Genomic DNA, 69,016 nt, shown 5'->3' with positions numbered 1-69,016 from the left:
GGGATGCGGCCCTAGCACAGTACCTTACAAAGCTTTGCGAGTCGCCGATAGTATTTTTTCACAATTCCATGTCACAAGAGGGTTCAATAGCAACTTACACATTCAAGACACTATCACGCTTCTTGGGTGGACCGGTGCTGCCCAAAAGTGCAGATAAAGTCATTCTTGTGGACAAAGTGTTTGCTAGAGATTGTTTTGGTTACTGCCCAGGCTATACAGGTGGTCGGGCAGCGTATTACTACACCTACACACCAATGGCACTAGCTCTTGGTAGACAAAACCCAGATGAACTTTTAGAGTATGGCAAACATCTCATGATTCGTTACAAGGGTGACGTGCCAAAAAACAAAATTGAACCTGCAAAATCTTGATACACTTCAAGTAGCAATTGTATAAGATCATGTATTACATAAATTTTGTACAATGTCATCCACTCAGAGTATCTTTCTCCACTTGTGATTCACATACACCATTGTCTCTCTCCACCTTCGTTGACTTTCATGAGCTCCGGAGTTGTTGTATGCCATATATCTTTTAGCTTTTTGTTGTTGTAAATGTCTGATGGGTTGTGCTGTTGCTGAATTTGCCAAGACTTCTTTTGCCTGAATTCGAGGAATGATTCTATGATAGAACCATTAAAATAGTTCTCTCAAACTGTTAGCCTTGATTCGAGAGCCACCATGTCGTGTGTGCCTGAAATAAGCATTTCTCGCCATGTAATGAGACTTTTCCATCCCTTGGGTATTCCATATTGCCGGGTTCCCATACTTCTGTATAAAATATGGCAAATGATTGAAGATGATGTGCTGGATATGAAAACAGATTAGTTAGAATGTTTTACAGTCACATATTTGCACATAAGAGAGAAAGAAATACATTATAATACCATGTAGTGAGTAATCTGGGTGTCTGTCCATGCTGTCTTGAATGATTTTTTCAGAAGGTTGAGATTTTCCTTGAACTTGTTCATATCACCTTGTGACCAGTCATCTTTGTCGCACATCAAAAATAGGATGTCTATTGATCGCCAAACCTCAGCCTTCGCGTTACGAGTAGTTGGTTCGTGGTCTTTGACTGCAATATGTAGCTTTTTCCAGCTCTGATACTCTACCTTGCTAACATAAGATGTGTTATATATTTTTCCATGTTTTGTTAGCTTTGGATCTCTTGTACCTTGGGGCTTAGATAAAAACCTCCATGCCTTCACCCCACCGATGGATGGTTTGCATGGGACATCCTTCTCAGCAGTTGATCTCTTTTCATCCCGCTGGATTTTCACCTTGCCACCATGAAGCCCCATATCCGACAGTACCATTTCTAAGCACTGTTGGGCTACTTGTCGTTCTGCGGAGTTCTTAATCTTCCAAGAAAACCCGATGTATAAGTAGACCAATTTCTCCACAATTCTACAAATGGCATGCATTGTACAAATGTGGACATTCACAAGTGGTATTTTCAAAACGGGTCGAAAAGCAGGATCCTCAATGTGACGTGTTGGAGATTTTCTCCACCACTTTGGGTCCATGACCTTTGCAGGCTCCATGCAGAACAAACACGGTGACTTTGTCATTGCACCCATTCCACAATTATACATGCACTTTAATGTTTTAAGGTCACCTGCAAGATGCCACTGAACTTGAAAGTCTCCCCTTCCATCTAGACGTAGTACCTCTCCCTGGTTAGTCTGTCGATCAATCACCTCCGGAATATTAGTTCGATGGAACACCCAATATAGAATCTCATGATCTTCTTTCTTTACCTGCAACACAAAATAAATGAGACTTAAGTAGATCTGAACATTTGAGCTTACTTGAGAATATCGCTTACCTCAAACTCACCAAGCCACCATATGTTAGATTCTGATTGAACACTAAAATATAAAGGATCATCGCTGGGACACTTTGAGAGGGCTCTATTCATTAAAGTAATAGTAACACGCTCTAGCTTTTTCTCTTTAACAAGCTCACACTCATCCAGTTTTAACACAAAATGTAATAGCCCACGTGACTCTTCAAATGTGATGTTGTAAAACTCCACCATTCTCTTCTGTAGTATCCGCAGGTCCATAAAAATATTGTTGAACTCATCATATGCCATGTTCGCTCCATGGCCACTGTAAGTTGCTTTAATATGAAAGGGTTGTCCAAGATAGTCTCCCTGTGCCTCGTTAAGCTGAAGCCTCTCTTTCCGAACACTTGAGGCTGATGGTAGAAGTTTGGATTTTATACCCTTCCTAACAAAGATGGATGAGACAGACTTTTGGATAGCCGAATATCCTCTTTTGCTTACACCAAGTGAATCAAGTGTGCCTTGTATCTCTTTTGCAGGCACTGAGTTCTCTGAAATAAAGCGGTCCACTACATTTCTTTGTAGAACCTTAAACTTCTTGTCATGTACTATATCTGCTGCCAGGCTTCTACTTATAAGTGGCTTCAATCTCTTTCCTATATTGGCTTTGGGGTCAATGTTTTCCTTGTCAGGATAGATTGAATCTCTACATGAAGACAATGCATAAGTAAATAACAGAAAATTTGCTTCACTAACACTATTTAGGCACATGAAAACAATGCATAACAAGAAAAAACAAAAAGATTACTTAACTAAGACAATGTAGCCAACCAAGAAGCATCACCTTAATGCTCAGATTCTTTTCTTGAGACCTCCTGATGCAACCTGCAATGTTTCAAGATTGCGCAATTTCTTCTTTCGGATACGACCACCCAAGATGGTGTCCTTCATTTGACAACTTCGCACCTTTCCTTTCAGTTCTTGTACCTCTGTTTTATGTTGCAAAATGGTAACCTGATCTGTAGAATGTAAATGTGAAAGGCGAACAATCTCACATTGTTGAGCTTGGAGAATTCTCTTGTAAGTTTCAGCTTCTCTTGTAAGTGATTTACAATAACCCAGAAGGCCCTTTTCTCCATCACCAGCAAAGGTCAATAAGCTTGTAGGATTGACAAACGGTGGAGACGCATTAGTTATTGGATTCTTAGGGTAGAGAGAGCCTCTCGTCCAGATATCTATGTGTTTAGCTCCTTGAGCTCTGAGCGTGTCTATGGAGGCGGGAGGTATATGTGTGTTTGTTTTACTACGCTTAATCAATGGTTGGTACTCATTGTCCAAATCAATGTGAAGGTGATATTTGGCTCGTTTCTGGGTAACATTTGTGCCATTTGAGGAGTGCGCCATTAGCCAAATGTGCAGGTTTAATGGAAAGTGAATAGCGGCTGCGGATTCGTCCCTCCATGTTAGCCTCATTCCCTCCGTATTGACATTGTTCATTCAATGCAACTGAAAAGAGGATTATCCCTCAATCACTACGAACGAATGTTCAGAAGAGTAAGGAATCTACTTAAAGTACACTTTTTGAAGTTTTACTATGAAAGACCCAGCTCTTTTATTTGCCATTTTTTCTAGAGAGAGAGTGCAAAAAATACATTTTCTTAGAAGGCCCTCCAAATGACCTCCGAAATTTCCTAATGGGAGTCATTGACTCCCATTATTAGCTACATTTTGGAGGGTGAGTTTCCATAAGACTTCACGAAGGCTCAAAAGAGGAGACTCATGAAAAAGGCAAGCGCGTATCTCTTTCTAGAAGGATCCCTCTATCAAAGAGGGAAGGATCAAGTGTGCAGAAGAGTACCAACTATCAAGGAAATTCCAGCCATTCTAAAAGGTTTGCATGAAGAGGCATGTGGTGGTCATTTTGCCCAAGAGTTAACTGAGAAGAAGATTTTGCTTGCGGGGTATGTTTGGCCAAGTCTGCATGTGGATGTCCAACATTGGTGTAAAAGTTTTCACAATTGTCAAGTAAATGGGAATAGAAGATTGGTTTATGGTCCAAGGCAAATCGTGCTTTCAAATAGACCCTTTGAAAAGTGGGGCATTGATGCTATGGGTCCTCTCCCTAGGACAAAAAATGGTAACCTCTACATTCTAGTGGCTCTAGACTATATGACTAGGTGGGTGGAAGCACAAAGTGTGGAAAAGGTAAATGAGAGGACAGTGAGAAAATTTGTCTACACTCACATTTGTTGTAGATTTGGCACACCTTTGGAGATTGTTTCTGATAATGGTCCAGGGTTTAGAAAGGGCTTGCTCACAGAAGTCTGTGAAGAACTTCACATTCTACATCGTCATAGTACACCCTACTATCCCCAATCAAATGGTTTGGTAGAAAAAGCTAATGGTGTCATTCTAGGCATCATTAGAAAGATGGTGAAAAACAAGACAAAGTTGTGAGATGACTTCTTGGATGGTGCCTTGTGGGCGTATCGAACCACATATAGGGAAGCCACAGAGTTCACACCATTTCACTTGGTCTATGGTCAAGAGGCTTTACAACCAATTGAGCTCAACATTCCAACAATGCGATTTCATGGCAAAGCAACACAAGATGATCAAGAAGCATGGATGGATCGACTTCTTACCTTAGCTGAGCTTGAGTGGAAAAAAGAAGCAGCATACGAGTGCTACAAGAGGAAAGCCACACAAATGAAGGAAAAGCTTGACAAGAAACTGAAGGACAAAGGCATCAATGAAGGAGATCTTGTGCTAAGGTATGACAATCGACTTGATAATCGTTTTGATGCCAAATTTGAAACTAGATGGCAGGGGCCATACATAGCTTTCAATTCAAGTTAGTATCAACTTATGGACTTGAATGGGAAAGAGCACTCTAGGAAGGTAAATGGTTATCGCCTGAAGCCCTATTTAAGTCGCCTTCTACCAAAGGATCTACCAAAGATCTGTCAAAGGGAAGCTGTCTCATGTAAGTATTTTTACATGAAGCATGAGTGTGACTCGAGCCAAAATGCCGAGGGGTCAAACAATGAAGATCTTGTCAAGGACTCTGAAGTACTCTCTTTGGAAAATATGCTTTATGATGGTACATGAATATACCATCATCTTGGGGAAGGGCTAATGATAGCCGTTTTTCATCTTTCCAAAATTGCCATAGTAAGCTACCTCACCCTATCAAATCACTCAAACATTTTGGTTATCCCTACCATTTCACTGTACAATGTAGGCGTGTGTGAGTTAGGGACTTTCTCCATATTTTCTTAAAAACCCTCAGCTAGCTAGTCACTGGGCTAGTTGAGCCAAAAATAGATATATATATATATATTATGGCTCATTTGTGTGTAAATATTTCATTGTATATAGGGCCTAAATAAAAGGATTTTTCATAATTATTTTAGTATTTATTTAATATTTTTACCTATGGTGTGTTATTTATGCTATGTACATTGACTCACCATTATCATATTTTTTTCTTACCATTTTGCATACTCTTTATTCCATATAAACATAATTTCATGCAAGCTTCTCTTATTTTTGGTGTAACTCCATCCAAACAAAAATCCAAAAAAACTAGTTCTATTTATGTGTATATTTTTTCACTATTGTGATTTTTTCTTCCTACATCTATTCTCTATTACTCTAAAAAGGTAGACCACCAAAAATATTCATCTTTTTATGGTAGACTTATAATGAGAGAGATTTATTTTGACCACTTTATATTTTTTCCACCTATATTATTTATATTTGACATGTACATATTTTTAGACCCCTCAATATTTGATTTTCTTAGTTGTACTATTCACTTATATCATGATCTCAACAATATCTTCAATTATAGACCTACCAAATAAGTTCAAGGGTATGTGGAATACATGCATGCACCATGGGGGGCTCACTCTTGTAGGTATTCAAAAGAATCGTCCAAAGAAGGACCTCACAAGGACTTTGTGCAGTGGAAAAAAACAGTCGGTTTTGCTGAATTTTTAAGGATCACATGCTCCGCGAATTTGAAAAGGTGATACAAACAAAAGTTGTAGCTCATGGGCTGAACTTTCACCTCAAATGTTTTCATGTTTTTTTGAGCTACGAGCTGTGAGCTATGATTTTATTGGTGGACCCCAGGTTTCCCATGCTATGCAGCCACACTCCCTCTTCCACTTTACCATTTTCCTCTTTCACACACACCTCTCCACTCATCATCCCCACCTCTCTCACCAATCCTCTCTGCACCCTACTCACCTTCATCTCAACCTTCAAGAATAAGAGAAACCATGGTGAACTCATGTCTCCTACACACACTTCCATTCAAAAATTGACCACCTAGTCTCATTTTTTCTCTTCCATATTACCCATATTTATCAAAAAAACCACAAAATTCAGCCTCTTCTCTTGAAAGACAACATCATGGTGATTGATTACTCATGTTCACTTACCTTGGCTCCCAAGGAAGGTCAAGAGTGGAGAAAAAACGTACCGTCAAAGCTAGTGGACCGTCAACAAGCGTCAAAATTGACCCCACTCAGGACACTTGGAGCATTGACATTGTAAGAAATCCATGTTTCTTACCTATTAAGAGTTTTTTCTTCCTTATTTGTATCCTACATGGATACTCCCATTGTAAATATCCAATTCCATTTGTAAATCAATAAAAATACTAACTCTACTAATTTACTAACACTAACTTAGTATGAAAAGTCCTATCACCTCCACTTCTCTCCTCTCTCTCTTATTCATCTATCCCCACCAACTTCTTGATAATTCCAAGCAAAAGAAATTAGATAAGTGCTAAAAATATAACCCAACCATGGTTAGAGGAGTAACCCTAGCCCTCAAAATTGCTATAAAAGGAAGGTGTAGCTAGCACAAAAAGGGGGAGAGTCATAAGCAAGAGCACTATGCTATATCTTGAGAAGCCAAGCTCAACCTCTTTAGGAGGAGCTCTTGAGTGGAAGCTCATTGGCTTATGCATATGCATGTGTTGTATTAGGGTTGATTAGCAAGGGAACTCTATGCCATTGTAAGAGAGAGTGATCATTCAATTGAGAGTAGGAAATTTATCATTTCTCCTACTAGTGTAAGCCAAACATTTGATGAATCAAGGAGGGTGGATTTGGACTACGCTTGGATACTTTGTCTCTCTTCCAGCGTAAAGTAATGGACAACAATGATGTGTAAGTGTCTTGGTGTTTTTTTAAGTTCTTAATAGCTTGTCTCTGGGTGTTGTCATCAATTCAGCCATAAATTCCACATATTGTAAGAGGGCAACAGGGTGGAGAGGACACCCCTGGCCTTAAGACAGTGATTGGAGTGGCTTTTCTTGTGATGTTTTGTGGTGTAATTTACTCAAGCTATGTTGAACAAATACTAATCTCACTTTGATTGTTCGTGGACAGATTTGTAAGAAGGTATTACTGCAACAAGCATCCCCTCCCCCTTCTCTCTCTTTCTTACATATATAATTGTGTTTGCTTGATCATTGCCGATACATTTCAAAGCAGCTCGAGCACTCTCTCTCTCTCTCTCTCTCTCTCTCTCTCTCTCTCTCTCTCTCTCTCTCTCTCTCTCTCTCTCTCTCTCTCTCTCTCTCTCTACGCGTCCTAGTTCGCATCCAAAACTAAGTGGTGCCCCAAATTTGTGTAGGGTTAGGTTGCGAGTTTGTGTGTGTGTTTGTTGTTTTTTCCAACCCCAACCCAATTGAGCAGCACGGGAGCTTAGAAGGGTGCTTAGAGGCCACTCTTCTTATTGCCCGCCCCGGACCGCCTCAGTATCACTTGTGAATGATTTGAAAAGGTAGTTTCTGCCAAAATGCATAAAAATCCTCTAATGTCATAGATGTGGTCACTGGCGTAGAAGCGATCTATCTGAGATAGATTCACGCCCCCTACTCTATGATCAAAACAACAAAGAGATAGGCTATCTGAGGGTGGCACAAAGCTTGCATGTTGCCGAACATCTAAAATCCTCAAGATCATACATAAACGCTCCCAAGTTGCCAACTCAGTCCCTTGCACAGTAGCATGGCTTCCTCCAACCCTATCCAAGGGGTCCTCCAACATGTTTAAAGTTCCCCCAATACACCAGTGCTCTACATGAAGCAAACAATCCACAATGTGTGACCAAAACAGAGCTCGTGCACTCGCATGTTTGGGAATCCTTTAGCATGAACCTGCATAGTAACCCATGATACATGTGCCCACAATGGCCTGCTTCCATGAGTCTGCAATGGTCATACATACACCTCCCTAGATGCCTTTAGGCCCAAAAGTAGCTAATAAAAAAGGTCTCATAGCGGTCCACATAGACACTACACATTCCATGGGACAATCCTCATGGAATCAATGAGAAAATACCAATGTTGCAACAACACCCAACCCAATCTTTGAGGCTAGCTTGGATGGGTAGTAATCTGCATTTGATCAACCTTGAGATAGACATGTATGTAGTGGTTGTCCAACCTATACCAAGAGGAGCGTGAACTCTAGGGCTACATCCTCTATCCAGGAGTCCTCATGTACAAATACATAGCAAGGGGAACTCCGAATGTTTAAAAAGAAGTACACCACAATGTGTCTACATCCAACAAAAAGGGTGGGTCACATTGAACTTGGCTAGCGGCCAAAGAGTCTGAATTAATTTTGTCACACCCAGTTTCAACCTAGAGCCTCAGTGCCTCTAGCGGCCAGAAAGAGAATGTGTACTCTAAAATAGGTTACCTCCAGATCGAGAGATAGGTCATTGAGGAATTGAGTAGAGCCATAGTCAAAGAAGTCCCACCATCGACGAATGTCAAAACTGGTCAACTATGAGGAACCGATGCAAAAGGAGATATTTGCACCAATAGTGGTGTCCTCTAGTAGGGTTGTAGCAAAAGTTGCTTGTAGAAAATGTGAGGGGCAATCAAGCATGTAGAAGTCCTACAAAAGCAAGGAGTTTAGCGCACATCTGAAAAGACTATCTGAGCTAGCTACATCAGGAAGAGGGTGCAATGGTTGCCCCAAGAAATGTATAAAGAGAATTGCCATCAAAAATTTCATTCAAGTTCTGCTTCCTTAAAAAAAGTAAGAATTTAGATTCAGCCTCATCGATAACAGAGAGAGAATCAAAGATCTCCCATGATGATAAGCTATTATGCTAGTGGTGTGGAGGCTTGAGATTGAGAAAAATGCTACTATCGGTGTGACAGACCCAACCAAGCCCATAAAACTGCTTGCAAAGCACTGTACTTGCAAGGTTGGAAGCTTGCGTTAGTGCATCACATGCAAGACAAGCAGTAGTAGCGATGGCTACCATAGCAAGTGCTCTTCCTCCTTAAGAATGGGTGAATCCACATTCACATTGTAATCATCTCCTTGAGATTCTGGGGTCATTGTGAGGCCGAGCTACATGCAAAGTAGTAAAGGGTATCATGGGCATCGAGAAATTCTTGCACCACAAGTGTCACAACGGATTGGACGGACATCACGTGAGATTTTGGCACCACAAGTGATGCAACAGTCGACACGATGGTAGAAGTGGAAGTAGAGATGATTATGGAGATTGCAATATAGATGATGATAGGACGATGGATTGTGGTAAACATGATTAACATGAGAGAAGGTATGAAACGTGAAGATAATATGATAGAGAGGGTGAATAAAGAAGGAATCATAGACTTCATGATCGAAGGACTCATAGAATGCATGATGATTACAAGAAAAGATACAAAGGACGTGTTGCACTAACAATGATGATGAATAAACGGTCTAGCATTGTCCAAACAAGAGTACAAAGAAACCCCCTATGCTCACAAGCATTCATGTTGTGCTTCATCCTAAAAGAAAGACTCTAGAAGAGGAGAAAGTAAGCATTTACATTCAGTTCTTTTTAGTGTCCCTCAAAGAAAGATGAATAATCAAAGATTTGGAAATGGAGCTTGAGCATGAGGCTAAATTGATTGAAGAGGAAGAACACAGAAGCATTGGCGATGCAAGACATGATAGCATAAGTGAATGCATTAGTCAAGAAAAAGCTGCACTGAAGAGATCATGATGGAGATATAATAAACATGATTGATAGGATGATGGAGATTGTGTTAGACAAAATCATGGAACTAGTGGTGATGGTAGACATGATAGTAGAAGTGAATGTGACAAGCGGCATGATGGAAAAAATTGTGGAAGAGATGATGATGGAGATTGCATAATTTGCATTAGACATGATCGACACCATGATGAAGATTGACATGAGACAAGGTAGGAAAGACAAAGAGACCATGCCAGAGAAGATGAATATAGAAGAGATTGTATCCATAGGGATGGTGATTGAAGATTTCACAGAGGCATGATGATTGCGTGGATGATACAAAAGACATGGTGGCAGTGATGACGCTGATAGATGCAAATATTGGAGTAGGAGGAATTGAGATGATAGCTCTTCAAAAAGGCACCAATCACATAAACTTGAGCAAGATTTATTGATGGTTTAATAGTAATAAAAATGTTTGATCCCACTCCTACTTGGCATAGGCTCAACCATGGGTACATTACTCACCTATTGGACGACTCCATCTTGACAACATTACATGGTCCGTTATGTGCATCCAATTATCCATACCTATGCATTTTCTTGGTCCACACATAAATCCTATGGGGTAGGGCAAGGCTTCTATCTCTTATAACTTTTGGAGAGACCATAGTGTCCACTCTCACATACTTTTGTATGGAAATTCTACATGACGTGCATTATATACTTAGCATTTTCACTCTGTGATGCTTCATTGCAAGATTTAACTATTCACATTGCTTTTATGTAGCTTGCACAATTGGACGACACCCATCATACACGGCTACCAGGTCGGTAGTACAATTTTCATAGTTTGTTGATGCTTTTTAGTATTTTTTGACTTTTTCAATGCTTCATTAAGTTTAGTCTAGCTACGTGTTTTCCTCGCTAGTGCATGCTCAATCTTGCTATATATCAAATAGACATGCACTTCTTTTCTCATAGTTCCACAATTCAACTTATCTATTGCACTACCCAATGCACTTTGTACATGTTTACTATATTCCTAGGTGGTTAATGTGAATCTAAGTATGTCCTTGTTTGGAAATGCATCTTATATATTGCAGCCCATCATTCTCCTCTACATCACTATTTTGTAGACCCAGTAGATCTTGAGTTAGGACACTGGAGGCTTTGGGCTTGGGAGAGCTATCCTCTGGTATAAGTACAATGGAACCACGGGGGATTCACTAGTAGTAATAGGGGGACACCACCTGCGTGCAACAAAATTGCCTTTTTAACCCCTACGTACGGGACCCTCCTATGTAAAATCTATCCATTTGGCCTTAGAAAACCCCCCTATTGTACACTCATGTGATACCATACTATAACCCTTAGTGAATACCCCATGAATGGAACCCGATCCTATTAAAGGTTGGAGGAATAATAACATCTTACCTTTATCCCAAGCCACAAGAAATTAACAAAACCCCTCGTCTAACCTTGGTGGTTACATCAGAGTCATTGAACCAAACATCGAAGAAACCATTGGGTAGATACTACATATAGTCAACTATCCCACCATGATTGAGAATCGCAGGGCCAGAAAGTCAATTGATGAGCTCTGCTTTTGACGGCACCCTACCCACAAAACCAAACACCAAGGATACGTTGGAATTCCAAACTCAGCTTGATTAGTCCCCTTACACATCGAAGCATTTTACCAATTGGCAACTACTTGTACATTTACTAATTTAAAGTGTTGGATATTCTTGAAAGAGGTGAAGGGACTTTACACGCAGATGCATCGCTCGCCAAATAACGAGTTGAGCACCAATCACAGTTGCACATGTCAAATTTGTATGCTTAGCTGCATATGCATCATTCTCCATCTAAGTCTTATAAGGTAATCTTGTCAGCTCCAAAACTCTTATATTGATTGGCCCCTTCATGCTATCCATATTTGGTGGCCTGATTTCCACTGATTGTCTAGCCAATTGAAGCTATCTTCACTATATTTACATAAAACGACCAAATGGCTATGTGCAAAGCACACGTAAAAGCAACCGCCCACCATTCTCAAAATGGCCACCACATTTTGGACAGTGGAGGCTTCCCTCTACTTGATAGCACCCAAATATCCGAATTCGTAGTGAAATTTGAACATGAGAAATCTTGGTTCAATCTTCAGGTCAAGATTTGGGCATTATAGCCGTATATTTTTTGAAAATAACTTAAACTTTTGTGTAAATTCTCATTCTGAAATTATTCAGCTAAAAATCATAAGTCTTACAAGAAAAACGTATTTCTAGCAGGACACGTCCACATTTACGTGCGCTCACACACACAGATCTATCACACAAGTGTGGTGATTGGTTATCCCAGTTCTCTCTTGAGTGACAAATGTTGAGTTCAAGACTTGTGGGCTAACTCTACTTTGCTTCTCTTGGGGGTGTGTACGTGTGCAAATATGAAGAGGAACTAGAACAAGGTGAAGATTTCACGATGGCCTCAAGAAGGCATCATTTTTTCCTCTAATAAATGATTATTAGAACACATTTGACATGTTAATGGACCTTGTGTTCATGAAAAATGTGTCCCAGCTTAATATTCTGCCGTTTTTAATTTCAAAAATGTCAATTGAGAGTAAGGGGAAAAGGCAAATTTTTGCCCCAAAATAGAGAAAAATAATATAAAAACTTGAAAAATAAATCTAATTTTTAAAACATTCCTCTTAGTAAATTCAAGAAAAGGAGTTTTATATGTCTGAAAAAATGATATTTCTCGAACACTTTAATGGAGAGAGATTAGAGAGAGAGAGAGAGAGAGAGAGAGAGAGAGAGAGAGAGAGAGAGAGAGATAGATAGATAGATAGATAGTTCTATTATCGTCCTGGGAGGTCAAATATGACCTATGGGACCAAATGAACATGTCACGTGGTGTGAGTGGAGTTCATAAGTGACTCTCGATGCTCAAAAATGGCTGAAATGAGCGTCGCAATAGAGAGTCCACATCGTGGTTGGGAGAGGAAGGTATGTAGGGAGAGCTCATGGCTGAATATATGGGGAAAAGAGGACCTAATGTGGTCAAAAGAGAGAGAGAGAGAGAGAGAGAGAGAGAGATGCATGTGTACACGCACACATGCTCATTTTCAAAATAAAAATATTCAAATGAATATAATAAAGCATGACATGACTTGAAATGTCACCTAGAAAAGTTAATGTGAGAGTGACCATTTGATGGTGAAAGAATTGTAAGGGGTAAAGGAGAATTTTTTCCCCAAAATAGAGAAAAATAATATAAAAACCCAAAAAATAAATTTAAATTTTTATAAGTTTCTCTTAGTAAATTCAAGAAAAAGAGTTTTATATGTCTGAAAAAATGATATTTCTCGAACACTTTAATGGCGAGAGATTAGAGAGAGAGAGAGAGAGAGAGAGAGAGAGAGAGAGAGAGAGAGATGCACGTGTACACACACACATGCTCATTTTCATAATGAAAATATTCAAATGAATATAGTAAGGCATGAAATGACTTGAAATGTCACCTAGAAAAAATAATGTGAGGGTGACCATTTGATGGTGAAAGAATTGCACGTTTTGCTCTACCACTTCCCTATGGCCTTCTTGGCCAAAAACCTTTGTGACGCTTTGGGTTCAATACATCTTTCGGAGGTCTCCTCCCTCATCGTGAACGTCTCTCGTGCATGTACACGCGCTTACAAATTTAAGGGGACCCTCAACGAAAACATATCGCTTTGCAGTACTTATTAGAGAGCCAGGTTTGGAGCGCTCTCTCTCTCTCTCTCTAGAACATGGTTGTGGCCGCAGAGGGTGAAGCCAGTTTGTTGAATAGTTCCACATGGGCCATTACGCTAACTTGTTTCATGTTTATTGCCATCTCCATTTTCTTTGAGAAAGCCATCGAGCTAGCCGAGCATGTAAGCTCTGATCTCTCCCTCTCTCTAGTCTCCCTTCTGCTCATCGTCCGTCTCTCTCTCTCTCTCTCTCTCTCTCTCTCTCTCTCTCTCTCTCTCTCCATTTTATTTGAGAAAGCCATCGAGCTAGCCGAGCATGTAAGCTCTGATCTCTCCCTCTCTCTAGTTTCCCTCCTGCTCATCGTCCGCCTCTCTCTCTCTCTCTCTCTCTCTCTCTCTCTCTCTCTCTCTCTCTCTCTCTACACCGACATAGAGACAGTCTGTTGGGGAGACATGGAGTACGACAGTCGTACAGACAGATCACACATTTCTTTGGATCGAGGGAGCCAAGAGACCAACCACCAGCACAGGGTTGTACCCTCATTCATACCAGAGGCACCCTCATTGACGGGCGATTGAGCTGGGGAGATCGAGACGACCACGATCGAGACACAGGAGCACACTACATCGACGGAGACTTTAGCAGAGGATCAGAGGCGTTCTAGCTCGACACCCAGATTGTCATTGAGGGCCTATTCTACATTTTCACATCTCACATTTCACACTTCATTTCAGTTTTTCATTTTTACTTTCAGTACTTTTTGTACTTGTACTTCAGACATTGTATTAGATTCACCACTTTGTATCTGATGTTCTCATAGGTCATTTTGGCCTTTTGGAGACGTTAATATATCATTTCATTTCTCTCTCTCTCTCTCTCTCTCTCTCTCTCTCTCTCTCTCTCTCTCTCTCTCTCTCTCTCTCTCTCTCTCTCTCTCTCTCTCTCTCTCTCTCTCTCTCTCTCTCTCTCTCTCTCTCTCTCTCTCTCTCTCTCTCTCTCTCGCGCGCGCGCGCGCGCGCGCGTCTTTCTCTTGTACTAATAATTGACTTGTTTTGGGCAGCTCCTAATAAAATACAAACAGACATCCCTGCAAGCAGCATTTCTCATGATCAAAGATGGTGGGTACTCTTGTATTGCTAATAATAGAATAATAGATTAAATGTAATGACAATTCTTCTGTCCCATGTCCCTCTAGGTCTCTGCCTCTTTAAATTATACCTGTGACAAAAAACATTGTCTCCTTCTTCATTTCTCCTCTCTCTCAACACCCACATTTTGATGTTCGACCATGCTAAACTGTCTAAGTATGTGCAGAGTTGATGCTGGGAGGATTCATCTCCATCGCCCTGACCGTGGGCAAAAGTACTGTGGCCAAAATATGTGTTCCCACGAAGGCGGCGTTAGCGATGCCGCTGTGCAAGAAGGACGAGAAGACAGCTGACACAACTTCACGGTGGGAACTGGTACATACGCTCAAGAATGCAGCGAGGTAAGGGACTCACCATCCTAGCCTGCAAGCTTGGCCTACCATGAATCATGTTATATCTGATCTCCTTTCCTTTTGTCATGAAATTGCCTTTTCCAGGCAATTCATTACCCTTTGTCCCTTTGGAGCAAGACCCTGTCCACCTTGTAACTAATAGGGGCTTCTAATTGTAATTCATAGGAACTCTATAGGTTGGGCTCTAAATGACCACCCACCACTTCAAAGGTGGAAATAGGGTGAGAACCACCCCCTAGAAAGACAAAAAGAGCAGGAAGCTCTTTGTGCAACTTGTAGGTGACATCTATGTATGATCAATAAGCCCCCCGCCCCTGCCCCTGCCCCCGCCCCCGCCAAAAACAAGCAAAACGTGACTGCCCTTTCGCCGAAACGCACAACACTCTTTGGTCTAGAGTGATTGTTCTATTTCAAACACACTACACAAAGGTGTTGGGTTCAATTCGTTGGATACCTCAGAACGGGTGAGACACGTAGCCAATCGTGCACACAGCGGTAGTAGGCGGAAGGGTAAAAGTCACAAAGGTGACTGCCTTTTCACCGAAACGCACAGCACTCTTTGGTCTAGAGCGATTGTTCTATTTCAAACACACTACACAAAAACAAGCAAAACCCCATGTGAGTTCAAGACTCGTCCGATAGATCTTTGAGGTCTCTTGGGATTGCTCCTACGATGTTGAAACTTCTCCTCTATTGGAATAACCTTTCTATCACCCTGTGGTGGTAGTTTGGCTATCCCAATTCCCTCTCGAGTATAGGCCTTGAGTTCAAGACTTGTTGGATAGATCTTTGATGTCTCTTGGGATTGTTCCTAAGGCATTAAAGCTTCTCTCTCTCTCTCTCTCTCTCCCCCCCCCCCACCACCAAAAAAAATAAAAAACAAAAACAAAACACACACACCCTCAAAAAATATATATATAATATTTCTCTAAATATTTATATGTAATATACTTTATAGTAATAGATGTGTAGGCTAAGTGATATTTTTGTATAAACAACGGAATAAATAAGTGAATACATGTGCGTGTGTATATATATGTATTTGTTTCTCAAATATATATGTATATAATTTCTGAAAGAGAGGAACCATTCAATGAACCACCCTTTTTTCAAGTACACGGATGTGAGTAGCGCAAAAGGATAAAAGGCCAAAGGGGGTGGTAACTAGTGACCACCACCTTGACAAGGAGAGGGTAAAAGAGAGGAGCCCAAAACCCACTTGGAGAGGGTCACATGAAGACTTGGCTAAGATGCCACTAGATCAACTTTCCTACTAAATGAATAAACTTCAATTCGCTGTGCGACCAACATTGTGGAAAGAACTTTATCACGATTCATTAACTAATTTCTTTAGAAGATTTTTCTACACCTTAACGATCATATGCAATCTCTCAGGTGCATTCGATGCACACATCCGTAAGCGATCCCCCCCCTTCCATCTACCTCAGACTCTTGCCAGCTTTCCTCCTTGCACCCCCTGGGCCATCTCTGTCTTCCCCTTCTGCAGGAGCTAGGAGGCGACCTCTGCCAATGCCCCCATTATGACACTTGCTGCAGGCAACCCTGCTACCTACCTGTTAAACGTGCATTCGTACATACTCGGCGCTCGCTCTATTCAACATTTTTTAGATGGAATCTAAAAAGATCCTGTTTGCTCCTTTCTTACAAAGACCTTGTCTTGCTCCATGCCTTGGTCGCGGCACACACAATAGTCATGGTGATTGCTAGGTTGTCCCCTCCCTCTTGCTCCCAGCCACTTGCTCCCTGCCACATCCATGTTCGTCACGAGCTACGATCGCAGCAGATGGCGATCGTCCCCTCATGTTCATTCCTCCTCACAGCACGCTCACCTAGCCCTCTGTGGTGCTCTCCTTCAGATCGCCCTCGTCAACCTCTCTGACCTGCAAACTCACATCGTTTGGCCAAGCTCCTTTGCAATGCTTTTGACTTAAAAGCTCCAAGTTAATATTCCCCCCGAGCTTTCTTGATTGGGCACTCCTTTCATTTCCTCATTTCGTGCCTCTGCTCGGCCTTCATGCTGCTTTCCTACCCTCATTGCTCGTTGGCCCTCTTTCCTTTGCCCCCTCGCCCTGCCATCCCCTGTTGTGCCCTACCCACCTCCTCCCCTTCTCACCATCATGGGCAGCACCTGCTTCTCACCATTATGGTAGACTCTTGGGCATCCTAGCGAGAGAGAGAGAGAGAGAGAGAGAGAGAGAGAGAGAGAGAGAGAGAGAGAGACAGTTTATGTGCCTCGGTTGTGCATGCCTACAGCCTCTATAGACAAACGGAACGAAATCCATCTGTCTCAATTGGTCCCGATCAACCGCATAAAAAATCTCTCTCTCTCTCTCTCTCTCTCTCTCTCTCTCTCTCTCTCTCTCTCTACGTGCCACCCCTCCTCAAAATCTTTTTTGTTACTAACTGCCTTTCCTTTCCCCTAAAGAGTATCTCCCTCTGATTCCTATGAAAAGAAATGCAAAAACGATTGTAGGAACATACTCAAAATGGGCAATTGTAATGAACACCCAATGGTTATAGGTGAACCCACCCTCATCCTACCTCCTCTTTTGCAAAAATGTCACGCCTAATTCTGCTTTTATGTCAAAATATTTCATGTCATTTGACATCATTATTTGACCTACGTGTAAGAAAAGACAAGACCTAACTATGTGGAACTCTCGTTCCTTATCATCGCCCCAAGGTGGTAACATATGGAAACATTCTCTATGCATCGGTAAAATATATTCTTGGATGTTTCATTATTGGATAAAATTATCCTCCAAATCTCTGATAAGGCAACTTTAGCTAACTATCAAGAGTGACATCTAGTGTAGAACAATGGAACTATCAATAGTGACATTTAGTATAGAACAATGGAGGAGATGACATCTAAAACGTCTCAAGAGACAATCCAATGAAGATCCACCCACATCAATGTGTTTAACTCATCCTTATAACCTTCCTGAAGCATAAAGTTATTGTTGGTTGCTTTAAGCTACAATACTGCTCCATTGAATGGGCTATTGCTTGATGTTCTTTGATTAGATACTTTCTTTTTTTGCTGGAATGGCCCAATTGTGAGAAGATCGATAGATATATGAATTCTCACCAACAAAAACAAGGCAGCACTCATGCTTACTTCACTGTATCTAGGAAGTTCCTGAGTAAATGGAGCTATAGAAATAACATTTTTTGTACCCCCCGCCCCCCCCTCAAACTAACCACCCACACACACACACAACAACGACAACAAATCACAAATTTATGCCAAATTTTTCTTGCTCCTCAATGACAAAGGCTTAGAATTACGTAGGTTCATAATGCAACAGAGAACGAGTGATAAATTTATGTGAATTTTTTCTTGCTCCTCAATGGCAAAGGCTTAGAATTATGTAGGTTCATAATGCAATAAATTTTAGGTTGAAAGCTAATACATGTAGCAAGCTTTGTGGGTATGGCCAATTAGAAGCTTGCCATTGCGCATAAACTACCAACATCTAGAAATAATATATCACTGAGTGGTAGAGAGGGGAAAGAGTTTCCAAAAGCAAGAGTGTAAAGATGGTGATTTCGTTTCAGTTCTAAAATCACAACTAAAGCTGAAGGAAGAAGTAGAGGAGATATCCAAAAGGAAGCAAGAAGGAAGACCTCCTGAGGAAGAGCACAAAAGATGGCTCGAGGCCAAAGTGTGTCTCGTTGATCTGCAAGCTGAAGAGATCAATTAGACCTGGTTGTTGGCCAGAGACCTTGCCGTCATACCCGAACCTGCCAACCAGGCTCATTTCTTTAGAGCCCTGAAAATGAAAAGAAGAAGGGACTCTATCACATCAATCATTGACGAAGGGAAAACAAAGTAAGAGATCATAACGCTATGGCCAAAATCATGCTTGACCATCTCAGTCAAACTATTGGTCAACCAAAAGTCTCTGTTGTGGGGTTCGAGGAGACCAGAGCCATCTGCTTGGTACAGTCAAATGTGATATACTACCTGCTGAAGCAAAAGCACTAGAGAGACCAATCTCTATTGATGAATATTGGGATACCTTGCAGGCAATGGGAAAGGAAAAGTCCCTTGGCTGGGATGGACTCACTACCGAATTCTTCAAAGGATTCTAGAAGGATCTCAAAATCCCGATAGCATAGCTAGCTAATAGAGATCTTTCGGAGGGGCAACTCGATGCAAGCCTTTAAAGAGGACTGGTGAACCTATATCCATGTTGGTCTGGTGCTCACTGGTAAAGCATTGGCGGTCTATCTCCATGATGGCAGTTGCATACAAGATCAATGCTAAGGTGGTTGCACTTAGACTGGCTTCAACCTTGAACAAAATCATCATCCCCTACCAACACGGATTCATCAAAGAACGGTTGATTTATGACAACATCCTCGCTACCATGGTTGGCATTGAATACCCTTCTTATACCAAGCAAGAATGTATCCTCCTCCCACTTGACCTAGATAAGGCCTACACCAGAATCACGTGGTCTTACATTGAGGCTGCTATCAAGGCTTTGGGCTTTGGACCCAAAATACGTGTGATTGTTTATACAGGCTCGGGGAAGGAAGTTATTCTGAGCTCCTCTTCAACAACAAGATAGTGGGAGGGTTTGAAGTCAAACGTTCGATCGAGCAAGGCTGCCCCCTTGCCTGATACTGTTTGCAATCGGCTCTCACCCTCTGGTGACCGCACTCAAGGATAGTGCAAGGAAAGGGGAAATTTAAGGTCTTTCACTTCTTGGAGGAAGACAGCTTGCTAAGCTATTTGCTGACGACTCTTTGCTCTTTCTTAAAGCCAACTCAAAAATGTTGAGAAGATCCTTGAAGATTGTTCAATCGTTTTGCTGTTGCTTCCGACTGAATGTCTAGTAATGAGAAACATTAATTTCTCTCTCTGAAAGCGACTCGTTCGATCCCACAGAATGGTCAAGGGAAGTTACAGGTAAGGGGACCAAGTTCAGGTACCTAGGCGCTCCTCTTGGGGTGGGTATTATGGATAAGCAAAATTTGACTAGTTCTTGACCAAAATAAACAACAAAATGAGAAGGTGGAAGTTTGTGCTCCTCCCCTTCCATAGTAGAGTCACATTGATTAATGCTTTCATGATCTCGTACATCTCATTTGTATCGTCGTTGCTAAAACTGAGCAATAGGCAATCATTTAGACCTACTCCCATAACTCTCACCCCCCTTAACTTAGCAAGCCTCCCTGACTTTTCAGCTTGTTTTATCCATTTTATTTTCTTTGTGAAGATATTATGTAAGCTTCTTTGAAGCATAGGTTTTTTCATTCATTTTGTTTGTGAAGATATTATGGATTTTCTATCATTTATTATTATGCACCATTTCATTGCACACATCTATGTGATTTATTAATTTATATGAAATTTAGTTTAGTCACTAGTTTTAATTCTCTCTCATCTCTCATAAGTCTGCCCATATGTGTGTGTGTGTGTGTGTGTGTGTGTGTGAGAGAGAGAGAGAGAGAGAGAGAGAGAGAGAGTATTTGATTTACACATCAATTTTATGTGTGTATATTTTATATTTGGTACTAATTTGAAATCATATCTTGAAGTTTAATTTTTATAACTAAGCATGTATCATTGCTTTTGATTTATTGGTTATACTTTCGATTTTAAGTCTTTACTCCTCCATGGATTTACTTTTAATAATATAAAAGGCATGCCAATTTTATATATAACTTGTTGGCTTGGTTGTATAGAATGCTTGCACGTTTGAGGGTTTGCGGTCTCTATGATGAAGGTTAGGCGACCTTGCATTTGCGTGCTCATCTCCTCTGCGTTCACTTTGTACAGTGCTCAGGACTGTCGCGCTGCTGAGTTTTGCCTTGATAGCCTAGTGTGCCACCACCCTGTGATCCCGTCAGTGGTGCTCTCTGACTTAACACTGCTTACCTCCCCCGCTTTCCCCTAGCGTGCTGCAGCTCACAGCGCAGTAGTGCGTGGCGGCCTGCTCTAGCTGTGCTTATGCCCCTCGGAGGAGACCTCTTTCACCGCTTTCATCTTATGGAATATCTTCGGCAAAGTTTTCTATTCAGTGTTTTTTTTTTGTTTCCATTATCTTCAGCACATTTATGTTGAGTAGGTGCGCATGTTCACACCTTTTTGCTTGTGGTCCCTTAGTCCCCTGGGGTTGCTTGCCCTCTCTTCCATTTAGCCTCATAGTGCTCTTTTGCATTGCCTGCTATGGAGTCGGACGCTTTACCCGTGGAGGAGGACATCATAAAATTCTCACATTTGCTTGCAGCTAGGAAATTACGGCTTTGTGAGGGGGTCGTGCCGGTGGAAGAAGGGGAAGGATTGGAGTCGCACATATCAATTGTGGACATAAAGATAGGAGAAGCATCAATTGAACCAAGGGGATGGTAAAGCAGGGTCGTTGGAGGAGCCCTCCTTGGGCAAAGGTAAGGAGAAATTGATTGATCAATCGACAGAAGGCATAAAAATTTTGAGGTAAAGACACTCGTAGCAAGGGAGCCTTAGGGCTCAATCTGCACGAGTAGTAACAAGATTGGTGCCGGTGCAGCTTCCCTCATACTAGGCATCTCTTTTGCTACAATTCTAAAGGGTCCTACCCCTTTGGACAATGGCTCTGATAAAACCGTTGAGGCAGCATGTGCTGGAGACCAGGAAAGGTTGAAGAGCATTAAGGCTCATCTCAAACAGAAAATCAAAGAAGTGAACAGACAGATAGAGGCTGCCACAAATGGTAACAAAAGAACCAGCTCAGAAGCAAATAGTAGGGGGCTTCTAGAAGATGGCCTTGCAGACATAGTGTCACGGGAATGGAATAATAGAGATCGACAAAAAAAGAGATCTTTGTATTGATGAAATTTTGTAGAGTTTTGATACAACAGAGGAGCAAAATATATGGGCGCACTCCGTTGTACGGAGCTCGAACCTCCCGACCACCCCCGAGCTTTAGTTCGCTTGCATGCAGCGTCTCACTCGCACTCACACTCGCACTCTCACTCTCACTCGCACTCGCACTCGCAGAAGAAGAGATCGGTGAAGAATCCCCAAACGCACCACCCGTCGTGCTTTTATCCTTCTTTTCCTCGAAAAGCCTGCACGATTTCCATACCAAGTATACCTACGAGAATAATATAAGAACGTGATCGCTAAGCAATCCGTAAAGGTTAGATTTCTATCATGACACTTTGCACAGATCCTGTTTCACACATTGATTTCTGCATCGCCTACAAAATAGCCAAAAGAACATACTCGTGCAACCAATTCAACATGATAATCAAAGTAAAAAAACATAATTATATACCTTCATAATCTCAATTGCCATACTCTACCATGAAGAAACAATCCACTTCTTGGTTGATAGCAGAAAGAACTGTATGATGTTGTATGTCTGTCTGTCCCTGTGTACACTACACTGCTGCTGCCTTCTGTTTGTTTTCATCATAACTTTTACAAACGAACTCAAAACAGAGCAATCCAGGTACTCAAAACGACGGGAATAGGTCTGGTCTACAAGGCAGCGTGGATAGAATTGCAAAAAACGTCTGTGTTTGGCTCAAAACACAACTTTTAGGTCGCGACTCATAAAACCTCTATTTTTAGGTCTCCACTACTTTTACAACTTATTTTAAGCCTACCCATGCATTTTAAGCTAAAACACATAAATATAAAACATTGATATTAATAACAATCTCAATTTTTATTGTTCATAGACAAACTATCTGTTATTCATTAATCTTTATCAAATACGTCTTTAGTATATTATTTAGAAAAATAATATATGTTCTCTCTTAATATCTCAAACTCATTCATATAAGCTCTATTTAATAGACTATTCAACAATCTTTCAAATCGTGCTAAATGAAAGATATGCCCTACTACATTCTTTTCGACTTTAAGAACTTCAAAGACTAGTCCTATTACATTCTCCCCTTATCAAAATTGACTATGTCCTCAGAGTTGGTCTAAAGAGAGGAAAATTCTCTTTGCAAAACACTAAGATCAATCCATGATGCATCCTCTACTGGATAGTTCGGTCACTTAACCAAAACTTCGACAATGTCTCTATTTCTCAGATGTTTAAAACGCCTATCTAGTACTAAGTCTGGTTCTACAGTCAATGGTCCGTCATCTTTCAACTTAGAGTTGTCCTCTAAAACATGATGCACATTAGGAACGTACTTTTTCAATAAACTCACATAGAATACATGATGCACTTTAACATGAGAAGGCAATTCCAATTTGTAAGCTAATGAACCAATGCGCTTCAAAATTTTAAATGGACCAACAAATCGTGGAGACAATCTTCTATCATTTCCAAGAATCAAATGAGACTTCTCAGGAATAACCGTTAAAAAATCATATCACCAGTTTCATACTCCACAACACGATGTTTCTTGTCATAATATAGTTTATGTCTCTTTTGAGATTCTCTAATATTCCCCCTGATTTTGGCCAACTCGCTATCCATTTTCTCAAGCATCTCACGTGACAGTTCTACCTTATTCCTCGAATTAAGAAAATGAATAGGTGTAGGATAGTTATAGCCATACATTGCCTCAAATGGAGTCATCCTAATAGATGAATGATATGAACTGTTATATGCAAATTCAACCACCAAAGGCAGATATTCATTCCAACTAGATTGGTTTTCATTGACATACATTTGTAACATATCTTCTAGAATACGATTCACTCTCTCCGTTTCCCCATCTGTTTGAGGATGAAAAGCAGTAGACATGCGTAACTGGGTACCTATAGAGTCAAAAGTCGCTCTCCAGAAATGAGAAGTGAACTTAGAATCTCTGTCAGACACTATGCTCTTGGGCATGCCATGCAAACGAAATATCTCTTTCATAAACAAGTATGCAATGGTCAATGCAGTATAAGTTATTTTTACAGGAAAGAAGTGAGCTTGTGTTGTGAGTCTATCTACCACCAGAAAGATCGAATCATACCCTCCACGAGTAGTAGGAAGTCTAATGATAAAGTCCATGGATATACACTCCCACTTCTGTAAAGGAATGTCTAAGGGTTAAAGGTCACCAAGTATCCTCTTATGTTCAATCTTAACTTGTTGACATTGAAAGCATTCACGCACATAATTTTTAACATCCAATTTCATACGCGGAAAAAGAATGAACTTTTAATCTTTTCATGTGTCTTATTCAATCCAGGATGACCAGAAAAAGGTGAATGATGACACTCATGCAGAATTTGACTCTTAAAAGAAGAATTTGCAGGAATACACAAGCGGTCACAACAATACAGATTTCCCTTATACAAGTGATATCTGTTTTCATACATCTCACCAATATTCTCACGCAAGAATTTCAAAATAGGCATATAAAAGGAATCATTTTCAACTTCAGTATGTATCTCATCAATCAAATTGGATCGCACAACAGTCAACAAATTACACATGGGCCTACGACTCAATGCATCTGCAACTTTATTTTCTTTTTCACACAAATACCCTAAATCAAAGTCATACTCAGCCAGCAATTCAATCCATCTTCTTTGTTTGTTATTTAACAATGGCTGAGTGAAAATATACTTCAAGTTTTGATGATCAGTACGCAATTCAAATTTTACACCAAGCAAGAGATGACGCCAATGCTTCAATGCATGAACAACAGCAAGCAATTCTAGATCATGTGTTGCATAGTTCAATTCATGTCGTCTTAATTTCCTAAACTCATATGCAACCACTCTTCCTTCTTGTGTCAAAACACAACCTAATTGTTCACCACTAGCGTCACAGGACACAACAAATGGTTTGCCCATCTCAGGAACTTTTAAAACAAAATTTTCCGCTATTTTAGCCTTCAAGGTCTCAAAAGTAGTCTCACAACTAGAAGTCCACACAAAACCCTTGTCTTTCTTGGTCAATTCGGTCAAAGGACTTGCTATCTTAGAGAAATCTTTAATGTGTGCTCTCTCATATTGTGCTAGACCCATAAAGCTTCTTTCATCTCTTACTAACATAGTCTTAACTTTATCAAGATCAATGTGAATCCCCTCTTTAGAAATCACTCTTCCCAAATACACAATCTGATCCTTTGCAAAAGAATACTTACTTGCTTTGGCATACAATTTATGTTCACGCAAAACCTCAAATGTTTTCTTTAAGTGCAATGCATGATCTTCTTCATTCATAGAATACACAAAATATTATCCAAGAATACCAGAATGAAGTCCTCAAGATACGGGTGAAAAATATTATTCATTAAGCACATGAAAGTTTTTGGTGCATTAGTCAAACCAAAAGTAAGAACTGCAAATTCATAATGCCCATAACGTGTACGAAAAGTAGTCTTTGGAATGTCCTCGGCCGTGATGCGGATTTGATGGTAGCCAGAACAAAGGTCAATCTTTGAAAATATTGTGGCACCACTCAAATGGCTGAGCAATTCATCTATGTGAGGAAGAGGATATTTGTTCTTAATGGTCTATTTCTTTAATCCCCTATAGTCGATGCATAACCTATATGTACCATCCTTTTTCTTTTGGAATAACACAGGACTACCCCAAGGAGATACACTAGGTTTAATGAAACCCTTTTTCAAAAGATCATCAAGTTGTATCTTGAGCTCTTTAAGCTCATCAATATTGAACCTATATGGAGATCTGGAATAAGGTGTCGCTCCTGGATATAGATCTATGGCATGGTCTACCGCTCTAGGCGGAGGTATACCAAGAAGACCGTCCGGAACACATCCTTAACTTCATGTAAGAGATCCTCTATAAATTCTGGATTTGTCTCTTTATGTTTATCCCCAGATTCTCTTTAATCTCATTAGCAAACACAAGCAACGTTTCACACAAGCAAACACAAGCAACGTCTCACACTCTTATCTAAGTCACCTTATCAATTCCATTGCCAAAACTAGATTTAGAATCTCTTTCTTTCCACAAAGAGTGTGACTTACCATCATCAAATGATTAAAGATATATTTTTCTTTCTTAACAATCAATCAAAACATGATTTTCAATTATCTAATTGATACCAATGATAACATCATGCATATCAATGTTTATGTTATAGAAATCATCTTTATGATTTAGACTCTTCAAAGAAAAAAAAAAACAAATTTTCTACTAACTCTTTCGTGAAACTATTATTACCACTAGTTAAGTCCACAAGTCTTTTAACTTCTCGATTTAATTTCAAGTTTAATTTCTCAATCAATTTAGACGATAAGAAGCAATGAATACTATCCAAATCAATTAAGAAATTCAAATTTTAATCTCAACTTCTACGTATAAATTCGATCTCACAGAAGCTTTCAAAGGACGTATCAAAGACATAAAACATCACAAAGAAGGGGTAGATGACTTACCTTTATCGTACGCATCGCCAAAAGTCTCCAATTGAGCCATCTTGGTACATATTGTCTTATCGGTCACCTTGCTCGAGCATTCGAAAGTCTCGTGGTCGTGTTCTCGATATTGAAAGTATAATCCAAATCTTTGAGTTCTTCAATCCACGCTTCTAAATCTTCGCATATCTTTCTTATTCCATCAAACTCTTTAAGCTTAGCCTTCGTTAAGAATGATTTGGTTGTCGCTTCTCCCATATCGTCATCGTTTCTTTTGGCGGTACCCCAGCGCCGCCACGATGATTATTGTTTGCAGGTGGATTAGCATGGTTTTCACCTTCATGTTGGCCATCAAGTCTACATGGATATCAAGCTCTCGTGCTGCTTTGCCCCGCAGAGCCTCAGCACGCTTCCGATTTGCAATTTTCAGATCTTCTCATAGTCGCCGAATCAGGTCTTCTTGCTCCTTCATCCTCCTCTCGTATCCTTCCATGTCCAGAATCAACTGCTTGCTCTGATACCACTTGTCACGGGAACAGAATAATAGAGATCGACAAAAAAAGAGATCTTTGTATTGATGAAATTTTGTAGAGTTTTGATACAACAGAGGAGCAAAATATATGGGCGCACTCCGTTGTACGGAGCTCGAACCTCCCGACCACCCCCGAGCTTTAGTTCGCTTGCATGCAGCGTCTCACTCGCACTCACACTCGCACTCTCACTCTCACTCGCACTCGCACTCGCACTCGCAGAAGAAGAGATCGGTGAAGAATCCCCAAACGCACCACCCGTCGTGCTTTTATCCTTCTTTTCCTCGAAAAGCCTGCACGATTTCCGTACCAAGTATACCTACGAGAATAATATAAGAACGTGATCGCTAAGCGATCCGTAAAGGTTAGATTTCTATCATGACACTTTGCACAGATCCTGTTTCACACATTGATTTCTGCATCGCCTACAAAATAGCCAAAAGAACATACTCGTGCAACCAATTCAACATGATAATCAAAGTAAAAAAACATAATTATATACCTTCATAATCTCAATTGCCATACTCTACCATGAAGAAACAATCCACTTCTTGGTTGATAGCAGAAAGAACTGTATGATGTTGTATGTCTGTCTGTCCCTGTGTACACTACATTGCTGCTGCCTTCTGTTTGTTTTCATCATAACTTTTACAAACGAACTCAAAACAGAGCAATCCAGGTACTCAAAACGACGGGAATAGGTCTGGTCTACAAGGCAACGTGGACAGAATTGCAAAAAACGTCTGTGTTTGGCTCAAAACACAACTTTTAGGTCGCGACTCATAAAACTTTTATTTTTGGGTCTCCACTACTTTTACAACTTATTTTAAGCCTACTCATGCATTTTAAGCTAAAACACATAAATATAAAACATTGATATTAATAAAAATCTCAATTTGTATTGTTCATAGACAGACTATGTGTTATTCATTAATCTTTATCAAATATGTTTTTAGTATATTATTTAGAAAAATAATATATGTTCTCTCTTAATATCTCAAACTCATTCATATAAGCTCTATTTAATAGATTATTCAACAATCTTTCAAATCGTGCTAAATGAAAGATATGCCCTACTACATTCTTTTCGACTTTAAGAACTTCAAAGACTAGTCCTATTACACATAGCTTATAGTGCTTTAAAGAAGGCTTTGTCATAGTAGGTGGAGGTGGCAGAGGCGGTCATTGTGGCATTTCCACTTGCACTCATTAAAAAGCAGCTAGCCTTCCAAGCTAAGCTCACGCTTGTCTTTGGCTTTAGTGGGAGAGTTCCAAATAGAAACGAGATAATCCAATGGATTCAAGGTCCGCAAATCCTTGGGCATGGTGGAGAAGTTGAAAATACTTTCTACCTTGCTAAGGGATTTTGCTCAATTAGGTTTAAGGAGGACTCCGACATTTTGAAGATTCTTGTGAAAGGTCCCTACTATTCAACAAGAGAATTGCCTATGTCAAACCCTGGGAACCAATTTTTGATTCGGTCAAATTCCTCTAGGAGATTCATAATTCACGGGGTTGCCTAGATTGCTCAAGGATAGTATCACATTGTTGTCCAGTCAGCTGGGCGCTCCCCTGTTTATCTCCATCAAGAGGGGTTTGGGTAGATCCTCTAACATGGTGTGCATAGGGTGGAATATATCTAAGACCCCACCAAAGAGCATGGTGATTAATGTAGGAGCTCGGTTAATCACCATTCCGCCCAAATTCGGAACATACTTTGAGGCTTTCTTCGAGTGTAACAAGTTATGGGCACTTTGCAAAAAACTGCCCCATGAAGGTCAAAATAAATACGAATCACATAGTATCGGACTCCAGATCAGGAGGCAACATTCAGAACACTATCAAGGGAACATCTGGGATGGAGAGCAAGGAATAGCTAAAGAGTAGCGAAGAGACAAGAGCAGGGGAGGAAAAAGAGGCCATGGTCTGTGATAAGGAGACCACCAAACTACAAGAGAAGACTGTGGAGAAACATAGCTTCATAATGAACATCCCACAAAGGACACGCTATGAGAATGCCCTTGTTTTTTCTTCCCATATACATAAGCCTCTGAATGTAACAACTTCATCGACTGTGAAAATCCTAGCTCTGAAAAGGGTCAAAGCAGTGGCCAGAGAGACTAGGACACTAGAGGGTACTGGAGACTCGAAAGGGAAAGACTTCTCTCCCACCCCCAATCAACTCAGAAGCGAAGCTAGCTCCATCCGACTTCACAACCCCTTTGACGTACTTCAAGGAAAAAAATCCCCTAACCGAGGTGATCCTCTGGAGTCTCTTGGATCAGGGAGTGAGAGGCTGGGCAAGAATCGGAGGTTGAGGAATTCGTTCCCCTCTCCCAATGATGGAAGTTATAGCTATCCAATCTTGGAATGTGAAAGGTTTGGAGACCTGAAAGAAGCACGCCCTCTTCTAGAATGAAGTGAGAAAGGATATTAAGTTAATTGATGGGCCATCCAAGAACATCATTTGGATGCTCGAAGGAGTTGGTATTCTATTGGGAGGGAGTGGACGAGTTCAATGGCGTTCTCTCTATTGTGGACAAGGACTTGGAGCTTGAAGTGGTATTTAATCATCCCATAGGGAGAGTCCTAGGAGTGAGAGTCATGTGGACACGTCAACATATCACCATAGTAAACATATATAGCCCTAGCAACGCTAAGGATAGAGACAAATTGTCGATGCATCTCAGGGACTCCCCTATCCAAGGGGAGTGGCTTCTGATAGGTGACTCCAATATGGTGGGAAAAAGCAAGAAAAAATCAGGATCAGCCAGCCTATTAGAAGGTTCTGAAAAAACTAAATGGTTGGGTCTCTGTGAGAAATGGGCTATGATGGACCTATGGGAGGTGGCCCCTCGAAAAACACTCCAGGCTTCACATACACAAGCCTTCAATATGTCTGCACAGCTTCCTGGCTTGATAGATACTACTACTCTCACCAAGCTGATTGGATCCCGCCACTACTTGAGATGAAGGTGCTAACAACGAAGAGCCTGTCAGACCATCTTCCTTTACACATGAATCAATAAATCTTAAGAGGAGGGGCAGTCCCAAGATGGAGTAAGAAGTTGCTAGCTACTGGGGCATACCTATTCAAAGACCCTCTATTTAGAAGACTTACGAAGAAAGCTTTGAGTAAGCTCAATAAAGATATTGTTTTAGTAAAACCTAAAGCTTGGGACCTCTTTGCTTGGAGGATACAAATATGGTCAAAAGTTCAGGCCCTTGGATGAAAAAGGCCCGAGAAGAGCACTAGAAGTAGCTCAAAGAGGCGGTGGCTCGGCTATCGTCTTGGGTTGGCCTTTGAAGAAGATCAAAAAAGGTGGCAGGAGGCTAAAGCCAACCTGGTGGAGCATAAAGTAAAAGAGGTCAGGAGGGCGAGATTGATATCTAGGGAGACTTTCCTCCATCCAAACACGTTTTCAGGGCCTTGAAAATCAAGAAAAGTCGGGGCTTCGTCCACTCCCTTATAGATGAGAATGGGAATACTATGCAAGACCTTGACGAAATGTCTAGGATAATTCTTGATCATTTAAGACAAATCATTGGCCAACCAGAGACCTGCTCTCAAGAAGTGGATGAAGCCAAAGCGACCTTGCTCGAGAATGTCAATAGGAAAATTCCTCAACCAGAAGCCAATCACCTTGAGAGGGCCTTCTGTGAAGAGGAGTGCTTGCATGCGTTACAATCTCTTAGCAAGAAGAAGTCACTTGGCTGGGATGGTATGACTATTAAATTCTTTAGGGAGTTTTGGGATGACCTCGAGGTTTGAATCACGAATATGGCTAAGCAAGATTTAGTCAAGGGGTTGATGGATCCTAGTGTGAGAAGAGCGCTTATCAAACCTTTCCCGATACAGGCTTGCTGCTCACATCTTGAGCACTGGTGTCCCATAAATATCATGTCTGTAGCATACAAAATCATCTCCAAGGCAGTCATTCTTAGAATTGCCCCCCTCTTGGACATAATCATATCCTCTCATCAACAGGGGTTTATCGAAGGAAGGTCAATACATGACAATATCTTAGCAGCAGTGGTTGGCATTGAGTATGCATCTTTCACAAAGCAGGAGTTTATTCTTCATCCGGTAGACCTGGAGAAGGCGTATGATAGGATTATGTGGTCCTTCATTGAAAAAATAATGAAATCACTCGCTGCCTTTGTCAACTTATACAAACTTTGGGTGTAGGCAACTGATTTGAGCTACAATACAATGATAGAATTATGGGCTCCTTTGAAGCCAGAAGATCTATTAAGCAAGGATGCCCCCTGGTCCCTCTTCTCTTTGCCATTGGGTCGCATCCTCTTATAATGATGCTCCAAGATGTTGCTGCGTGGGAGGAAATTCAAGGTTTAACTTTGCCCAACAACGACTAGATCCTGACCAAGATGTTCATAGATGCTCCCTCTTCTTTTTGAAAGCCTGGACCTCTAGTTCTCAGAAAGGCGCTTGAGATTGTGCAGGCATTTTCTGTGGCTTCCAGGTTGAAGTGTAGTATTGAGAAGTCTAGACTGATCTCCCTTATGGAAAACGACTCATTTGACCCATTAGTCCTGGACAGGGGAGATTGTGTCTAGAGGAAGGATTTTTTTGACATCTAAGCCTCCCTTGGGGGTGGAAGTTACACACAAGAAAAGGTTCCAATGGGTCTTGGAAAAGATCCAAAGAAAAATGAGAAGGTGGGAGTATGTTCTGCTTCCCTTCTCGAGTCAGATCAAAGTGATCAATTCTTTTATGCTTCCTTATATTTCCTTCACAAGCATGCTCCTCAAAATAGCCAATTCAAATGCAACTAGAAGGAGTTTTTAAAACCTGTTAAAAGATTCTTATGGAGGAATAACACTAAAGCCTCGCTGCCATGGAAATGGGCAAAGTGGGACGTCATCGCTCAAACAGTGGTACAACCCCGTTGTGCATGCTGAGGCCCTATGTGCCAAATTTGTGGTCTCATTAGCCAAACAATACCAATCTTGGGCTATCATGACCAAGGATATGATAGAAAAGGCAAAACTTGGCTCTAAAGGTGGTCAGTGGAAAGGGATCAACATGCACAACAAACTATTAGCCCCAAGTTGGTCTAGCTTGAGACTGGGTGGCATTATGGGAGAGCTAGTACAAAAGTGCAATATATTAGCTTCGGTACAGGAATGAGGTGAATTAAACAAATACTTCTAGAACTCCATCTCACATTGGTCCCCTTCGCTGTGTAAAGATGCTAGTGTAATCTTGAATGCTTATTGGAGAGAAATTGCAAGAAGGGTGAACAATAAAGGACTCCAATGGTTAATCAACTTCTGGGATATATGGAAAGAGAAAGTGCTGGAAATACTCTGACTAGCTAACCACCCAATTTCAACTCAATGGCATTGAGAAGCTACTTGTCAGCACAGTTGTAGAAGGCCGCGGCAACTTTATGATGCCGGTTTGGATTCTACTTTCGAGGGAAAATTTTGGAAATGGCCCAAGAATTTGCTTTTTAAAAACCTCAAACCAAGGGTATTTACCAAGCATTATTGCACGAGGATGATTGGTTTAGCCCGTTGAACAAACAATGGAAGATACAATGGTCAGGAGCTCGATGTGTTGAAGTCACAAAGAACATTTGGAATCCAAGGTGGCCGCAATTCATAAAGGTTTTTCTATAAAAGGTGTTGTGGGGAGCTCTACTGATAGGGGTCAAGATTCAGGTACGCGGTATTGGGTATGATATATGTTCAGGGTGCAGATTGGCTAGCGAAGACCTCGCCTTTTGTTCATCGAATGCCTAGAAATTTGAGGCCTAGCATGGAAGGTGTGCAAATGGATAAAAAGAACGTGGAAGATAGGGTTCTTTAAGAAGGATTTGTGCCTTGGTGGGAAGCGTTTGCAAAATCTTGCGCTTCTAGTCTGTACTCAAATTGTTAGATATTGTTTCTTCAGTAATATTTGGAAGGCCATGAACTGCTGCCAAGTTTTTAACAACGACCATGATATATGTTCAGGGTGCAGATTGGCTAGCGAAGACCTTGCCTTTTGTTCATCGAATGCCCATAAATTCGAGGCCTAGCATGGAAGGTGTGCAAATGGATAAAAAGAACGTGGAAGATAGGGTTCTTTAAGAAGGATTTGTGCCTTGGTGGGAAGCGTTTGCAAAATCTTGCGCTTCTAGTCTGTACTCAAATTGTTAGATATTGTTTCTTCAGTAATATTTGGAAGGCCATGAACTGCTGCCAAGTTTTTAACAAGGACCTATCTGTGGCTAGCTTCTCAGAGATAGTACAAGAAAGTAAGGAGATAATATATATGGTGGGAAAAGTGCAAAACTTAGATGACTGGATTAGGGTGGCTCTCGCTATCCGATCAAGCTGTCCTGTGTACTAAGGCCTGATAATAGTTTGGTACTTGGTACGACTGCCTAGGCTCTATTGTAACTTTTTGTCTCTCAAGGCTTGACATGAGCTTGAGGTGGATTTGTATATTTCTTGCTGGAATTCTAATACAATCACTCAAAAGTGTGAGTTTTGAAAAAAAGAAAAAGGGATGCTTGTAAGTCTAGTTGGGTACGTTTTTTGGAGATCTACTTGTGGCTTTGGATGAGCCACATGTACAAGAGCTTTGGATGAGCCCTTGCTCTTCAAATGAGTCTTCAAACATGAATATCTCATGCACCATGGGAGAGTTGGTGCGAAATTGCAATAGAGAAACATGGGTACTAAAATGGGGGGAATTAATCAGATACTTCCAGATCTCCATCTTGCACTAGTCCCCTTGGCTGTCTAAATCTACTGCTGTAATTTTGAACCCTTATTGGAGATAAATTGCTAGAAAGATGAACAATAAAGGACTCCAATGGTTAATAGGATGGAAACAATAAGTGCTGGAAATCCTCTGAGAAGTTGGATACCCAATTCCATCTCAATGGCACTTAGAAGATTCTTGTTGATAGAGTTGTAGAAGGCCTCAAGAACATTTTGATGCGGATCTAGGATCCTACTCTTGAGTGGAAAGCTTGGAAACGGCCCATGAGTAGCCAAATCTTTGAAGCTCATACCAAGGGCATTTACCAAGCGTTAATGCATGAGAATGATTCGTTAGCCCCTTCAAACAAAGAGCGGAAGAAACAATGGTTGAAAGCTCTATGGGTTGAGGCCACGACAAACATTTGAAATCCATAGTGGCCTCATTTCATGAAGGTATTTCTATGAGATGTGTTGTGGGTGGGTTTGCTGACATGTATAAAGATTCTTGCACATGGTATTGGATCTGGGGTGCAGATTGGCTAGCAAAGACCTCAGCCCACCTTTTCATGGAATTCCCAGCAATTAGAGGCCTGGGATGGTAGGTGTGCAAATGGGTACAAACAACGGGGAAGATAGGGTCCTTCAAGAAGGATATGTGCCTTGGTGGGAAACAGTTCCAAAGTCCTACACTTTCAATTTCTACTCAAACTGTCAGATACTATTTCTTCAATAATATCTGGAAGGTCAAGAATTGCCATGTTTTTGATACCAACCTCTTCATGACTAACTTCTCAGAGATTGTACAAGAAACTAAGGAGTTAGTATATGTTTTAGGTAAAAGGCAAGACCCGGATGATTGGCTTAGGGCGACACTCGCCATGCGCTCAAGCCGTGTTGTGTAAAGGGATTTTGGTAATGGTACGGTACACATATTTCTAACTTGCTTGTGATGTAACCTTCTGCCCCTCAAGGCTCGGCATGAGCTTGAGATTTATTTGTATATTTCTCGGTGCATTTTATACAATCACTCACAATAGTTTTGCACTAAAAAAAAAGGATTATCTCATGCAACAAATATTTCCTCCTCTAGCGCTAGCATTTTGCACTTAGGTTTGAATAACCATGGTGCTATAACGTCCTCATGTAATTATGGACATTGTTTTCATCCTCATATAAATATAAACATTGTTTTTCATCTTGTGTGCAAACGATTATTGTACTTTTTTGTATTGTTGTTTCTTGATGCACTATTGTTACTAGTACTATTGGCGGACTTCGATCCCCCCCCCCCCCCCCCGCCTCTCTCTCTCTCTCTCTCTCTCTCTCTCTCTCTCTCTCTCTCTCTGTGTGTGTGTGTGTGTGTGTGTGTGTGTGTGTGTGCGCACGATGAGTGCCCTGAGCTACATGTCACACTATTGGAGGCGACCGGAGTGACGAGGATTTAACACGTGTTGAGGGGAGGGGGCAGAATCCCTCCCCCTTTTATAATAGTGTAGATAAAAGTTTGCATCAGAGCCACATGGACAGAATACTCCCCTTTTCTTTTTCTTGCCCTTTCCTTCTCCAAAGGGTCTCTCACTTAAATACAATCTAATAAACAAGTGTCACATGGACACAATACTCCCCTTTTACTTTTCTTGCCCTTTCCTTCTCCAAAGGGTCTCTCACTTAAATACAATCTAATAAACTGCAATCCCAGAATCATACCCACATGCTTTATTTTTTTTATGTGTGATTGTTGTCCTCTCTTCTACAATTGCAATTGCTCTCATGGAAGTCTAGTGAAGAAAGTTCCTTCTATAACCAACAGGCTTCCAAAAACTCAAAATACTCATTTACCTCATACTAGTGTGCATGTTTCTCTCAACTAAAAATTTTAGCAACAAGAAATCCACTTGTAGCCATTTCAAGGATAATCTTTCGGATTTCAGAACATTTCTAATTGTCTATGTTCATGTTTGTTAGATGATAGTAAAGCCAAACAGTTTTACAGTTCATGCATGGGATTGATGTTATATTTTATCGATGATTTTGTATATAGATGTGTCTATTTGATTATTTGGTGCTTTTGTAGGGCCACAAACCTTTCATTCCTGCAGCTCGCTTTCATAAACTCCACATATTTATTTTTATCTTAGCGCTTGTTCACATCCTATATTCCCTTTTGATAGTTTCTCTTGGCATGTGGTCAGTAAATATCATCACCATCAATGTATATATATTTTGATCCTAACCCTTTATTTTGGAGTTTTTAAACCACTGTTTGTGTTAGGTAGGCTATTGGAAAGCATGGGAAAGACTAGCTATCTCAAACACGGAAGAATCTTCCCACGGTGTGAATTTTTTTAAAACATATTTTCTTCAATCTATCATTTTTCTATGTTGTAATATAAGTATTAAAGGATACATATTCTAACTAAATTCATGCTACTTGAGACTACGTACGGTGTATGTTACTTACAAGATAAACCTTTAAAGGGCAAGGCCAATCCTCTCCCTCCCCCTCTCTCTCTCTCTCTCTCTCTCTCTCTCCCCCCCCCCCCCCCCCCCCCCCCCCCCCTTTTTTTTAATTTCCTTGTTATGCCGCATGATATGGATATCCAGAGTGAAATGTAGCCAAAACATGTATTTGAATGGGCCTATAGATTGGTTTTGGGCTCCAAAGGCCATTAATTTATTTTCTATATTTCTTTCTTTCCTTCTCTTATTTAATCATCCATTCCTTGTTATCTTATACTTTTTTGCCAAAGTCAGTGAGTGGATGGATAGACTTCTCCATAAAAGAAATGTACAAAGAAGCCTCAAGCTCGGGTCAAGCCTTGGGGATCGCTCGATACACCAATACACTACAAATCTCTAGACACAGACAAGACAATTGGAAGAAGAATACATAGTCATGAGAGCTGTTTGGATTCTTATATTATTATATAAGAGTTCCTGTTATATCCATTGAAACAATCTTTTACTCCTTCACTCACAAACATCCTATTTATACTTAGGAAAAAATCCCTAGTTAGCAGACATGCCCCATTAGAAGGACAAAAGTTTAGAATAGCAAGGTTCCCTTCCTATAACACAATAGCGCAAGTGGTGGGACGGGTTTAGATGAAGTGTTCAATTCCTATTGGTAGGGATGTTGGTTCAAAACAAGCGAATGCCTATCGTTTTTTTAGTTGAGAGGTGCTAATCCATATGCTTATTTTTCTTACTTGCCCATTACATTCAACTTTTACTCAGAGGTAGCTCAAACATGGTGATGCACTCACTTGGTGGTAAATAAATTTTTTGCTTATTTGTAAAGGGTCATGTGCCTGCTTGCTTGTTCAATCTCTTGCTGACAACAAATGCCTCACCTAAGGATTAACTCAAATGATGTACTCACACATGATCAAAGAGTTTCTCATTCCCAGTGCTAAAACAAAACCTAGGTTTAGTGTAATACCACCTACAAATTTTGAAATTTACCTATAAATTTTATATTTAAATGTGAGAAAACCTACAAAATTTTGAAAATTTTAATGCAATTTGGTGTAAAAACCTTCAAATTTTGTCAATTTATCTCTGTTGTTTCACATATGTAGGTTTTCCAAGTTTTTGGATTTTTTTTTTTCAAGCATTGCTCATTCCCCTCATTCACTTTCTCAAAAGCTTGCCCTCATGCTTGCGTTGGTCATGTGATCACCACACACACTCTTTCGCTTGCGCAATTGTCACAATCACCATCCATCATGCATTGACTAATTTATTGTCTGGTTCACACTTCATTAGCATATTTATGCATTCTTGCAGTTGTTTGCTCCTAGCTTCCTCGCTCAATCTCTCACCCAGTCGCTCATTCATGTTATCATTCATTTTTTATGCACTTATACTCACTTGCTTGCCTACTCACTCATTATTTGATACATCTTTATCACCTCAATGGTTCACTCAACTAATTCAACTCACTTGCATGCTTGCTAACTTGCTTGCTCCCATTGATTTACTCACTCACTTGGATACAAATGAGTCATCGATTTCATGTGCTAAGGGGACACCCACATGAGAGGGTCACCAATAAAGGTGCAAACTTATACTTATTGCCATGCACCGCTTTTCTTCTCCAGTTTTCAAAATTCTAGCTATGATTTTGATCTTTTGACTCAATCTTTGGTGTTGTTTTCGTGAATTTTAGTCTCTATGTTAGCATCACTCTCTTACTTCTCTACCTATCTTTTTATTTGAACCATATGACCTTCTCAAGATTAAGAGAACCTTTGGGATTTGAGCAAAGAATCATGTAATATTGGTAAAAATTAGTTATATGTCCATGTTGAATCTCCATATGCTCAATACAATAAATGATTCCACGTATAGTTATTTTTCAGTTGTGGAAAGGTTATTGTATATCATTTCATCATACTTTATGTTACAATGCATCATTTTGGTCTCGTAATATAGTTGTTTCCCAAATCACATACAACCCTAATTTTTTAAATATCCTACATCTAAAATTAGGAAGGTGAAAATTATCAAAGCTTACACACTATGGCCGTATCACTAATGGTAAATTGTTAGATTTATTTGTACAAAAGCAAATTTACGTATAATCTTTTTGTTGTATGATATACAAAGGCTTGTTGTGTGAACAAAGTCAAAATCTGAGTAATAAACTTATTTTACAATTGGAAGTTTACTATACATGACAAATTTATAATCCTTTGTGCTTGGAATTTGCGGTATTACATTTAGCATTTGTGACAAAATGTTGAAAAGCTCAAATATTTGGTATGCCGATATAAAGGGAAGTCGCCAAAGAATTGCTTGCATTTATAATAGAGATCAAGTCATCTTGGGCTATTTAGCAAGTTAGAATTTTTAATGTAGTACATTGTTAGATTTTTCATAAAGAGAAAGGAGTATGTTTGGAGCATGACCATAATTGTAATTCTTTTGGGTTGTTAATATAATCCACTCACAATTGTGAGTTTTGCAACAACAACAACACAACAATAGCAAAAGAGAGAGAAGGGAGTATGTTTGGAGCTTTACTGGAGCTGGTTGCAAGGTATATACGTAAGATGTAACCCTTGCTCTTTCCTATAACAACATGGTTGGGTGTATTAATCAACATGAGAGTGCATTCTCAACATGTAATGCCCCTAATCAAAGTATGTATCACATAGACCTATTATCAAAAAAAAAAAATGGTGCATTTTTCGATTGATGAGATAAAAAAGATTGCATCTTAACTTCTCTTTTCTAGGAGGAGACATTAGACTTGCAAAGGATACAACATTTGTTAGGTCTCGCCTATCGATACCAGCTGGATGGATGCAAAAGCCAATCATACCCTATGTGGTATGTTTTTAAAATCGGATTGTTTTAGACATCCATTTACTTTGGAATGTCCTAAACCACCTCTGTCTAGAAACATCATCCATGACATTAATGATTAGAATCAAAAACTGATCATGAATCATAATCCTAGTAAAAGAGCTAATTATATGTATATTTGGATCATTTCAACACTGCATTCACCATTTGGCAATTAGAAAGCTGAATGTAAATGCTCTTTAAACATTGTTCTATATTATAAGACACTTACATCATGCTCACACAAACATATCAATCTCTTTCTAGCATTTTTGTTTATTTATTTTTTGCAAAAGTCACAATCGTAAGTAGATTATATTAGCAACCCAAAGGAATTACATTTATTAGTCATGCTTGTGTCGAGCCATGAAGTCTTCCAACAAACATTAGTACATCGGTTAATAGGGGGGCCACACCGTGGCAGAGGTAAAACCCTTGGATGGCTAAGGATTAGACTTTTATCCATGCAATTCTGATATTGTTGCAGTCACAATCTTGTCCCACTCTTCAGAGTGCCTCCGCTTCCCAATGGAAATAATCGTTTCCTTGATTTCTTGAATGATCTTTGTGAACCTTGCTGTTTCAATGACGTTCTCAAAGAGTCGATAGTTCCTAGCCTTTCAAGCGTGTTTAAAGTAGTTGAACCTGACAATTCGAGTACTGATTAGAAGTGGTTGGCTCATGATCACCTTCCCACCTGAGAAAAGATTGTTCTTGCAGAATCCAATCTTCCATGTCTTTTATACCCACTTACAAATCTTTCTTGCTAGGTCACAGATCCCCGGACAATCCTTCAACGCATGGGAGAGGTTCCTGCTTGCTAACATGCATTGTGGGAATCTATCTGGACTAGTACCTCTAGCTAGGACCTTCACCATAGTTGGCAAGGCCACCCAGCGTACCTTCCATTCAAAGACCTTCATCCTAAGCAGCCATTGTGGACACCAAATGTTCTTTACAATTGTCACCCATCTTGCCTTCGATCATTTCTTGTTCAGGGGGGAGAACCAATCTAGTGAGACCATGAGGATGTTGTACACTTCCTTGGTGTGTGGTTTATATAAGTGTCTGTATATTTTCACCGCCACGGTTTGCAACCAAACCTAGACTCGCAGGTCGATAGGCAGCAACTGTCAAGTCGTTCTAAGACTCTAATTACCATCTACCTTTCAATCCTATTGAGATTGAATCGGGAGGCTACTGCTACTAAAGTCCCAAAACTAACTGAGTCGATGGAGTCCTTTGTTGTTCATCTTTTTGGCCACCTCCCTCCAAGCAGGGTTCAACATGATGCTTCCCACCTTACAAAGCTAAGGGGACCAATGAGACATCGAGTTGTGGAAGTATCTAGTTATCTCTCCTCATTCCAAGGCCTCTGCTTCTCTTTTTGCACTTTGGTGCCGGCTCGCTAGTTAAGCCCCCAAGCTTCAAGTTAGACATCGTGTAGATCTAGCTCTTTCCACTGGACACCTTGCGAGTTCAGTTTTTCATTGTCCATCATGGCCTTTTTCATAACATACCAGGATTGATCTTTCTTTGTGCTTGCAACCACAAACTTGGCACACTGGGCCTCCGCATGAGTACTAGGGTTTAGAATTTTGAGATCACCTTGTCCCACCGGCCTTGCTATGAACTCCAAGATTGCCCATTGCCAAAGTTGTCTTTCTAGAGGAATCTTTTCATCAATTTTAAGAACTCCTTCTAGTTGCATTTGGCAATCTTAAGTAGCGGGCCATTAAATGCTAAATATGGGAGCATAAACAAATTGATCACTTTCAATCTGGTAGCAAAGGGGAGGATTACATACTCCCACCTATGCAACTTGCTCCTTATCTTATCCATCACCCATGAGAGTCTACGCTTGTGGTTAATATGCACCCCAAGAGGGTCTCTTAGGTTCTTAAACACCATCCCTCTAGACAACCATCTCCATCGGCCACATTGCCGGATTGAACGAGTCATCTTCTGAGAGGGAGATCAATCAATATTTTTCAATATTTCACTTTCACTCCGACGCAATGGCATACATTTGCACAATCGGTTGGGGAAGGATAGCCCTTGGATCTCCCCTCTTGAAGCACTGTCTTTGAGCATTGTCACCAGGGGATGAGATCCAATGGCAAATAAAAGGGGAGCAAGTGGCATCCTTTCTTGATCGATATTTTACCTCAAAAGCCCCCACAATCCGCTCATTAAATAGGAGCTCAAATTGGCTACCAACACCCAATGTGCGCCCCAAAGCGCAGTGATTTCATGACCTCTTCAATGAAAGACCATGTGATCCTATCATACACTTTATCTAAATTCAATTGAAGTAATACACACTTTGCTTAGTGAATGATGCAAACTCTATGCCAACCATTGCTGCTAGGATGTTGTCGTAGATAGATCTTCCTTTTATGAATCCATGTTGGTGGGGGGTGATGACCTTGTCAAGAAGAGGCAAGAGCCTAAGAGCAACAATTTTGGTGATTATTTTGTATGCCACTAGCATCATATTTATAGGGCACCAGTGCTTCAAATGGGAGCAACAAACTTGTTTAGGGATCCATTTGAGAAGGCCTCTTTGGATACTCAAGTCAAGAGCTCCATTAACTAGGGATTGGTTAGCCATTCGCGTAATCCGAGACTTAAGATCCTCCCAAAATTCTTTAAATAACTCTGTGGTCATGCAGTCCCATTCAAGAGACTTCTCTTTACCCAAAGCTTGCAATGTGTGAGAGCATTCCTCCTCGAAGAATGCCTTCTCCAATATGTTGGCATCCGAATGTGATATTGTTTGAAGACCAACTCTAGCTCCATCCACGTCCGGGGATCAAGCCTCAGCCTACTCAATAAGCTATTGCAAGTGGTTAAGCATCATATGAGCCATTAAATATGGGTCCTTAATTGCCTTTCCTTCTCCATCAGACAACGAGTGGACAATGCCCTGACTTTTCTTGACTTTGAGGGCCCTGAAGAAGTGAGATTGATTAGCCTCCTCCGGCTAGAGGAAAGTCTCTCTATATAGAATTCTGGTCTTCTTCACCTACTCAAGTTTTTATTCAGTCAAGTTGCATTTTTCTTCGAGCCACCTTTTTGTGCTCGGCTTCAGAAGCCAACCCATCTTTTTCTTGGTGGTTAACAGCTCTACTTTGTCTGTGAGTTTCTTTAATTGCTCCTCGTGGTGTTTCTTTCTTCTAGGACCTACTGTCTTGATTGCTTTTGGAATATTCTTGGTGAAGATATCCCAGGCCTTAGGGCTTACCAATTTTACATCTTTACAAAGATGTCTTATAGCTTCTGTGACCAGGGTTCTAAAGAGAGGGTCTTTAAAGAGATGTGCCCCTATTGTAAGTAACTTATTTGATCCTTGAGGGTAGTGTCCTTCTTCTTTGGTTTCTTGGAATTTCATGCTTAGTGGTAGGTGATCCGACAGGCATATTGTGAAGTTACCACCTTCATATCAAGCAATGGTGATAGCCAGTGGACTTGATGAAAACAATAGGCATCTATCCAATTGAGATGATGTGCCACCATGTTGCAGGCTCGTATATGTAAATCTTGGCATGCTATTCCATGGACCCACCTCTCACAAGTCCGCTAAAGACAACTTCTCACACAATCTTTGCCACCTAGATCTCTCTAATCCCACAAGCATGCTCGAGGAGCCTGTCCTATCCTTTCTCTTCTCTAGACCATATTGAAGTCTCCCAATAGAAGCCACTCCCCTTCCACATGCACGCCTTTCAGCTAATCCCAAAGCTTTTCTCTTTCTTTTGCCATGCAGGGACCATACAATGTTGACAATGGTGATATGTTGGTCCCCCCACTTGATCAAAAGCTCTCCTAGAGGGATGATTGAGCACCACCTTAGCTTCAAGGTCCCTGTCCACAACCATCATTACACCACTGTAACCATCACCACCCTCTCAATAAAATACAAGCTTTTTCCCCAATGCTTGTTTTCTTTTACTTGCAGAGTCGAGGTGATGTTCCTGGACAACCCAACAATTAACTTCCTTTGATTTTCTTACTTCCTCCTAGAAGAGGGATCTCTTCTTTTGGGTCTTGAGCCCCTTAACATTCCATGAGCTGATAATCAGCTCCTCCATTACTGAGATAGGTGAACGAACTCCTCCACCTACGGTTGTCCTTAAATAGCCATTCTATGATAATTGAGAGTTGTTATCCTTTTAGTTGCAATTTCATGGTTAAATTGATGTGAAAAAGACGTCCTTTTAAATTGCTACCTACAAATACCCATGAAATTTGAGGAAATTCTCAAAATATCCCTTATCTTTTCCTAAAATTCCTTAAATACCTTTGAATTTTATGAGGTTTAGATTCCCAAAATACCCCTTGTTAGAGTTGCAAAAATCTACAAATGTTTTCCTTTTTGTAAGTTTTCGTGGGAAGGTTGGTTTTTCCTCAATAGTAGATGATAGAACTAGGATTTTGGAGGGTATTGTGGGCTTTCAAGTTGAAATAGATTATTCCTACCTTATACACAAATGCCTCTATTTGTTAGGTGATTGGTGAAAATTTTCATCTATGTGAGACTTAAAGATAAATCTCTATTGTAAAAAAGACTAAGCTATGAAGCAAGACATCTAAGATTGATACAAGGGTATATTAGGAATCTTTGAAATTTGAGGGGTATTTTGGGAATTTCCTCACATTTCAAGGCTATATTGGGAGTTTTTCATTGGATTAATAACCACGACCAAGTGTGAATAGATCTTCAAGGTGTCTTGGGAGATGGGTGGGGAGGGAAGACTTGTACCTGGTCACAAGTCTTCAACTCAAGACTTCATACTGTGTGTGTGTGTGTGTGTGTGTGTGTGTGTGTGTGAGAGAGAGAGAGAGAGAGAGAGAGAGAGAGAGAGAGAGAAAGAAAGAGAGAGAGAGAGAGAGAGAGAGAGAGAGAGAGAGATTATGGAATTTGCATGTAGGTTGCCTTCTTTCGCCAATTCTTTCATCCTATCAGCGAGACAGACTATATCACCCTTCATAATGGCTTTATCATGGTATATATATATATTTGTGTGTGTGTGTGTGTGTGTGTGTGTGTGAGAGAGAGAGAGAGAGAGAGAGAGAGAGAGAGAGAGAGAGAGAGGTGATTCTAGGCTATATGTTTGAAAGAAGTTGAGACACACAATCCTGAGCTATATGTGCACATTATATTGAGTTGAAACTCTGTGTGTGTGTGTGTGTGTGTGTGTGTGCATGTGTGTGTCTTCCTTGCCAAACTCCCAAATCCTAATCAGTCTACTTTGATGAAAATGAAACAGAGTCACACGCCACGCCATTTAAGTTTCAATTTTCACAAGTACATAAGGAGATCCTTGCAGGATGATTTCCAATACGTTGTGGGCATCAGGTTTGATCAAGTATTCACTGCAATGAGAGAGAGAGAGAGAGAGAGAGAGAGAGAGAGAGAGAGAGAGAGAGAGAGGGAGGGAGATAGAGTTAGAGTTAGAGAGAGAGTTAGAGAGAGAGAGAGAGAGTTAGAGTTCTCTCTCTCTCTCTCTCTAACTCTCTCTCTAACTCTAACTCTATCTCCCTCTCTCTCTCTCTCTCTCTCTCTCTCTCTCTCACTCTTAAATGAGTACTCATGTGCATGTGTTACTATATTGATGTTTCTTTGATACCTACATACATGATATTTGTATAGCATATTATTTTGTGTTGTTTTTGCAGTCCAGCATTATGGCTATTTGCGTGCCTATGGTTACTGGTGAATGTAGAAGGTAAGTGAAGTAGGCTTGCATATTATGTTTTTGCAACTATCTCTTATTCAAATTGATTAACCAATATAGGCCCAGTATGATATAAATAGAGTAGAATATTGAGCATTATAGAACCAGCTTTGTAAATGTATGCTTTCTTCCACCCTGTGAATTTGATTGGTGTCAATGCCTCCATGTGGCTAGCTCTTGCCCAATGGTAGGTGGCTTTTTGGTTTGCTGAGTCAAGATGTCATAGAATGGTTGTGTCCAAGGTGCACCATGTAGATATGTAGGTGTATCACGTGTGCTTGATAGAAGGGTATTTCTTAATTCATATGAGTTATAAATTTTCACTTTTATAAAGGGTATTTTAACTCTTTTTTTTAAAAAAAGTGACAGGTTTATGAAGAAAGAGGGGTAGTTTTATTCCATTTCACAAAATGTGTAAATGAGATTCTTTATTGGGCTCTAAACACATATTATATTGAGAATTTTATAGGCGCACCCTGCGAGCGTCCTGCCTTAGAATTTATTGACTATAGGGTATCATTCTTTGAGTTTGAATTGCCAAACACTCTGCTTGGTTAGCATGTATTCATACTTTAGTAGCCTTATACGATAGAAGCACAATAGAGTTTGGCCAATACAACCTATGTGTATGAGAATAAAGATCCTTGACCGATTCTGCTTTGATTTTTTTTCTTTGCATGCATAGGGTGGGAAACCAAGCTTTGGACAGCCTTCATTGCTTTGCTTGTAAGTATACAACATGAGTTTGTTTATGTTCTATTAAGCTTTAATGTGAATTTTTGTCAAAGTTAGGGTTTTAAATAACTTGTTTAGATGAAAAATTCTAAGCTTCGTGATTCAAGTGGGTTTTTTAGAAGTCAGATTTTAATGAGCTTTTTTCTCTATTAATTTTGTTTTCACGAGAAGCTACTTTTGATAGTGGGCACAAAATTGCAATTTGTTATAACCAATATGGCACTTCGATATCATCAAGCGCACGCTTTGACATTGGGTGTTCCGAATGTAAAGTTGAGTGACAACCTTTTTTGGTTTAATCGCCCGCGTTTCACCCTTTGGTGCATTCACTTCATACATTTTCAGGTTTGCCGCATTGATAATCATACATCCAATTAATTTTCATGTTGAAGATATTTCGTGGCTATTATTTAGTTTTTGTGTTGCAGCAAATATTTGTTGTAACTAAGTTGATTTCTTGTTATTGATAGAATGCCTTGCATGTATCTTTAGTACTTTGGATTGCAGTAAGAGCCTCTTTATCAACCCTGATTCATTTTCTAGAGTGCACAACAGTTATCAATTGGAGCAATGGGCTTCAATTGAAATTGGAATACTAGCATGTTCTCAAGCATTTGTGGCAGGATTCTTTCTACTAGATTTGATCACAAACAAACTAGTAGATCACTTAATACACTTAACCTTGATTTTTGTGTGTGAGAGAAAACACAATCGCATAGTTTTTGCAATAAACTTCCTTAGTAATATATATGTCAACTTTGTTTTCCAGTTTAGCTTCTCTGGTGAAAATTGTGTCTATCAAGAAAAGGAAAATCTCATTGTACGACTTATAATTGGGTAAGAATCATGATCTCTCTATGGAATGATATCATATAGAGAAATGAATGATGCAAAATGCATGATTAATTTTTTACCTATGTGCATCAATGGAAAATGCAGGTTTGCATCGCAAGTTATAATGGGACTTGTTACATTACCAAGCTATGCCCTTGTATCTCAGGTAATATTTCTAGCCTCCTGCATGCATTTCTCTAGTGCTTGTGTCGTGGACTTTTGAGCAATAGTGTTTCCTTAAAAGTAGTCACTCTATGAACTAGCTATCCAATCACTAATGGTAGATTGCTATCGGGGCTCAAAATAAAAAACTTGGAAAACCTTTTAAGTGAGAAATTAGAGGTTTTTGCCAAAATTAAGAGGTATTTGGACAAAAATACACCGTAATTACCAAGATTTATAGGTTTTTTCACCTTCAAAATTTATTATAAAAGGTATATTTGAAAATTTGAAGGTGAGATTACACTAAACCTAGATATTTTTTGAGCATTGATTGCTCTCTTTTATAATTTTTTGAGTTGGGTATCACATGAAAAATACCATTAATTGATAAGAATCTTTAATATCTTTGATAATTTTCTAGAGCTAGTTATCACAAGAAAAACATCCTTCACTAATAAGAATTGTAGATATTTTTCACTACCGTGCTCAGATTATATATAATCTCTTCATGTTTTTCTATTCCATAGAAAAAATAGAACTTTAATAGTTTCTTTTGTGCAAATTAGTTTAACATTGAAAAACTTTATGAGGTTATACTTATGCATGCATTTTGGTTATATGGTGTCTACAGATGAGAACAAATCTAAAACGGAGTATGTTGGAAAAGAAAATCCAAGTGGCCATCACCCAATGGCACAAACGAGCTAAAGAGCATATCCACCATGAAAGGGACAAATTGTGCAAGGTCTAGCAAGAAAATCTCAAGGAATCTTTGATCAAAATAATATATACCCTCGACAAAGACCCAAAGCCCTCTCTAAGGAGACAATGCCCTTGTATCTTGTAGAAATACTAGCGCCGGCATATGTAATGCTCCTTTAGCTTTGGATTTAAGTTGCACAATTGACATCTTTACTCCTCCATAGGTATCCAAGTATATGTACTTGTTGCTATATCCAAGTATGACACATCCAAGCCATTGGGAGAGGGGTGGATCCATGTATCTGAATTGTAAAATAAATACGTAATAAGAAATGCAAAAAGAATGCTTTTTGAAAAAAGTCACTTTAGCCAAAAAAAAATCTCCAACCTTTGAGGAGTAGTTACCCATGTACTCTATCTCAATTTGCACTAGCCTTATAGTTCTATTGATTTCAAAATTTGTGAATGCAAGGGATGGTGCGTCAAAAAGGAGTTTTCCAAGGGTCACAATCTATCCATAGTGAAGCCATGTAACTAAAACTAAGTTGACATTTGTGCATAACAATCTCAAGAGTCTCTCACATGGCAGACGACTCAAGGGCCAACATAGCATGGGATTTTGCTACTTTGGGAAGAACCCACATTTTTGTATTTTTGTGGTGGTGTTCATGTACATGTAGTGAGATTTGTGGAGTGATCTACTTATTAAGATGTTGCTAGAGACTTTTTGTTATCCATACTTGATATGGATTTTGAATTTTTACAAATGGAACAAACATTTGATTCTTTTCTCTCCCTTTTTCGATGTTTTGAGTGCTTGGGTTGAGAGATTGGATTTTTGCAAGGGCCTTCTTCTATGATTGGCATTTCTCCTATTGAAAATGATCAACTTGTTTTCACTTAGCTAGCACTAGAGGCATGCTTTGGTCTCAATTGGTTTTGAAGATTCTTGTGAAGATGATGAGTTTCCTTTGTTTGAGTCTTCTTGTGTGTAGGAAGGAGTTGTCATTTGGAGGGGTAGAGATAACTTGGTCATCATTGACTATAAGTCGTTCACTTTCTCTATGGAAAGAGAGCTGAAAGAGTAGCACTCTTTTGGGAAGTTGCTCATGCAATGGAAAACCTCCATTACTACTTTATCTACTCTATCTACTCACTCCACGCAAAAGATGCTTTGAAAGAAAATATCTCCCATTGTCAAAGAGCTTATTTGATATTGCGCCTTGAACATCAATAGCATTAAGGTGCACATCTTACAACATGTCTCCTTTATGCTCTATGTATAATGGAGAACACAACTTCACAAAGTATTATTGTCATCTGCACTGCTTCCATGGAGTTGTCTCCAAATATGTAGCAACACATCCTCTAGCTATTGTAGTATTTCATCATCCATGTTATTCTGTTGACTCTCCTCTTTTTCAATTTTCCAAGCTTGTACAGGAGTCTCTGTTGTTTCCATTGCGCATGCCTGTTGGAAATAATGAAAGTAATCTACGATAATATAGAGCTTAATAAAATTGAACACATATTGAATTGTAATAAACATACCTAACATGCAAATAAATCAGTCTTGGTTCTCTTAATAAAAAGTACGTAACCACTTCCACAGTGACCATATCAGGATTGCAGTCACTATCAGATATTGTCACTACCTCCTTCACCATCTAATTATCCACTTGTGCCTTGTAGTTCATTCAAAATAATATTGACATCAACACTCCTCACATCAAAGTAAATGTGAAAAATAATTTCTATCTATCATTGCTTTTTCACCTATTCAAGAATCGATCAAGGTGAGGATGAGTAGCACCATTGTATTTCTATCGATCATTATATGTGACTATGCTTGAAAATGCCATGCATTCTTAAAGAACTTCAATTTTTCATTGTTCCATCCCATGTCCTTGGTACGGTGTGATGCATGTAGAAGATGGGCAGTACTTACGGCACTTAATCATGTGGTGCAAGGCTCAAAGAAAGTCATGTCCAATAGGGTGATGCAAGCTATGCTTCCAATCTATAAGTGCTCTATTGAATACATTTATGTGTGTCAAGTAGACCCTGTTCTTTAAGTCATCTAAACCATGCAACGTGTAGATCTCGATGCTTTTATTAATTTCATTGGGAGAAATATTATGGACAACATTTTGGACATTGTCTTTGTCAATATATTCTAAGCACAACCCAATCATCCCTCTCAATATATGCATATGCCTCACCTATTGGAATTTATTTATACCACCCAGCCTGTACGTCTTTATCTTTTTGCTAATTGCTATTATGGACATCAACATGATTCGTACCACCATTTGGAAGTGAAAGTGGAACAGTATTCCTCCACGTTCAAGGGAACACATTCTAGCAATAGTCTGTTTCAGCAGGTCTTTCAAAATAGAGAGAAGACCAACGTCTACATCTGCACCACTAACAAAGATGGTAAGGCTTAACTCAAACAACCTCTTTGAGCAGCTACTTTCAGCCCGCAAAATCTCCTCCTCACTCTTCCTAGACCTACCTCTATGGTTTAAAAAATTGAAGACATCATTCACATCACCAATAGAATGTGTAGCTTTCTTCATCCTTGCCATGATACCTACAATTTTACATCCTCAAGAATAAACAACACGGCAACCTCCTCCTTAATTATCACATCAACACAAGGGTTTCATAAAACAGACTTCCAAATATGCACTAAAAGGGAAACACACACTGCACTTGAAAATATCCCTTGTTGAAGTGATTTAACCCTTCAAGCACATAGAACCACTAATACCTCTTACATACATTCACAAAGCTTATTCCTTATCCTACATATATTCATGTGTCCATCTCTCAAGATTTTTACTATACACAATTTAACTCTATATTTATCATTGTTTAAGGCTTAAATGATTAAAGGAATCTAGTAAGACTCTCTCTCTCTCTCTCTCTCTCTCTCTCTCTCTCTCTCTCTCTCTCTCTTCTCTCTCTCTCTCTCTCTCTCTCTCTCTCTCTCTCTCTCTCTCTCTCTTTGGTGCAATCGTTCAAGCCTATGTAATAAAGGTTTGATGCCTTGGATCTCCCTTTAACTAGCTTCAACTTGATCACACAGTCTTTAAAATCAAAGACAACCAAAGTGCTCGTTGAGGTCACCTATTTGGAGCGATGCAAATAGTCCTAGTTTGTGCTACTATTGCTCAAACTCTGCCCTCTAGCATTTCTTCTCCTTTGATGTTCCACCCTTCAATGCTTGCTAGTGACTCTAGCGTTCCACACTTGTGTGGCTACCAACCCTTCTATAAGTAAGCCCTCCTTTGCGCTTCTAGTGCTCCACACTTCTAGTGCAGCTTGTTGCCACCACCACGTGGATGGCTAGCATGCAAGTCACACTAATGGACTGCCCTTTGTGACTATAGTTTGTGGCCATCATAGACGACTAGCATGCAGGTAATAGCTAGAATGCACTTCATGGAGACCATGGATGACAGCATGTAGGTCACATAGTTTGAGGCCATCCACACCGTCCACTCACATCCGTTTCGGCAACTCTATTTAGACATCTTCAAATGTAAGATGAGAATCTATTTTGATTTCCTCTTCCTTTAAAAATAAAATAGAATTGTATCACCTACTTGCTATCTCTTCCTAGATACATTTCTCAAGATTAGTGAATAATAAGGGTCTGAATCCGCTAGCAACAAAGTGATAAAAGAGCTTGACAATCTTGTGATGGCAATTTGTGAATCTAGGTTTGAGTGGAACACCTGGTGATGGCCTGAAAGTAGTTTTTTTTTGGGAAACTCCAGGCAAAAGACATATATCATGAAATTATGCACGAGAATAATTGATCTAGCCCCCTTAATAAAATATGAAAGAGACAATGGCCATAAAAATAGTGGGAGCAAGTCATGGAAAACATCTAGAAGCCAAAGTGGCCACAATTTACGAAGATATTTCTATGGAAGGTGATAAGGAGTGCTCCAGGAGAGAGGAATCGAGTCATATCATTGCTTGGGGTGTAGAATAGCTAGTGAGGATCTGGCCCACCTTTTCATGGAATGCTAGGCGATCAGAGGCCTGACATTGTTAGATTTTCAAGTGGGTCCAAAGGACATGGCATGTCAGATTCTTCAAGACCGATCTATTCCTTGAGGGCAAGGAGTTGGGAAGTCATGCCCTTCTCCTCTGCACTCAAATTGTTATGTACTTCTCTTTTACCATATATGGCAGGCTAGAAACCATCGTGTGTTTGAAGGAGATCTAGACGTGGCAAGATTCTCTAAGATTACACAAGAAAGTAGAGTGATGATCTTTACATTTGGACGCAAGCAAGACTTGGATGAATGGTCTTGGGATACCCATGCCATGTCGCAACCTACAACAAGTAAAGCCTAGGACTATAATGCACCTACTTTGCTAAGCCGATAATCATACGTCTCGAAGAGAGGCAGAAGACATCCAATTTGTAATCCTCAGCACCTCAAGAGCTTGAGGTGGTTTTGTATATTTATGATGTGTTGGAATACAATTCACTAACATATTGTGAGGTTCGCAATTTTTTTAAATCAAAATTAGTAAGGATACGAGGTACTTTACACCCTAGACGGTCACTATATGTAAACCCAACGTATCAAATGCATTCAAGGCCTATTTTTAAAAAACCTTACCTATAGTTTCCATGAATTAAACACACCCTTTTCCTAATTACAAAGATGAGAAATAGCTTGGTCAAGCAAAGAGATGGATTTAGCAGGGTTAACTGAGGGGTGGTAGGTTAGCAAGGTGTTAAGGTATTGTGGAGAGTAGCAGCAAGTTGTGGCGGGCTGCTCTTGTTTGGGCCTCAAGACCGCCTTGACTGTTGGGAAGCATTTGCTCTTGGCTCATGGGTGGACGGGTTACTAAGTGAGCTTGGGAATGCAAGTTTGGATCGAGATCAAAGTTGTCATAATAATCAATATCTAATTCTCCTAAATGATTTTCTCATGTTAAACTGATTATTTAATATGGGAAAGTTCCAGGGGAGAAAAAGCTAGAATATTGGTTAAGCTAGCAGACCGGGCCACTGTAGGGATCCAAAGGAGGGAAAATAGGGATCCAAAGGGGGGGTCATCTGCAAAAGAGCAATGTGAAACAATGGGCTTAAAAGACCCTAAGGTTCAGCCCATTAAGACTTCCAAAATGCTAAGGTTCCAAAATTCAAAGGTTGTGTCCAAAGGCCAAACACTAGGGAAATTGGATGCTTAGTGTGTGTCACAAACAGTCTTTGTCAATCCCTACATAGGAGGGGGCGAGCCTTGCAAGTAGGGTATGAGAGAGAAGGTCACACACACACACACACACACAAGCTCCCTTTACACAAAGGGAATGAAGGACACATGTCAGCTCCCTAGCCTAGATGCCCACAAGGGGTACCCAATTCCTATTGGATGGCCTTGGAGGTGGACTAATGAGAATTAGGCTAGAGTAAATCTAGTTTAATTAATTTGAAAACACTTAATAAAGGAACCAATAAGAATTAAGCTCTCTAGAAGACTATTGGACAGTCTCTCAAGGGGACCAATGAGCATTCAACAGCCCAATGGCTTGCCTGATTCCTATTGGCCAGGAGGCAAAGGGGTCCACTGAGAGTTTATGTTATGGAATTGATATCTTATTATTTATTGCAGCTGTGAACAGGTGGAAAAGGCTTGACCGAGCTAAGCTATTACAAAAGGATATCATATTTTATGTACATTTTATTATTCAAGTGCTCTTTATGAGCTTTGTCCATTTATGACCGGCTGGCCAGTTTGTACTCAATTTGGCCATTCAAGAATCTATAAATTAAATACGTGCAAGAGGGAAATGGTCACTCTTGCACGGTGGGAGATTGCACCCAGTGTTTGCGTTGCTCTTCTCTCCTCTTCCCTCTTCTCTCTCGCCGTGCCGACGTAGCACTCCATTCTAGGAGGTGCGTTTGCACGTGCTCTCACGTTCTATCACGCTCTCTTTCTCTCTCTGCTCGTGTACAACTTGGATTATGCGTTGTGTGATTCGAGGTATGCAGATTTTCTCGTTTCATGGCTTGTAGTATATTGTTTTTGCTATTTTGCAGGGCTCTCAATGTTTCCGTTTGTAGCAGTGGTATCAGAGCAAGGCTACGCTCCAAGATTAAATAATTTGACGAGCACTAGCTAAGTATTTTATTTTCTCATTCTTGTAGGTGTTGTTAGTTGCTTCAGCTAAGTGGTGTTGATTGCATGATACAGTTAGTGACCTTTGGAATTAAAGAGAATTTCTTCTTTATCGTCATGATAGAATAATTACTAGCCAAAAAATTATGATCGTTAAACATAGTTATTGAATAGATTAAACTTAATCTCATGATCTAAAGGGTAGGCCATGAATCGCCCCATAGAATAGAGCATGCAGACTCCAGAGTATCGAGGTGGTTCTTGATCTTAACAATTTAGGTTTGAGTTCTGCAACTTGGACGTGTAAAAGCCGGGTATGAACCGATGACTCCATGGCTGCAATAATTATGGCCCGGATCTAGAGAGAGACTGAACACTCAAGTTTTAATGGTAGCACAATAAACGACACCTATCGACCACAGCGACGGTTGGCTTTCCTAAAACACGGATAGCAGAGGTGTTTGTACTGCTTGCTCCTTGACAACCACCGGACGAGACAAAGAGGTGTGTGTTAAGGGCGGATCTGACAAACGACAAAGGGTAGAGAGAAAGCCTACCTCCTGAGCCCGCGACCTCAGCCGCGCAACTCGGCTACCAACCACGTTCACTTCAACACACCATTCCCAATAGTGAATGCTTGCACCATCGCCCACCACTTTTGTGTTATGCATGGCACCCACCAATGGACCACGTCTCTCTCTCAGTTTTGGCATTTTACAGCTACACACAAAGCTACTCGCTAGACTCCCTCTAAACCAGTCGTCCAACTAGCTCTTGGCTCACCATGCAACTGCCGGTACCGGGTCGACCACATTTTTTTTTTTTAATCACAAGCATGCAGTGAGCGCTGTTGCGCCGTTTTTTCTTTTTTAGTTGAGACCAGAGCGACCACTTAATCGCCTGCTTCACCTGGTACCACTGCACGTGCACCCCATCATGATCAGCAGCGGCCGTCGATGAGATCTCTAGATTAGTGTTGGCTTGCCATTTGACACCGTCAATAACATGCAGATGTATTGTATGCATGACTGTTGCCGACATCCACTCACACTGCAAGGCTTAACATCTTGTCATGCGCATCAAATACTCCAACCGCTACAAGTTCCCCAACTTCACACACACAGCGTATTTCTCTTTCTCCCTCTCCCTTTAGTTGGCAGCCACCCCTTTGGTGGTATACCACCCACCAACCCACTCTCTCTCTCGTAGTTGTTGCCCCAGTTCTCAGTCGCCAACCAGAATCGTTCTTTCTCTCTCTCTCTCTCTCTCAGCTCAACCAACTCCCTAACTCTCTACAGCCGCCATGCACACTTTCGAAGGAGCAGCCGTTGCATGCAGCAGAAAGGGTCGCCACTCTTTTGCTTTCTTTATTATGCATGCTAACGCCTAGTATTGAACGCAAGAGCCTCTCTTCTCTCGCTCTCTTCTACCAACCAACTCCAGTCCAACTCATTCTCTCTCTATCTCGCCAACCTGCAGTTGATCCACAGACAAGCAGCACAGCAAACCAGAAGAGTTACAGTACCTTCGTCATGACCTTACAGAATAGGTTACAGAACTGTACTGTACTGATTGTGCAGCACTCTTTACCTGATGGTGGCGGAACACTGGAGTACTGCGAGTGACAGGGCACTGATCAATGGCGCCGACAAGAAATGCAGAAGACACTGAGCGGCTACTCGTCCAGGGTGGGGGCACTGGGGAGCATCTGGCCGAGGCAGAAGAGGCGCGCTGGAGAAGTCCAAGAGAAGATGCATCGTCAGGAGGAGGCCCCACAAGGGCGCCATCCCCGCTACGGCTCATGCCTGCAGGCTGCCGGCTGCAACCCTCATGACTATCTCTAGATAGACTAGAAACAGCTACGAAGCTGGCTGCAAGCAAACCTTCTTCTTCTCACCTTTTATAGCACAATGCACTGCTCAGGAGCTGTCGGTGAGTCTTAGCGTGCCATGCCTCGGAAGGAGCTCTCTCTTCTGGGAGCCTGGACAGGCCCTGGAGGCTGGAGGGTGGGGTCCTGATGAGAGGCGTGACTTCGAGACGGACGAAGAAAGAGAGCTGACTTGCAGAGGCGACAGAAGTAGCAGACCAGACGCATCCCCCACCTACCCATGCAACCATAGCTCTCATCTTCGGACCGAATTCTGGTCGCATCATCGCATGCGGCAGCACAAGATCACTCAATGCACTTGCAATACAAGTTGTGTTTTCATATTGCGATGGGCAGCACAATAAGAAGCAAACGCAGCTAGGACTGCTTACAGAGGCGGACATTGACGAAGCTCGGCAGCGCTTGCTACAAGACTCAAACATCATCAGAGCATTGACGATACTGATTTTTTAAAATTATTTTTTTATTTTTTTAAACTTTGCTTCATTTCAATTTGTACCCAGATTGTATGAGTGAGGTCCCATAGGCCTTTGGAAGATGGGTAATATACTATTTCATGTCAATTCTCTCTTTCTCTCTCTATTGTTGTTTTGTTTTGGTGAGTTCATCCATGAAAATCATCCACTGTCCGAATGCAATAATTTGTGGTTTAATATTGTTATATTAAACAAGAATTTCTAGAGGAGAATTGGACTCCAATTGGCTCCATGCCACATTTTTCCTTACTTCTTTTGCCTTGGCATGATCAATCCCATGCATGCTGCTGCTGATTGTGCAAGAACAACACTCATTAATGATATTCCCGTGATGGGATGTGTATACAATTATGTCTATTTAATCACCAATCATGCTTGGAGAGATGATATTTTTTTGAGTGCTAATGCCTCCATGGCACTAGTGGTAGCCCTTCATTGTCTATGGTTCTTTTCCTCAAGAAATTTGCTTGCTGAGCACCTTGCGCGTCAGTGGTGGGGGAGAGCTACAATATTTTGCCATGCTTGTGGTGGGAAGTAGTGTTTGAGACAAATCATTTTCCTAACCATACACAGAAAGAGGGTAGTTTAAACAAATGACTTGCATATTTTCTTCTCGATCTTCCACTATTTCTCTTACATTTCAAGTGGAATGATTCCTTTTCCTCCTGCTCCTAAGGGGCATTCTTGTCCTTCCAAGCAGCATGATTGTAAGCTGAGACACAATTTCCCTAGGCGGGAAGTGTTGCAGTTTTCAACCATTGACGGTGTGCCTTTTTGGATTTGATATTTGTGTGTCTATCTTTAAGGTGGAGATAAGCGCTACAATGTCTCTTGGTATCTCAGTGTTTGTACAAAGATGACTATCGAAAGTAGTTCCTACGAAAAATTTCACGAGAAATTCTCTTTGAAAAAATAAGGGCACACCTACAGCTCTTTTGTTTGTTTGTTTTTTTTAAAAGGTCAAAATTCAAAGCATTTTCAGGTATTCACACTAAAGCTTATAAAACTTTGGTGGTTTCCTTGTTGAAGGAAAGCTTGGAATCTAGCCGATGTTTTGCTATTTTAGTGAGTTTAAATAACACTGGTGAAATCTTACCAGTTTGAGTATAAATACCGATAGAGGATTCATTTTAACTCCAACCCTTACTAACTCAAATCCTAGTCCATGACGTTATTTTCCATAGGAGGATATCTACAAGAAAGTATCATTGTATTATGACTTCTGAATGCTTCTTTAGTAGCTATGCCAAATGTATTAAATGCTATCAGAAAAGCTATTGTAGCACTTATGTAGTAGTGGGAATGGGAGATGGGTTCCAAGACCTCCATTAATCTAGGGACTTGACATTAAGCGAGCATTTTAAACCTTTTGTGAATGTATACTTGTGTTACTTACCTTTGTAAAAAAAAAAAAAAACTTTCTCTCGTCACATCCCATTCATACACAGACTTTGCTTTCATAAATTCCTTATCAATTTACTTACTAAGTGTATTTTCAGGGTATATATATATATATATATATATATATATATATATATATATATATATATATATAATGCATGAATATTTGGATATACATATCTAGCAAGAGTATTTCAAATTTCTGTAACACAATCCCCCGCTCTAATATTCTCGTTTGATAAATGCTCCATTAACTTTGCTCTTATTAATTTCTCTGTTTATTTGTGACTCAAGTTCATCTATGCTATTAAGTTGGACTGTAGAGTTTTTCTTCTTCCTAAGTTGTCTCACATTTCAGTTTCAGCAAAAAAATGTATAACTTTTTATTTGTATTCCAATTTAATTTTAACTTTTCGATTGCCGAGTCAAGGTGCCAGCACTGTACATTCTAAAAGTGTAATCAACCACTAATATTGAATCGAATTCTAGATAGGAAGGGTCTCCCTTTATTTCATTGCAAATTACTAACACCAAACTATCACATTTTGGATTTGTTAACTATACTTTGATATAAAATGCTAGTTGCAGCACTTGTACCTCCCCCCACCAGCCAACAATGGTATATATACTTTCACATATAGTATACTCTCTTGGTATGTACATCAAATACGTCATTCCTCTTTTCCTATTTTATTTCTTTGCATTGTGTTCTAAGCTGAATGCTTAAACACTGTTAAGGTTATGGCTTCTGATTGCATTGAAAGGAATTTGTATTGAGATGATTTGTCAATAAGCTATGCAGCTACTCATGTGAGCTAAGGTGCTCTGGATAGTAACCAACAATTTGTAAGTACCTTGCTATACTCCAAAATGGTGTCACACACATAGTAAATACTTTTCTCTTATATGTCTTGTCTAGTCCATTGGTCACATACACACAGATCCGCCAATTTAGGCAGTGTGTAAATGCTCATCTTGGTGTAGATTCGCCGATTTAGGCAACACCAATTATCTGTGAAGATCCGCCGATTTAGGCAGCACATTGACAAACTGCAGATCTATTCACAATGTTAAATGCAGATCCGCCAATATAGGCAGCATTAGTGCACATTTGCCGATCTAGGCAGCACGTCTTATTGGTGTAGATTCGCCGGTTGAGGCAGCACCGATCACAAAATCATGCTACAGTGGCTGGCTACCACTGTAACTGGTATGATTTTGTTGCCCGGGTACATAATAAAAGTGATTTGGATTTGGACTTATACTGTGGAGTTAGAATTGGATTGGGATTTGGTATCTGGTGACTATTATGGCAGTGTTTATGTGATGAGACTTGACATTATGTGAATCATTGTGCTGAGAGGATGTGTCGTCCTCTTGAATCTTATAGTTGTTTTCTTTATATTCCTCACAGCTAACCCCACCAGATAAAGAGCTTCTTTGATCAAGTTGTTTAACGACAGGCTCCTTATCATATACATATCATTTTGAAGACCCACATGTCTCATTCCTTGGATAAAGATCAACATTAACCATGCTTGCGTAGGAAGTTTTGCTCTTGGACAGAACTTGATGTATCTGTTGAGCCGTAATGCCGCTTTGCATACTTATTCACCCTCTTTCTATTTGAATATGTGGATTTGCAAGACCATACTATAAGCTATGCCTTTTTGAGAGAATTCTTTGATGAATTCTTCAAACAACTCGTCTAGAGTCTCAAAATCATGTCTTTTCACTGAGTTGAACTATGTAGCCACCTCATTTTCTAGAGTTAGTCCAAATCCTACAAACTATGTTAAATTCTAGAACTTCCTCTACTCTAAGTACTCTTTTAAAAGCCACTACATAATCTGTTGGATCTTTATCTTCGACGTATCTCGTGGTTACCCATTTTTGGATCTGCGACAGTGTAATTTGCCGATTGTCTACAAAACTAATCATAGACTCTCCCAATTCTTCTCTTGCTTGAGGTCTTCCACTATGCCTAGGTTCTTCTTTGAAGGGATTAGTCGTTCTATTGAAGATTGGTGTTTAAGACGGCATGTCTGCCATCTCTTCCATCACTTCATCTCTCGTTATTGCTCTAGAAAGGAATCCAGGTGGCTCTCTCTTTGAAATTCTTCGATGAAATCTCTTGTTTGGTGGAGATATCTGTGGTTCTTTATTGACCAAATATCCACCTATGTCTAATGCAATTTGTGGGTTTGTGCTTTCTACAGCTTTGTAATCTCGTCCATACTTGTCAACAACTATAGATTCCCATTGGTAGTCGACTCCGTATGTATAGACATATAAGAGCTTGTAATTTGTCAGCTCTCCTAGGTGTGTCTCTGAGCATCTATAAAGGTTGACCTCACTGTCATCAACATATCTATATAGTCCTTCACTCTTATGATCTCTTGTCCAAACTCTTTCAACAAGCTTGGTCTTTATCAGTTGCAAGTTTGGCAGATCCATTATGGGCGGATGCTCCTCTATCAGTGGGATTCCAAAGCTTGTATAAGCCGAGTTTGACCCTAAAGAGAACATGATCTCTGAGCTTAACAGATCTAGCTTGATGTAAGCAAATTTGGACCAATTTGTTCAAGTTCTTTGTTTAGGGAAAAGTCAAAACTATATCAAAAACTGCAACCGTTTTCTCACAGTTCTCTCAAATTGTTGGTTTTAGACACCCCTAACTTTTGGATGAATATTGAGTCCTTAAACGATGTTTTTTCGGACGCTGACCAACAATGAATAGCCCGTAGGCTCTTTGATTTTTGTTTAGGGTTGACAATGAAGCTTGTAGAGCTACTCTAGAGCTTTGTTTTGATAAAAACAGTTTCTAGATCTGATATCGGTACCTCAAGTTATGGCCAAATCTGTCAATGTGTGCCTGGAAACTTCATACGCGTATGATGTCTACTGGCTCAAGATCGCTTCAAACTTTAATTGTATAATCTCCTTGATGTATAACCACTCCGACACTTGTAGTCAGGTCTATGAGTCCTTTTTTTGTTTGGTTTTCTACAACTTTCTGGGAAGGTCTACTAAGCCAAAAGTGATCCAGATTGAATGAAACTTGGTCTCTAGACTTATTTTATGCTGGCAAAGACTTTTGTGCACTCAGATGAAAGTTTTGACTTCTAGTTTGGCACTTGGACATCATACGTGTATGATGTCTTTCGTGGAAAAAAGAAGTGACTTTTGTCCCACTGATTCCTTACCACTCAAGCAACTCTCAGCAACTTTTATAATTCAATCTGAACACCTTTTGTGCAAGTTATGGTCAATACAACATAAATCTTGCCAATTTTGTCTTTTAGCCTTTGCAAGCTCAAATGTGCTCCAAATTCAATGAAATTTTGGCTAGGGACTTATTTTATGCTCTAGGACACTAGGGTATACTCATATGTCTGATTTGACCCAAATCTAGTCTCTAAGACATCATGCACGTATGATGTCTTTTGGCTCATATTTTACTTCGGTTTCTACCCAAGGTACTCCTTGATACATACACCAAGAATATAGGATCAAAATTGCTCAAAATCGCCACTTTTTTAACTTTACCTTCTTGCATCTACCACTACAAGAGGTTGTGTGCTCTTGTGACGCTGTTAGCGACGGAAATACATTGGGTTTTTATAACCCCCGGCGTCGCTAAAACCGTCGCTACGAGCGTCGCTACGAGAGCGTCGCTATATGCGTCGCTATGAGCGTCGCTATATAGCGACGCATATAGCGACGCTTATAGCGACGTTTACACTGCAGCCTATAGCGACGCTCATAGCGACGCTACAGAGCCATAAATAGCGACGCTTATAGCGACGCCCGAGAGAATATTTTTTTGGTGGCAGGGCATTGAATGCCCTGCCACCCATCAACCATATTGTACTTGATTCACTTTTTAAAAAAAGTGAAAAGGTAGATAATAGACCCAAAATAGTCACCCACAAGACGCATTGTTTGCAAAATTGACAATTGTACACATCATAGGCAAAATGAATTGATTGGCAAATGTAATAATGACAATTGTACAACATCATAGGCATAAAGAATTGATTGGCAAAAGGAACTGCGGTGACAAATGTAATAATATACATGGTTCAAAAAGACGTATAAAATCCGTCTCATGATACATAAGCTATGAGAAACCCTAAACTAATGCTATCTAGCTACGGCTAAACTGACGTCGTTTAGTCAGACGTCTCATCGCGTCCAAGCGGCGTATCTGTCGGATTCTGCAAAAAAAGACAATAAGACAGCTTTCAGTAAGTATAAACATATAACGACATTTATAAAACAATACAAAAAATAAAAAAGAGTAAACCCTAATACTAACCATGCCGCCGCGAGAACTGAGAATGTCCATCAGAGTGTTTAAGCCCTTCCTGCCTGCGTACTCGCGCTCGTACGGTGTGGGATCACGTCCTGTCATCGACCACTGTCAAAACATACAAAGATTTCATTATGTTAGAACTAAAAAACTCATAAACCATAAACTATCGAACATGCATAAAGAGCAATGTGAAAAGACTTACAAAATCGGCCTCAAATGATGCCCATCCACCGCTCCCCAAGTGGTGCGAGCTCCCTGCCTCTACTCGCGCTCTGGCTGCATCCTTTTGTTGCTTCCACTTATCGGGATTCTCGCGCGCTGCTTTCTTCGCATTCTTCCAATCTTCTTTGGCCAGCCAATCTGGCCTATTCCACCCATTCTTGATTGCTTTTTGCACTTCGGAACGCTTGTGTTTGCAGTATTCGCGCATTCGAATCTTCATCAGGTCTTCATTGAAGCGCTGATCCCGTGTTGGAACGGGAAACTCATCATGAAGTATGCTGATGACTCTGTTTTTTAAATCACTTGGTACTTCACTCCATTTGTTTAGTATATAGTGTCTAAACAGCAGAGAGCAAAGACCACGCATGTGCGAGATCACCTTCTTGCCGTCATCATCCATGATGATGCCGCCGCTGATGTCGACGGAGTAAGGCAAGCCCTCTGGCCGGTGACGCGTGAACCTGGGTGTCCCGGCAGGGGTCTCTAGCGGCGTGTCGATGGGGGTACGGACGTCAGGTGTCTCCACCGGCGTCTGGGCCCGGAAGCGAGGAGTGTCGAGTGGGGTGGCTCCTGGCGGAGTAGGTAGAGGTGTGTAGCTTCTAGGAACAGTCAGCCGTGCAAAACCTGGCGTAGATGGCGATGCTGTGGCTGGTGTGGGGGCGGGCAAAGAAGGGGAGGGTAAAGAGCCTCGTCGAACACGAGGCGGTGTGGAGGCATCGGTGGCGGAATCCCCACAACAACCGCCACCGCCACCACTAGAGTGCCAGTGTCTAGACGAGTGTGAAGCTCGTCTCGTCGACGCCGAAGCTTCGGAGCGCGCCGAATGCTCCGAAAGAGAGGGAGATGCGGATGGTGTAGGAACGCGCGATGATGCGCCAGAGCGATGACGCTCCACGTACCACTGTCTCTGCTGCGGTGACAAAGAAGAAAGAAACTCCTCATCATCCATACCTGCATTAAACACACAAATATTTAAACTTAATATTGAATGAATAGAGTAGACAATGACGCAAAGACCATTAAATACAATGACGTAATGACGCATATAAATACAATGACGCAATGAATCGAGTGATAGAAGAGGCAAGTCGAAAACTCAGAATTTTCAATCAAAAGATGTGAGCGCGAGTAGAAAAGAGCGTTATACACCATGGAAGGTACTTAGAGAGCCAGAGCTTTTACAACACGGAGCAAAATTGTTCAAATACAATATTTGTGGCTTTAAGAGATCTCTCTCTCATCCTCGCATAACTCAGCATAACTTCCTATATCTATATAGAGCTCTCCGTTTAAACACATATCCTCTGTTTCATTTTGTAGCTCCTCTGCATGCACCCCAAATAGAGTAGTAGCATCTTGATGCTCGTCTAGCACCACCGCAGCGGCTTCTGATTGAGCATCTTCTCTGATCTCCTCCATTGATGTCGTTGTGATTGGCACATGGTAGCCTTCATACGTCCTTGCACTACGAGGGGCTACCTCTATGACGTACCACCAGTTTGATGTAGACTTTGTAGGATGAAATACTGCCTGCCAGAGCCACATAACTTACATGAGAGCTTTCAAGCACATAACTTGTAAAAGGGGGATGTTAACTATTTACATACTTACTTGTTCACAATGCTCGGGTAGTACGAAAGTGTCTCTTAGGTCAGTCCATTTCTTAGTAGAATCCACCTCAAGAAAACCAGACTCTCCTCTACGCACAGTAGCGTTGCGACCCTCCATGATTATCTTGAACCATTGCACGTCGAACAAGTCGACAAAAAATCCTTTGTAATCGATCCTCAAAATCTCTTGCAGCGTGCCGAAGTAAGTGAGTTCCGCCACCACAGGATCTGCATCAGAGGAACGTCGTCGACTAGACTGTTCAAATTTTGCCATGATTCCACAATCTTGAGTAAAACGCTTTTTGTCGATTCGTTCCACCCTAAAATGTCGACCTTTACACCATGCTGCTGTGTATGACTTATACTACAACGAACAAAGATTATGAGTGGCCGTTCAAACGTTTATAAATAAAGTCACTTGCTAGTCGTACATTGCAAACTTACCTTGGTCGCGCAACCCCGAGAGTACTCCCACTCTTCTTCAGTCACTTCGTCACCGCATTATTGTGCGCTTTTCAATTGGTTGTGCAACCATCTTAAGCTCATGAAGGTTGGTAGGCTCTGCAGAACCGCTGGATAGTGCATCGGTGGTCGTCTTCCCCGTCTCCACTCGATTTGTGCCCTTTGTCGCTCTTGCTTTGCATCCTCATATTGTGAAATCCACTTTTGCATCACTGGATTGTGAAGCATGCAAAATCGGTTGATTTTAGCCTCTAGATCTTCCGTCATCTTCTTCTCAACACTGAGATTGCACATGACAATCCCAGATATGCGCTCATCATCTATGGTTCGCCATAGCGTGTCCCGGGATTTATCAAATCCGTCTAGCCACTCTCCAATGTACACTAGGGACTCTGATACCAACCAACCTTCTGCCATGCTACCCTCCGGACGTGCCTTTTGACGCACATATCCCTTAAGCGTTTTCATGAAACGCTCTAAGAAGAACATCCATCTGGAATGAACTGTGCCAGCTATTTCCACCTCATCAACTATGTGAACAAGATGATATTAAAGTCCACTATGAACGTACCTGACACATTTTATGCCAATCGTGTGACTTCAAACCGGTAAGCTTTCCTTCTTTAGTAAAACACGTTCGGAGCGAGTGCATTACGCCAGTGGGGGTCCGCAAAGATCGAATGGCCTCTTTTACTTTGCGTTCTTGGGCTCCTGTGAAAATCCATGGTGCTTTAGGGAGTTTTATCGATCCATCAGACGCTGTTTGTGGCCAATGTTGCTCCATACGATCCACATTTCTAAGGTCAACTCTGGCTCCCAAAGTATCTTTCTTGCCGGTCAAATGGTCCCATAGTAGATTACCCACATTCTTGAATATGTGCATTGGATCGAGCAAGTGATTGATCATGAGTCGGGGCCAGTATGGTAACTCGTACCATAGAGATAGTCTCTTCATCCCTGGAGGCAATCCGTCATCGCACATCTCCTTCTGCTCTAACCATGCTTGTGCAGACATCCTTGGTGGCTCTCTTCCCAAAAAGCCGTCGCGTAACACATGATTCTCTGGAAGATACGTTTGATGACCTTCGAAGATTTGCTTCTTCAGTGAGGGTGCCCTACGTGCATTCAGTCTAGGTCCACATGTGACACATGCTCTATATCCGCTTGTTTGAAGCCCTGCATGTATACACATGATAATAGATCAACTATGGGAAAAAACAATATTTACAGTGTCTGAGTGAGGAGTGTCAATAGATCACCTGAGCATTCTGTTAGCCCGGGATAGTCATGCATGGTCCACATTAGAATGCCTCTGATCAAAGCATTCCGTCGTCCTGTGTGTCGGCTCATATCCACCACCTCTATGCCAATCCACAATTGTTGTAGCTCTTCCAATAGTGGACGAAGATACACATCCATATTCCCCACTTTATATCGCCCTGGCACAATCAAGCTTATCCATAGGTGCCCCTTCTTTGTAGTCAACCACGGGGGAATGTTGTAGTTGACGATGACAACGGGCCATACACTGTAAGATGTTGATCTTTGACCAAATGGATTTACGCCATCCATAGCCAGGCCTAAGCGCAAATTTCGAGCTTCCCTGGCAAAATCCGACCATGTTCCATCTATATGTTTCCAGGCTGCGCAATCTGCAGGAATTCGTAGCACACCATCCGAAGATTTATTCTCCTCATGCCATGATACTAGGGCGGCCATGGACTTACATTCGAAGAAATGCTTGATGCGAGGAAGCAAAGGAAAATGTCGCAAAACCTTTTGTGGAATTTTTGTCCCGTGGAGATCTACTCGATATCTTTCGGAATCACATTTCGGACACTTCTCCATGTCTGTGTATTCCCCTCTGAAAAGAATGCAGTCATTAGGACAAGCGTGGATAGAATTGTAATCCATCCCCAAGTTTCGCAAAATCTTTCTTGCTTCATCTCGGGAATCTGGCATCACATTGTCAGCTGGTAGTATGTGCTCTTTCAGCAATCTACACAACATAAAAATATGATACAGTCGTGTAAAAATCTATCAGATCATTATACATTTAGAGTTCTATTAAAGTAAACTAACTGTAATAGATCACCTGAAAAGCGTTGTGACGCTAGTGTCACTCCATCCAAACTTTGCCTGCATGTTGAGAAGAACCAGGAGTGCTTTCAATCTAGACATACGTGCTCCATTATACAATGACGTATCGGCTTCACTTTTCATATCATCATAGATAAGCCTTTCTGAATCCATGATCGTCTCGATCATTTCATCAATCTCGGGCTCAAACATTGCCTCGTTGGGAATGTGCTCTGCATGATCATCCCCCGAGCTGTCAGAGGCTACATCTTGTGGCCTCACATATGCTGCTTGACCAAAGCGCCTGCGAACACGTCTATTGGGTTGCAAGATTGCTGCTTGTTGGCCAGCGTCAGAGTCCGACGAGTTATAATTGGCAACAACTCGATCTATAATAGATGGATCGAACTCGCCAAATTCGCGAACGTGCTGCAAAGAAACACGTCTTGTCCGTGGCACAGCATGCTTGCATTGATTACAAGGACATAAGACCCTCGTTGAGAGATAGGTGTTTCGGTTGGACGGTCCCACATCCTCGTCGCTACTCATAATGAGGATAAAAAACTTATAACCTGGACAACAAATTTAATATTCTATTGGCATTCTTCGTCTTATCTCTCTCTCTCTCTCTCTCTCTCTCTCTCTCTCTCTCTCTCTCTCTCTCTCTCTCTCTCTCTGTCTCTCTCTCTCTCTCTTTACCTCACATTCTCTAGTCATGTCCAATCCCCGCACACCTCGGTCTAGAGGTGCACGGAGATCAGAACCACCGGGTTATAATCTCGTCTTTATTGGTCAATACCTATATTTGTGGGTACAAGAAATCTACACACCCACATCTACATGATACTGCATGTAGTGGACAAAATCCCTTTGCCTCTTCTCTAACTGTAGCACTTCACTTCATCTTAACATCTTTTCACAGTAGATCTTTTCACTGTTCGTCTAACTCTAAACCCTAAACCGTAAGTAATTCTTGCGTGGACTCGATCTAACGTAAATAAGCGTAAATCTAAATAAACGTAAATCTAACTAAAAATAAAGCTAAATCTAATTTAACGTAAGTCTAATGACTAGAGGTTGTCTAGATGGTCATTGTGTCGGGGATGTAGTGACTCTTGCTGCCCTGAAGATCCACCTTCTTCCCTATCTTCTGAAGACATTTCACCAGTACTTTTGGATCGACGGAGCCCACCATGAGTGAAGGCAGCAATACCCTATATTCTATTGAGGGCTTTCTTCACCCGCTTCATGCAGGCATCGTAGTCTATGGAGACCTAAATCTAATCTAATATAACGTAAATCTAAATCTAGCTTAAATAAACGTAAATCTAGTTAAAAATAAACATAAATCTAATTTAATGTAAGTCTACATATAACCTAATCTTTAACGTCTTTTAAGATAGTTTCCTACGACGTTATAACTCTCTTCTTCTTGTGTGTGTGCGCGTGTGTGGATGTGTGTGCCAATAATTAGAGATAAATGGTATAACCTTTCTATCACCCATGCCAAGTATGATAGATTGATTATGCCATTTCCCTCTTGAATAATAGGTCTTCAGTTCAACTCCTCGTCGGCTAGATCTCTAGGTCTTTTAATTTTAATTAGTTTCCTACGACGTTAAATTAGTTTCTCTTTCTTTCTCTCTCAATGTGTGTACGTTTTTTTGGATTGTATGCATGTTTTCTCTCTCTTTTCCTCTCTCAATGTGTGCGTTTTTTGTTTATGCATGTTCTCTCTCTCTTTTCCTCTCTCAATGCGTGCGTTTTTTGTTTATGCATGCTCTCTCTCTCTTTTGCTCTCTCAATGTGTGTGTGCATTCTTTGTTTATGTATGTGTGTGTGCGTTTTTGTTTTTGTTTGTACTCTCTCTCTCTCTCTCTCTCTCTCTCTCTCTCTCTCTTTCTCTCTCTCTCTCAAAAACACTATGTGTGTGTGTGTATGTGTGTGTGTGAGAGAGAGAGAGAGGGAGAGAGAAAGAGGGGAAGGGAACATGAGAATGAGGAGAGGGAAGGAGCATACCTGGCTCTCCTTCCTCTCCTCGTGTGTGTGTGTGTGTGTGTGTGTGGAGAAGAAAGAGAGAGAGAGAGAGAGAGAGAGAGAGAGAGAGAGAGTGTGAAGGAGAGCGTTACCTGCTCCTTGCTTGAGGGCACCGAAAAACTCAGATCTGAGATCTGAGTTTTTGGGCGCGCTCGGTTATTTTTTTACCCCAGCCGGCGTCGCTATGAGCGTCGCTATAAGCGTCGCTATGAGCGTCGCAAATTTACAAAGAAATTTGCGACGCTCATAGCGACGCTTATAGCGACGCTCATAGCGACGCCGGGAAATTTTTTTTTGAGCGTCGCTGTGTGAGCGTCGCTAATATGAAGAGCCTCTTGTAGTGTACAAAGATATTCTTAAATACAGAAGTGGGTGACCAAGTGAGTTGGAATTTTGCAAGAAAGCTTAACACATCATTTCCCAAGTTCCAACCCCCTCTGTAGTCAAAAGTTCAATTGGACTGTCAGATGTGGCCTTGAGACATCATACACATAGGATGTCTATGTGCTCAGAATTGGCCCAAACTTGGTCTATAGGCTTGTTTGTTGTGCTTAACACCCTGGTAAGCTCACATTTCGATTTTGGTCTCTAAATGTGCCCTTTCGACATCATATGTGTATGTTGTCTAAAGGGTCAAATTGAAGTGAAATTCACTCAAAAGATTCCTCACTACATTGGCAAGTCTCAGAATTGAATTTGATCACTTTTTGTGCAAGTTTTGATCAAGTCGAGCCTTTACTTTGCCTAGATGCATCTTGTGGTCTTTGCAAGCCCAAAAATGCTTCAAATTTGATGAAATTTGGCATATATGCTTCCTAAATGCTGTAGATCACAAGGGTGCACTCAAATGTAACTTTTGACCCCCAGATCTAGCCTCTAAGACATCATACACATATGATGTTTAGGTGGTCAGAATGGAAATCTGTTTCTATCCAAGGTGCCCCTTGTTGTGTACTACAAGAATATGTACTCACATCAAATTTTGGAACTAAAAAATATACGAAATCATCACTTTTTGACAAGGAAATTCTCTAAAAGAGTAAAATCCCCTCAATTCTCTATCTCTATGCCCAAATGAAATGCAATTTGGTGTATGTGCTCAAAACAACATACAGAAGATGGGTATAATGTCAAAAGTTCATTTTTGCTGCCAAAATCACGCCTCAGACATCACACGTGTATGATGTCTGTTGATGAATTTTTGGATATAATTCATCCACAAGCATCCCCAAGT

The 69,016-nt window shown here is 40.6% G+C and overlaps 1 pseudogene; it reads left to right on the top strand.

The window, feature by feature from the left end:
• Positions 1–13,600: 13,600 nt before the first annotated feature.
• Positions 13,601–47,183, top strand: LOC147443110 (MLO-like protein 10; annotated as a pseudogene).
• The last annotated feature ends 21,833 nt before the right edge of the window (positions 47,184–69,016 follow it).

Source organism: Adiantum capillus-veneris, chromosome 14, assembly GCF_014529385.1.
Source record: "Adiantum capillus-veneris isolate H3 chromosome 14, ASM1452938v2, whole genome shotgun sequence".
Classification (NCBI taxonomy): domain Eukaryota; kingdom Viridiplantae; phylum Streptophyta; class Polypodiopsida; order Polypodiales; family Pteridaceae; genus Adiantum; species Adiantum capillus-veneris.
The sequence above is the reverse complement of the archived record's forward strand: the minus strand, read 5'-3'. Positions and strand labels throughout refer to the sequence as shown.